A 72,089-nucleotide genomic window follows, 5' to 3' on the forward strand; every position below is an offset into this window, starting at 1 on the left:
ACAGAACACATTATATACTGGGTCTCTAATGTCAGTGGTTCCAGAATCCCCAACAGAACCCATTATATACTGGGTCTCTAATGCCAGTGGTTCCAGTCCTCCAGAACCCATTATATACTGGGTCTCTAATGTCAGTGGTTCCAGAATCCCCAACAGAACACATTATATACTGGGTCTCTAATGCCAGTGGTTGCAGTCCTCCAGAACCCATTATATACTGGGTCTCTAATGTCAGTGGTTCCCTACTCAGATACCCCTAACAGAACACATTATATACTGGGTCTCTAATGTCAGTGGTTCCAGAATCCCCAACAGAACACATTATATACTGGGTCTCTAATGTCAGTGGTTCCAGAACCCCCAACAGAACACATTATATACTGGGTCTCTAATGTCAGTGGTTCCAGTCCTCCAGAACCCGTTATATACTGGGTCTCTAATGTCAGTGGTTCCCTACTCGGATACCCCTAACAGAACACATTATATACTGGGTCTCTAATGTCAGTGGTTCCAGAATCCCCAACAGAACACATTATATACTGGGTCTCTAATGCCAGTGGTTCCAGTCCTCCAGAGCCTCTAACAGAACACATTATATACTGGGTCTCTAATGTCAGTGGTTCCCTACTCTGATACCCCTAACAGAACCCATTATATACTGGGTCTCTAATGCCAGTGGTTCCAGTCCTCCAGAACCCATTATATACTGGGTCTCTAATGTCAGCAGTGGTTCCCTACACCGATACCCTAACAGAACACATAATATACTGGGTCTCTAATGTCAGCGGTTCCCTACACCGATACCCCTAACAGAACACATAATATACTAGGTCTCTAATGTCAGTGGTTCCAGTCCTCCAGAACCCCTAACAGAACACATTATATACTGGGTCTCTAATGCCAGTGGTTCCCTACTCTGATACCCCTAACAGAACACATTATATACTGGGTCTCTAATGCCAGTGGTTCCAGTCCTCCAGAACCCCCAACAGAACACATTATATACTGGGCCTCTAATGCCAGTGGTTCCAGTCCTCCAGAGCCTCTAACAGAACCCATTATATACTGGGTCTCTAATGTCAGCGGTTCCCTACACCGATACCCCTAACAGAACACATAATATACTGGGTCTCTAATGTCAGTGGTTCCCTACTCTGATACCCCTAACAGAACACATTATATACTGGGTCTCTAATGCCAGTGGTTCCAGTCCTACAGAACCCATTATATACTGGGTCTCTAATGTCAGTGGTTCCAGAATCCCCAACAGAACCCATTATATACTGGGTCTCTAATGCCAGTGGTTCCAGTCCTCCAGAACCCATTATATACTGGGTCTCTAATGTCAGTGGTTCCAGAATCCCCAACAGAACACATTATATACTGGGTCTCTAATGCCAGTGGTTCCAGTCCTCCAGAACCCATTATATACTGGGTCTCTAATGTCAGTGGTTCCCTACTCGGATACCCCTAACAGAACACATTATATACTGGGTCTCTAATGTCAGTGGTTCCAGAATCCCCAACAGAACCCATTATATACTGGGTCTCTAATGCCAGTGGTTCCAGTCCTCCAGAACCCATTATATACTGGGTCTCTAATGTCAGTGGTTCCAGAATCCCCAACAGAACACATTATATACTGGGTCTCTAATGCCAGTGGTTCCAGTCCTCCAGAACCCATTATATACTGGGTCTCTAATGTCAGTGGTTCCCTACTCTGATACCCCTAACAGAACCCATTATATACTGGGTCTCTAATGCCAGTGGTTCCAGTCCTCCAGAACCCATTATATACTGGGTCTCTAATGTCAGCGGTTCCCTACACCGATACCCCTAACAGAACACATAATATACTGGGTCTCTAATGTCAGTGGTTCCCTACTCTGATACCCCTAACAGAACACATTATATACTAGGTCTCTAATGTCAGTGGTTCCAGTCCTCCAGAACCCCTAACAGAACACATTATATACTGGGTCTCTAATGCCAGTGGTTCCCTACTCTGATACCCCTAACAGAACACATTATATACTGGGTCTCTAATGCCAGTGGTTCCAGTCCTCCAGAACCCCCAACAGAACACATTATATACTGGGTCTCTAATGCCAGTGGTTCCAGTCCTCCAGAACCCCCAACAGAACACATTATATACTGGGCCTCTAATGCCAGTGGTTCCAGTCCTCCAGAGCCTCTAACAGAACACATTATATACTGGGTCTCTAATGTCAGTGGTTCCCTACTCTGATACCCCTAACAGAACCCATTATATACTGGGTCTCTAATGCCAGTGGTTCCAGTCCTCCAGAACCCATTATATACTGGGTCTCTAATGTCAGCGGTTCCCTACTCCGATACCCCTAACAGAACACATTATATACTGGGTCTCTAATGCCAGTGGTTCCAGTCCTCCAGAACCCATTATATACTGGGTCTCTAATGTCAGTGGTTCCAGAATCCCCAACAGAACCCATTATATACTGGGTCTCTAATGCCAGTGGTTCCAGTCCTCCAGAACCCATTATATACTGGGTCTCTAATGTCAGTGGTTCCAGAATCCCCAACAGAACACATTATATACTGGGTCTCTAACGCCAGTGGTTCCAGTCCTCCAGAACCCATTATATACTGGGTCTCTAATGTCAGTGGTTCCCTACTCAGATACCCCTAACAGAACACATTATATACTGGGTCTCTAATGTCAGTGGTTCCAGAATCCCCAACAGAACACATTATATACTGGGTCTCTAATGTCAGTGGTTCCAGAACCCCCAACAGAACACATTATATACTGGGTCTCTAATGTCAGTGGTTCCAGTCCTCCAGAACCCGTTATATACTGGGTCTCTAATGTCAGTGGTTCCCTACTCGGATACCCCTAACAGAACACATTATATACTGGGTCTCTAATGTCAGTGGTTCCAGAATCCCCAACAGAACACATTATATACTGGGTCTCTAATGTCAGTGGTTCCAGAACCCCCAACAGAACACATTATATACTGGGTCTCTAATGTCAGTGGTTCCAGTCCTCCAGAACCCATTATATACTGGGTCTCTAATGTCAGCGGTTCCCTACTCCGATACCCCTAACAGAACACATTATATACTGGGTCTCTAATGCCAGTGGTTCCAGTCCTCCAGAACCCATTATATACTGGGTCTCTAATGTCAGTGGTTCCAGAATCCCCAACAGAACCCATTATATACTGGGTCTCTAATGCCAGTGGTTCCAGTCCTCCAGAACCCATTATATACTGGGTCTCTAATGTCAGTGGTTCCAGCCCAACAGAACACATTATATACTGGGTCTCTAACGCCAGTGGTTCCAGTCCTCCAGAACCCATTATATACTGGGTCTCTAATGTCAGTGGTTCCCTACTCAGATACCCCTAACAGAACACATTATATACTGGGTCTCTAATGCCAGTGGTTCCCTACTCTGATACCCCTAACAGAACACATTATATACTGGGTCTCTAATGCCAGTGGTTCCAGTCCTCCAGAACCCCCAACAGAACACATTATATACTGGGTCTCTAATGCCAGTGGTTCCAGTCCTCCAGAACCCCCAACAGAACACATTATATACTGGGCCTCTAATGCCAGTGGTTCCAGTCCTCCAGAGCCTCTAACAGAACACATTATATACTGGGTCTCTAATGTCAGTGGTTCCCTACTCTGATACCCTAACAGAACCCATTATATACTGGGTCTCTAATGCCAGTGGTTCCAGTCCTCCAGAACCCATTATATACTGGGTCTCTAATGTCAGCGGAACCCATTATATACTGGGTCTCTAATGTCAGTGGTTCCCTACTCCGATACCCCTAACAGAACACATTATATACTGGGTCTCTAATGCCAGTGGTTCCAGTCCTCCAGAACCCATTATATACTGGGTCTCTAATGTCAGTGGTTCCAGAATCCCCAACAGAACCCATTATATACTGGGTCTCTAATGACAGTGGTTCCAGTCCTCCAGAACCCATTATATACTGGGTCTCTAATGTCAGTGGTTCCAGAATCCCCAACAGAACACATTATATACTGGGTCTCTAACGCCAGTGGTTCCAGTCCTCCAGAACCCATTATATACTGGGTCTCTAATGTCAGTGGTTCCCTACTCAGATACCCCTAACAGAACACATTATATACTGGGTCTCTAATGTCAGTGGTTCCAGAATCCCCAACAGAACACATTATATACTGGGTCTCTAATGTCAGTGGTTCCAGAACCCCCAACAGAACACATTATATACTGGGTCTCTAATGTCAGTGGTTCCAGTCCTCCAGAACCCGTTATATACTGGGTCTCTAATGTCAGTGGTTCCCTACTCGGATACCCCTAACAGAACACATTATATACTGGGTCTCTAATGTCAGTGGTTCCAGAATCCCCAACAGAACACATTATATACTGGGTCTCTAATGTCAGTGGTTCCAGAACCCCCAACAGAACACATTATATACTGGGTCTCTAATGTCAGTGGTTCCAGTCCTCCAGAACCCGTTATATACTGGGTCTCTAATGTCAGTGGTTCCCTACTCTGATACCCCTAACAGAACACATTATATACTGGGTCTCTAATGCCAGTGGTTCCAGTCCTCCAGAACCCCCAACAGAACACATTATATACTGGGTCTCTAATGCCAGTGGTTCCAGTCCTCCAGAACCCCCAACAGAACACATTATATACTGGGCCTCTAATGCCAGTGGTTCCAGTCCTCCAGAGCCTCTAACAGAACACATTATATACTGGGTCTCTAATGTCAGTGGTTCCCTACTCTGATACCCCTAACAGAACCCATTATATACTGGGTCTCTAATGCCAGTGGTTCCAGTCCTCCAGAACCCATTATATACTGGGTCTCTAATGTCAGCGGTTCCCTACTCCGATACCCCTAACAGAACACATTATATACTGGGTCTCTAATGCCAGTGGTTCCAGTCCTCCAGAACCCATTATATACTGGGTCTCTAATGTCAGTGGTTCCAGAATCCCCAACAGAACCCATTATATACTGGGTCTCTAATGCCAGTGGTTCCAGTCCTCCAGAACCCATTATATACTGGGTCTCTAATGTCAGTGGTTCCAGAATCCCCAACAGAACACATTATATACTGGGTCTCTAACGCCAGTGGTTCCAGTCCTCCAGAACCCATTATATACTGGGTCTCTAATGTCAGTGGTTCCCTACTCAGATACCCCTAACAGAACACATTATATACTGGGTCTCTAATGTCAGTGGTTCCAGAATCCCCAACAGAACACATTATATACTGGGTCTCTAATGTCAGTGGTTCCAGAACCCCCAACAGAACACATTATATACTGGGTCTCTAATGCCAGTGGTTCCAGTCCTCCAGAACCCATTATATACTGGGTCTCTAATGTCAGTGGTTCCAGAATCCCCAACAGAACCCATTATATACTGGGTCTCTAATGCCAGTGGTTCCAGTCCTCCAGAACCCATTATATACTGGGTCTCTAATGTCAGTGGTTCCCTACTCAGATACCCCTAACAGAACACATTATATACTGGGTCTCTAATGTCAGTGGTTCCAGAATCCCCAACAGAACACATTATATACTGGGTCTCTAATGTCAGTGGTTCCAGAACCCCCAACAGAACACATTATATACTGGGTCTCTAATGTCAGTGGTTCCAGTCCTCCAGAACCCATTATATACTGGGTCTCTAATGTCAGTGGTTCCCTACCGGATACCCCTAACAGAACACATTATATACTGGGTCTCTAATGTCAGTGGTTCCAGAATCCCCAACAGAACACATTATATACTGGGTCTCTAATGTCAGTGGTTCCAGTCCTCCAGAACCCGTTATATACTGGGTCTCTAATGTCAGTGGTTCCCTACTCTGATACCCCTAACAGAACACATTATATACTGGGTCTCTAATGCCAGTGGTTCCAGTCCTCCAGAACCCCCAACAGAACACATTATATACTGGGTCTCTAATGCCAGTGGTTCCAGTCCTCCAGAACCCCCAACAGAACACATTATATACTGGGCCTCTAATGCCAGTGGTTCCAGTCCTCCAGAGCCTCTAACAGAACACATTATATACTGGGTCTCTAATGTCAGTGGTTCCCTACTCTGATACCCCTAACAGAACCCATTATATACTGGGTCTCTAATGCCAGTGGTTCCAGTCCTCCAGAACCCATTATATACTGGGTCTCTAATGTCAGCGGTTCTAATGCCAGTGGTTCCACTCCAGATACTGGGTCTCTAATGTCCCTAACAGAACACATTATATACTGGGTCTCTAATGCCAGTGGTTCCAGTCCTCCAGAACCCATTATATACTGGGTCTCTAATGTCAGTGGTTCCAGAATCCCCAACAGAACCCATTATATACTGGGTCTCTAATGCCAGTGGTTCCAGTCCTCCAGAACCCATTATATACTGGGTCAGTGGTTCTAATCAGTCAGAACACATTATATACTGGTTCCAGAGTGGTTCCCCAACAGAACACATTATATACTGGGTCTCTAATGTCAGTGGTTCCAGTCCTCCAGAACCCGTTATATACTGGGTCTCTAATGTCAGTGGTTCCCTACCGGATACCCCTAACAGAACACATTATATACTGGGTCTCTAATGTCAGTGGTTCCAGTCCTCCAGAACCCCCAACAGAACACATTATATACTGGGTCTCTAATGTCAGTGGTTCCAGTCCTCCAGAACCCCCAACAGAACACATTATATACTGGGTCTCTAATGTCAGAGGTGTCCAACTCCAACACTGATATGATTTGGTAATAATTCCAGTGTATTAAGCAACAGTGATGTGGTTTTCAGTGGAAGTATTCTCTTTCTCGGCAGGCCAACACCTGCGTTTTCACCTGCCTTTTCACTATGCCACAAACAGACAGACTTCTTCTATGGTAGTTCGACATTATGGCCCAGTATTGATACAGTAACACTAGAGAAAGGCTTGGCGGACAGACACAATGGTTTATTACCGTGTTACAGTAACACTAGAGAAATGCCACTGGTTCGAATCCCTGACCACATGGAACATCTGCCACTGTGCCCTTGAGCAAGGCACTTCACCTTAATAGCTCCCGTAAGTCAATGGTTTATTACCGTGTTAATGCCACTGGTTCGAATCCCTGACCACGTGGAACATCTGCCACTGTGCCCTTGAGCAAGGCACTTCACCGTAAGTCTTCTACACCTCCAGAAAGTTTTCAGACCCCTTGATTTATTTTTGCACCTTTTGTTTCCTGTTCAGTCTAATTCTAAAATTGATAAAATACATTTTTTTTTTACCTCGTCAATCTTATTTCTTTTTACCTTTATTTAATTAGGCAAGTCAGTTTAAGAACAAATTCTAATTTACAAATGACGGCCTTAGGAACTGTGGGTTAACTGCCTTGTTCAGGGGCAGAACGACAGGTCAGCTCGGGGATTCGACCTTTGCAACCTTTCGGTTACTAGTCCAACGCTCTAACCACTAGGCTACCCCGCCGCCAATCTACACACAATACCCCATATTGACGAAGTGGGAACAGGTTTTTGCAAATGTATTAAAAAGAACTAAAAACAGAAACCTTATTTACATAAGTATTCAGACCCTTTGCTATGAGACCTGACATTGAGCTCAGGTGCATCCTGTTTCCATTGATCATCCTTGAGATGTTTCTACAACTTGATTGGAGTCCACCTGTGTTAAATTCAATAAGATTGGACGTGATTTGGAAAGGCACACACCTGTCTATATAAGGTCCCACAGCTGACAGTGCATGTCAGAGCAAAAACCAAGCCATGAGGTCGAAGGAATTGTCTGTAGAGCTCCGAGACAGGATTGTGTTGAGGCACAGATCTGGGGAAGGGTAACAAAAAAGTTTGGCAGCATTAAAGGTCCCGAAGAACGCCGTGGCCTCCATTTTTAATGGAAGAAGTTTGGATCCACCAAGACTATCTCTGCAGCCCTCCACCAATCAGGCCTTTATGGTAGAGTGGCCAGACGGAAGCCACTCCTCAGTAAAAGGCACATGACAGCCCGCTTGGAGTTTGCTAAAAGGCACCTAAAGGACTCTCAGTTCATGAGAAACAAGATTCTCTGGTCTGATGAAACCAAGATTGAACTGAATGCCAAGCGTCACGCCTGGAGGAAACTTGGCACCATCCCTACGGTGAATCATGGTTGTTGAGGGGGATGTTTTTCATTGGCAGGGACCTGGAGACTAGTCAGGATCGAGGGAAAGATAAACAGAGCACAGAGAGATCCTTGATGAAAACCTTCTCCAGAGCGCTCAGGACCTCAGACTGGGGTGAAGGGTCACCTTCCAACAGGACAACGACCCTAAGCACACAGCCAAGACAACGCAGGAGTGGCTTCGGGACAAGTCTCTGAATGTGTTAAAGTGGCCCATCCAGAGCCCAGACTTGAACCTGATCAAACATCTCCGGAGAGACCTGAAAATAGCTGTGCAGCGACACTCCCCATCTAACCTGACAGAGCTTCAGAGGATCTGCAGAGAAGAATGGGAGAAACTCCCTAAATACAGGTTTACCAAGCATGTAGTGTCATTCCCAAGAAGACTCGAGGCTGTAATCACTGCCAAAGGTGCTTCAACAAAGTACTAAGTAAAGGGTCTGAATACTTATGTAAATGTGATAACATATTTTTTTTTAAAGAAAGAAATTTGCCAAAATGTCAACACATGTTCTTGCCTAATCATTACGGGGTATTATGTGTAGATTGACGTAACAAAATGTGGGAAAAGTCCAGGGGTCTGAATACTTTCCGAATGCACTGTAAATTACTCAAATGTAAAAGTCATAAATTAAAACATTAAACAACAGGATTTTTTTCTACCAGGCAATTTGCCAGCGCTAATTAGATGTGGACTAACGGAAACCCTGGAGCGTGTGGTGGTGAGCCCGTGTGAGAGGTGCCTTGTGGGCTAACGGAAACCCTGGAGCGTGTGGTGGTGAGCCCGTGTGAGAGGTGTCTTGTGGGCTAACGGAAACCCTGGAGCGTGTGGTGGTGAGCCCGTGTGAGAGGTGCTTTATGGGCTAACGGAAACCCTGGAGCGTGTGGTGGTGAGCCCGTGTGAGAGGTGCCTTATGCCCTGTCCGGACTTGTCTATGCGGTCACCAGAAACTCAGGAGTAAAACAGGAAACTGGTGACTCCCCACCACAGCTAGTCTCTCTGCGTCAGCCTCAAACAGAATACAATACGAACTGACGGTCTGATTGAGAAACAACAGTTTATACAGTTGAAGTAGGAAGTTCATACATACACCTTAGCCAAATACGTTTTAACTCAGTTTTTCCACAATTCCTGACATTTTAATCCTAGTAAAAAAAATCCCTGTTTTAGGTCAGTTAGGATCACCACTTTATTTTAAGAATGTGAAATGTCAGAATAATAGTAGAGAGAATGATTTATTTCAGCATTTATTTCTTTCATCACATTCCCAGTGGGTCAGAAGTTTACATACAGTCAATTAGTATTTGGTAGCAATTGCCTTTAAATTGTTTAACTTGGGTCAAATGGTATGGGTATCCTTCCACAAGCTTCCCACAATAGGTTGGGTGAATTTTGGCCCATTCCTCCTGACAGAGCTGGTGTAACTGAGTCAGGTTTATAGGCCTCCTTGCACGTACTTTTTCAGTTCTGCCCACACATTTTCTACAGGATTGAGGTCAGGGCTTTGTGATGGCCACTCCAATACCTTGACTTTGTTGCCATTTTGCCACAACTTTGGAAGTATGCTTGGGGTCATAACATCTAGTTACACAGCAGCGCCGACGCAGAACAGGAAGCCAGTTCATAGTAGCAGGAAGTGGCAGCAGGATGAGTGAGCAGACTCAGTCGGCTTAAATAGACCCAATCAGGTAGGTGTGATTTGTTCCTAGCCTTGCCTAATTGGTGCCATCTCAGCTGATGCGTCAGCCTGAAGCAGGGCATTTGGGTTTCCCTTCTGAACAGGCCTAGTTTCATATCTTACACCCACCAGTCAGATTGAGAAACAACAGTTTCATCGATCAACATGAGTCAAAACAATATCACGTTATTGTGTTTATTATGTTGATAAATATGTAACCATTTCCTGTCTAGTATCACTGCAGGTGGTTTGTAGTCAGTGATAAATATGTAACCATTTCCTGTCCAGTATCACTGCAGGTGGTTTGTAGTCAGTGATAAATATGTAACCATTTCCTGTCTAGTATCACTGCAGGTGGTTTTGTAGTCAGTGATAAATATGTAACCATTTCCTGTCTAGTATCACTGCAGGTGGTTTGTAGTCAGTGATAAATATGTAACCATTTCCTGTCTAGTATCACTGCAGGTGGTTTGTAGTCAGTGATAAATATGTAACCATTTCCTGTCTAGTATCACTGCAGGTGGTTTGTAGTCAGTGATAAATATGTAACCATTTCCTGTCTAGTATCACTGCAGGTGGTTTGTAGTCAGTGATAAATATGTAACCATTTCCTGCAGGTGGTTTGTAGTCAGTGATAAATATGTATCACTGCAGGTGGTTTGTAGTCAGTGATAAATATGTAACCATTTCCTGTCCAGTATCACTGCAGGTGGTTTGTAGTCAGTGATAAATATGTAACCATTTCCTGTCCAGTATCACTGCAGGTGGTTTGTAGTCAGTGATAAATATGTAACCATTTCCTGTCTAGTATCACTGCAGGTGGGTTGTAGTCAGTGATAAATATGTAACCATTTCCTGTCCAGTATCACTGCAGGTGGTTTGTAGTCAGTGATAAATATGTAACCATTTCCTGTCTAGTATCACTGCAGGTGGTTTGTAGTCAGTGATAAATATGTAACCATTTCCTGTCTAGTATCACTGCAGGTGGTTTGTAGTCAGTGATAAATATGTAACCATTTCCTGTCTAGTATCACTGCAGGTGGTTTGTAGTCAGTGATAAATATGTAACCATTTCCTGTCCAGTATCACTGCAGGTGGTTTGTAGTCAGTGATAAATATGATATGTTAAATATATATTACTGTGTGTGTGTCCCCAGGTTAAATATATATAACTGTGTGTGTGTCCCCAGGTTAAATATATATAACTGTGTGTGTGTCCCCAGGTTAAATATATATAACTGTGTGTGTGTCCCCAGGTTAAATATATATAACTGTGTGTGTGTCCCCAGGTTAAATATATATAACTGTGTGTGTGTCCCCAGGTTAAATATATATAACTGTGTGTGTCCCCAGGTTAAATATATATAACTGTGTGTGTCCCCAGGTTAAATATATATAACTGTGTGTGTGTCCCCAGGTTAAATATATAGAACTGTGTGTCCCCAGGTTCCGTGGTGTCCAGACGGGGACAGACAGCCGGGTGGCAGAACTCCTGAACCAGGTGAAGCTGAAGAGCTTTGAGACAGAGCGCTCTCAGATGGTACAGGAGGAGACCGCCAGGAACCTGGGACAGTGTCAGATGGAGACAGAGAAACACCAGAAGAAGCTAGAGGTAGAGGTCCCAAATGGTGCCCTATTCCCTATATAGTGCACTGCTTTAGACCAGGGCCCCTATAGAACCATATTCCCTATATATAGTACACTACCTTAGACCAGAACCCAGAGGAAGACCCTGTCCAGGGTGTTACATATCCCCCATTAGCCCTGGTCCAGGGTGTTACATACAGCCCCTTAGCTCCTGTCCAGGGTGTTACATACAGCCCCTTAGCTCCTGTCCAGGGTGTTACATACAGCCTTAGCACCGGTCCAGGGTGTTACATACAGCCCCTTAGCTCCTGTCCAGGGTGTTACATACCGCCCATTAGCCCTGGTCCAGGGTGTTACATACCGCCCATTAGCCCTGGTCCAGGGTGTTACATACAGCCCCTTAGCTCCTGTCCAGGGTGTTACATACAGCCCCTTAGCTCCTGTCCAGGGTGTTACATACAGCCCCTTAGCTCCTGTCCAGGGTGTTACATACCTCCCATTAGCTCCTGTCCAGGGTGTTACATACAGCCCCTTAGCTCCTGTCCAGGGTGTTACATACAGCCTTAGCTCCGGTCCAGGGTGTTACATACAGCCTTAGCTCCGGTCCAGGGTGTTACATACAGCCCCTTAGCTCCGGTCCAGGGTGTTACATACAGCCCCTTAGCTCCTGTCCAGGGTGTTACATACAGCCCCTTAGCTCCTGTCCAGGGTGTTACATACCGCCCATTAGCTCCTGTCCAGGGTGTTACATACAGCCCCTTAGCTCCTGTCCAGGGTGTTACATACAGCCTTAGCTCCTGTCCAGGGTGTTACATACACCCACCTAGCTCTGGTCCAGGGTGTTACATACAGCCTTAGCTCCTGTCCAGGGTGTTACATACAGCCCCTTAGCTCTGGTCCAGGGTGTTACATACGGTTTGCTGAGCCCTGGCCCACAGCTAACTGCCCCTGGTCTTCCATCAGGTCATGACCAAGGAGTTGTACAGGCTTCAGGCGTCCTCAGAGAAGCAGATAACGGAACTCCAGGCCCAGAATGCTGAGCAGCAGGCCAGACTACAGACCTACGAGGAACTGGAGAAGGAACTGGACGACGTCACCATGCAGGCTGCTGAAAGTAATGTTCTCACAACGTTAGGATAGTCATGTTCTCACGACGTTAGGATAGTCATGTTCTCACGACGTTAGAGTCATGTTGGCACGACGTTAGGATAGTCATGTTCTCACGACATTAGAGTCATGTTGGCACGACGTTAGGATAGTCATGTTCTCACGACGTTAGGATAGTCTTGTTGGCATGACGTTAGAGTCATGTTCTCACGACGTTAGGATACTCATGTTGGCACGACGTTAGGATAGTCATGTTCTCACGACGTTAGGATAGTCATGTTGGCACGACGTTAGGATAGTCACGTTAGGATAGTCATTTCTTCGTTAGGATAGTCATGTTGGACGTTAGGATAGTCAGGACGTTAGTCATGTTGGCATGACGTTAGATAGTCATGTTCTCACGACGTTAGGATAGTCATGTTGGCATGACGTTAGAGTCATGTTGGCACGACGTTAGGATAGTCATGTTGGTATGACGTTAGAGTCATGTTGGCACGACGTTAGAGTCATGTTGGCACGACGTTAGGATAGTCATGTTGGCACGACGTTAGGATAGTCATGTTGGCACGACGTTAGAGTCATGTTCTCACGACGTTAGAGTCATGTTGGCACGACGTTAGGATAGTCATGTTGGCACGACGTTAGGATAGTCATGTTGGCACGACGTTAGGATAGTCATGTTGGCACGACGTTAGGATAGTCATGTTGGCACGACGTTAGAGTCATGTTCTCACGACGTTAGAGTCATGTTGGCACGACGTTAGGATAGTCATGTTCTCACGACGTTAGGATAGTCATGTTGGCACGACGTTAGGATAGTCATGTTGGCACGACGTTAGAGTCATGTTGGCTCGACGTTAGAGTCATGTTGGCACGACGTTAGAGTCATGTTGGCACGACGTTAGGATAGTCATGTTGGCACGACGTTAGAGTCATGTTGGCACGACGTTAGAGTCATGTTGGCACGACGTTAGGATAGTCATGTTGGCACGACGTTAGGATAGTCATGTTGGCACGACGTTAGGATAGTCATGTTGGCACGACGTTAGAGTCATGTTGGCACGACGTTAGGATAGTCATGTTGGCACGACGTTAGGATAGTCATGTTGGCACGACGTTAGGATAGTCATGTTGGCACGACGTTAGAGTCATGTTGGCACGACGTTAGGATAGTCATGTTCTCACGACGTTAGGATAGTCATGTTCTCACGACGTTAGGATAGTCTTGTTGGCATGACGTTAGAGTCATGTTCTCACGGCGTTAGGATACTCATGTTGGCACGACGTTAGGATAGTCATGTTCTCACGACGTTAGGATAGTCATGTTGGCACGACGTTAGGATAGTCATGTTCTCACGACGTTAGGATAGTCATGTTGGCATGACGTTAGAGTCATGTTCTCACGACGTTAGGATAGTCATGTTGGCATGACGTTAGAGTCATGTTGGCACGACGTTAGGATAGTCATGTTGGTATGACGTTAGAGTCATGTTGGCACGACGTTAGAGTCATGTTGGCACGACGTTAGGATAGTCATGTTGGCACGACGTTAGGATAGTCATGTTGGCACGACGTTAGAGTCATGTTCTCACGACGTTAGAGTCATGTTGGCACGACGTTAGGATAGTCATGTTGGCACGACGTTAGGATAGTCATGTTGGCACGACGTTAGGATAGTCATGTTGGCACGGCGTTAGGATAGTCATGTTAGGATAGGCACGACGTTAGGATAGTCATGTTGGCACGACGTTAGAGTCATGTTGGCTCGACGTTAGAGTCATGTTGGCACGACGTTAGAGTCATGTTGGCACGACGTTAGGATAGTCATGTTGGCACGACGTTAGAGTCATGTTGGCACGACGTTAGAGTCATGTTGGCACGACGTTAGGATAGTCATGTTGGCACGACGTTAGGATAGTCATGTTGGCACGACGTTAGGATAGTCATGTTGGCACGACGTTAGAGTCATGTTGGCACGACGTTAGGATAGTCATGTTGGCACGGCGTTAGGATAGTCATGTTGGCACGACGTTAGGATAGTCATGTTGGCACGACGTTAGAGTCATGTTGGCACGACGTTAGGATAGTCATGTTCTCACGACGTTAGGATAGTCATGTTGGCACGACGTTAGGATAGTCATGTTGGTCACGACGTTAGGATAGTCATGTTCTCACGACGTTAGGATAGTCATGTTGGCACGACGTTAGGATAGTCATGTTGGCACAACGTTAGAGTCATGTTGGCTCGACGTTAGAGTCATGTTGGCACGACGTTAGGATAGTCATGTTGGCACGACGTTAGGATAGTCATGTTGGCACGACGTTAGTCATGTTCTCACGACGTTAGAGTCATGTTGGCACGACGTTAGGATAGTCATGTTCTCACGACGTTAGGAGTCATGTTAGTTCATGTTGGCACGACGTTCATGGACGTTAGGAGTCATGTTGGCGTTAGGATAGTCATGTTGGCACGACGTTAGAGTCGTTAGAGTCATGTTGGCTCGAGTCGTTAGAGTCATGTTGGCACGACGTTAGAGTCATGTTGGCACGACGTTAGGATAGTCATGTTGGCACGACGTTAGAGTCATGTTGGCACGACGTTAGAGTCATGTTGGCACGACGTTAGGATAGTCATGTTGGCACGACGTTATGTTGGATAGTCATGTTACGTTACGGATAGTCAGTCATGTTGGCACGACGTTAGATAGTCATGTTGGCACGACGTTAGGATAGTCATGTTGGCACGACGTTAGGAGTCATGTTGGCACACGTTAGGATAGTCATGTTGGCACGACGTTAGAGTCATGTTGGCACGACGTTAGGATAGTCATGTTCTCACGACGTTAGGATAGTCTTGTTGGCATGACGTTAGAGTCATGTTCTCACGACGTTAGGATACTCATGTTGGCACGACGTTAGGATAGTCATGTTCTCACGACGTTAGGATAGTCATGTTGGCACGACGTTAGGATAGTCATGTTCTCACGACGTTAGGATAGTCATGTTGGCATGACGTTAGAGTCATGTTCTCACGACGTTAGGATAGTCATGTTGGTATGACGTTAGAGTCATGTTGGCACGACGTTAGGATAGTCATGTTGGTATGACGTTAGAGTCATGTTGGCACGACGTTAGGATAGTCATGTTGGCACGACGTTAGGATAGTCATGTTGGCACGGCGTTAGGATAGTCATGTTGGCACGACGTTAGGATAGTCATGTTGGTCACGACGTTAGGATAGTCATGTTGGCACGACGTTAGGATAGTCATGTTGGCACGACGTTAGGATAGTCATGTTGGCACGGCGTTAGTCATGTTGTCATGTTCGACGTTAGAGTCATGTTGGCACGACGTTAGAGTCATGTTGGCACCGTTAGGATAGTCATGTTGGCACGACGTTAGAGTCATGTTGGCACGACGTTAGGATAGTCATGTTGGCACGACGTTAGAGTCATGTTGGCACGACGTTAGGATAGTCATGTTGGCACGACGTTAGGATAGTCATGTTGGCACGACGTTAGGATAGTCATGTTGGCACGACGTTAGAGTCATGTTGGCACGACGTTAGGATAGTCATGTTCTCACGACGTTAGGATAGTCATGTTGGCACGACGTTAGGATAGTCATGTTGGCACGACGTTAGGATAGTCATGTTCTCACGACGTTAGGATAGTCATGTTGGCACGACGTTAGGATAGACATGTTGGCACAACGTTAGAGTCATGTTGGCTCGACGTTAGAGTCATGTTGGCACGACGTTAGGATAGTCATGTTGGCACGACGTTAGAGTCATGTTGGCACGACGTTAGGATAGTCATGTTGGCACGACGTTAGGATAGTCATGTTGGCACGACATTAGGATAGTCATGTTGGCACGACGTTAGGATAGTCATGTTGGCACGACGTTAGGATAGTCATGTTGGCACGACGTTAGAGTCATGTTGGCACGACGTTAGGATAGTCATGTTCTCACGACGTTAGGATAGTCATGTTCTCACGACGTTAGGATAGTCATTTTGGCATGACGTTAGGATAGTCATGTTGGCACGACGTTAGAGTCATGTTGGCACGACGTTAGGATAGTCATGTTCTCACGACGTTAGGATAGTCATGTTCTCATGACGTTAGGATAGTCATGTTGGCACGACGTTAGGATAGTCATGTTGGCACGACGTTAGAGTCATGTTGGCTCGACGTTAGAGTCATGTTGGCACGACGTTAGAGTCATGTTGGCACGACGTTAGGATAGTCATGTTGGCACAACGTTAGAGTCATGTTGGCACGACGTTAGGATAGTCATGTTGGCACGACGTTAGAGTCATGTTGGCACGACGTTAGGATAGTCATGTTCTCACGACGTTAGGATAGTCATGTTCTCATGACGTTAGGATAGTCATGTTGGCACGACGTTAGGATAGTCATGTTGGCACGGCGTTAGTCATGTTGGCTCGACGTTAGAGTCATGTTGGCACGACGTTAGAGTCATGTTGGCACGACGTTAGGATAGTCATGTTGGCACAACGTTAGAGTCATGTTGGCACGACGTTAGGATAGTCATGTTGGCACGACGTTAAAGTAATGTTCTCACGACGTTAGGATAGTCATGTTGGCACGACGTTAGGATAGTCATGTTCTCACGACGTTAGGATAGTCATGTTGGCACGACGTTAGGATAGTCATGTTGGCACGACGTTAGGATAGTCATGTTGGCACGACGTTAGAGTCATGTTGGCACGACGTTAGAGTCATGTTGGCACGACGTTAGGATAGTCATGTTGGCACGTCACGTTAGGATAGTCATGTTGGCACGACGTTAGGATAGTCATGTTGGCACGACGTTAGAGTCATGTTCTCACGACGTTAGGATAGTCTGTTGGCACGACGTTAGGATAGTCATGTTCTCACGACGTTAGGATAGTCATGTTGGCACGACGTTAGAGTCATGTTGGCTCGACGTTAGAGTCATGTTGGCACGACGTTCATGTTGGACGTTAGGATAGTCATGTTGGCACGACGTTAGGATAGTCATGTTGGCACGACGTTAGGATAGTCATGTTGGCACGACGTTAGGATAGTCATGTTGGCACGACGTTAGGATAGTCATGTTGGCACGACGTTAGGATAGTCATGTTGGCACGACGTTAGATAGTCATGTTGGCACGACGTTAGAGTCATGTTCATGTTGGCACGACGTTAGGATAGTCATGTTCTCACGACGTTAGGATAGTCATAGGATAGTCATGTTGGCACGACGTTAGGATAGTCATGTTGGCACGACGTTAGGATAGTCATGTTGGCACGACGTTAGGATAGTCATGTTCTCACGACGTTAGGATAGTCATGTTGGCACGACGTTAGGATAGACATGTTGGCACGACGTTAGAGTCATGTTGGCTCGACGTTAGAGTCATGTTGGCACGGCGTTAGAGTCATGTTGGCACGACGTTAGAGTCATGTTGGCACGACGTTAGGATAGTCATGTTGGCACGACGTTAGGATAGTCATGTTGGCACGACGTTAGGATAGTCATGTTGGCACGACGTTAGGATAGTCATGTTGGCACAACATTAGGATAGTCATGTTGGCACGACGTTAGGATAGTCATGTTGGCACGACGTTAGGATAGTCATGTTGCACACGTTAGAGTCATGTTGGCACGACGTTAGGATAGTCATGTTCTCACGACGTTAGGATAGTCATGTTCTCACGACGTTAGGATAGTCATGTTGGCACGATGTTAGGATAGTCATGTTGGCTCGACGTTAGAGTCATGTTGGCACGACGTTAGGATAGTCATGTTGGCACAACGTTAGAGTCATGTTGGCACAACGTTAGAGTCATGTTGGCACGACGTTAGGATAGTCATGTTGGCACGACGTTAGGATAGTCATGTTGGCACGACGTTAGGATAGTCATGTTCTCACGACGTTAGGATAGTCATGTTCTCATGACGTTAGGATAGTCATGTTGGCACGACGTTAGGATAGTCATGTTGGCACGACGTTAGAGTCATGTTGGCTCGACGTTAGAGTCATGTTGGCACGACGTTAGAGTCATGTTGGCACGACGTTAGGATAGTCATATTGGCACAACGTTAGAGTCATGTTGGCACGACGTTAGGATAGTCATGTTGGCACGACGTTAAAGTAATGTTCTCACGACGTTAGGATAGTACTAGTAGCAGTGATTGACACTACTAGTTATCTGACTATAAAATATGCTGCACAACCAGCAGAGTGATACACACACACTGCTCTGATGCAATATGTTCCGTTATGAAATGTAACCATTCAGTCTTTCCGTTGGTTGTTGTCTCTCTGGTCAGTTGATAATGAGGAGGAAGCAGAGAGAGTTCTGTTCTCCTACGGTTACGGTGCCAACGTTCCCACAACCGCCAAGAGACGACTCAGGCAGAGGTGAGATCTGATCTGACGGGGTCCCTAACGGCCTCTTATTCACTATGGGCCCTGGTCTAAAGTAGTGCACTATATAGGGAACAGGGTTCTATAGGGTCCTGGTCTAAAGTAGTGTACTATATAAAGGGAATAGGCTTCTATAGGGTCCTGGTCTAAAGTAGTGCACTATATAGGGTTCTATAGGGCCCTGGTCTAAAGTAGTGCACTATATAGGGTTCTATAGGGTCCTGGTCTAAAATAGTGCACTATATAGGGTTCTATAGGGTCCTGGTCTAAAGTAGTGTACTATATATAGGGAATAGGGTTCTATTGGGTCCTGGTCTAAAGTAGTGCACTATATAGGGTTCTATAGGGTCCTGGTCTAAAGTAGTGTACTATATAGGGAATAGGGTTCTATAGGGTCCTGGTCTAAAGTAGTGCACTATATAGGAACCCGGGAACAGGGTTCTATAGGGTCCTGGTCTAAAGTAGTGCACTATATAGGGAACAGGGTTCTATAGGGTCCTGGTCTAAAATAGTGCACTATATAGGGTTCTATAGGGTCCTGGTCTAAAGTAGTGCACTATATAGGGTTCTATAGGGTCCTGGTCTAAAGTAGTGCACTATATAGGGAACAGGGTTCTATAGGGTCCTGGTCTAAAGTAGTGCACTATATATAGGGAATAGGGTTCCATAGGGCCCTGGTCTAAAGTAGTGCACTATATATAGGGAATATGGTTCTGGTCTAAAATAGTGCACCATATAGGGATTAGGGTTCTATAGGGTTCTGGTCTAAAGTAGTGCACTATATAGGGAATAGGGTGCAATTTGTGATACATGATTATTGTTTGGTTTTATGTTTGAGAGTTTATTTAATGTGTGTTGCAGTGTCCATCTGGCCCGTAGACTGTTGCAGCTGGAGAAACAGAACACACTGCTGAGGAGAGATCTGGAGAGGCGCAACGCACACACAGGACAGATCTCTGAGGAGGTAACACACAGGACAGATCTCTGAGGAGGTAACACACAGGACAGATCTCTGAGGAGGTAACACACAGGACAGATCTCTGAGGAGGTATCACACAGGACAGATCTCTGAGGAGGTAACACACAGGACAGATCTCTGAGGAGGTATCACACAGGACAGATCTCTGAGGAGGTAACACACAGGACAGATCTCTGAGGAGGTATCACACAGGACAGATATCTGAGGATAGATCTCTGAGGAGGTATCACACAGGACAGATCTCTGAGGAGGTAACACACAGGACAGATCTCTGAGGAGGTAACACACAGGACAGATCTCTGAGGAGGTATCACACAGGACAGATCTCTGAGGAGGTAACACACAGGACAGATCTCTGAGGAGGTATCACACAGGACAGATCTCTGAGGAGGTAACACACAGGACAGATCTCTGAGGAGGTATCACACAGGACAGATCTCTGAGGACAGATATCTGAGGAGGTATCACACAGGACAGATCTCTGAGGAGGTATCACACAGGACAGATCTCTGAGGAGGTAACACACAGGACAGATCTCTGAGGATAGATCTCTGAGGAGGTATCACACAGGACAGATCTCTGAGGAGGTATCACACAGGACAGATATCTGAGGATAGATCTCTGAGGAGGTATCACACAGGACAGATCTCTGAGGAGGTATCACACAGGACAGATATCTGAGGATAGATCTCTGAGGAGGTATCACACAGGACAGATCTCTGAGGAGGTATCACACAGGACAGATATCTGAGGATAGATCTCTGAGGAGGTAACACACAGGACAGATCTCTGAGGAGGTATCACACAGGACAGATATCTGAGGATAGATCTCTGAGGAGGTACACAGGACAGATATCTGAGGACAGATCTCTGAGGAGGTAACACACAGGACAGATCTCTGAGGAGGTAACACACAGGACAGATCTCTGAGGAGGTAACACACAGGACAGATCTCTGAGGACAGATCTCTGAGGAGGTATCACACAGGACAGATCTCTGAGGAGGTAACACACAGGACAGATCTCTGAGGACAGATCTCTGAGGAGGTATCACACAGGACAGATCTCTGAGGAGGTAACACACAGGACAGATCTCTGAGGAGGTAACACACAGGACAGATCTCTGAGGAGGTAACACACAGGACAGATCTCTGAGGAGGTAACACACAGGACAGATCTCTGAGGAGGTATCACACAGGACAGATCTCTGAGATAGATCTCTGAGGAGGTAACACACAGGACAGATCTCTGAGGAGGTATCACACAGGACAGATCTCTGAGGAGGTATCACACAGGACAGATCTCTGAGGAGGTATCACACAGGACAGATCTCTGAGGAGGTAACACACAGGACAGATCTCTGAGGAGGTATCACACAGGACAGATCTCTGAGGAGGTAACACACAGGACAGATCTCTGAGGAGGTAACACACAGGACAGATTTCTGAGGAGGTATCACACAGGACAGATCTCTGAGGAGGTAACACACAGGACAGATCTCTGAGGAGGTAACACACAGGACAGATCTCTGAGGAGGTAACACACAGGACAGATCTCTGAGGAGGTAACACACAGGACAGATCTCTGAGGATAGATCTCAGATCTCTGAGGAGGTATCACACAGGACAGATCTCTGAGGATAGATCTCTGAGGACAGATCTCTGAGGAGGTATCACACAGGACAGATCTCTGAGGAGGTAACACACAGGACAGATCTCTGAGGAGGTATCACACAGGACAGATCTCAGATCTCTGAGGAGGTATCACACAGGACAGATCTCTGAGGAGGTAACACACAGGACAGATCTCTGAGGAGGTAACACACAGGACAGATCTCTGAGGAGGTATCACACAGGACAGATCTCTGAGGAGGTATCACACAGGACAGATCTCTGAGGAGGTAACACACAGGACAGATCTCTGAGGAGGTATCACACAGGACAGATATCTGAGGATAGATCTCTGAGGAGGTATCACACAGGACAGATCTCTGAGGAGGTATCACACAGGACAGATCTCTGAGGAGGTATCACACAGGACAGATCTCTGAGGAGGTATCACACAGGACAGATATCTGAGGAGGTATCACACAGGACAGATCTGAGGATAGATCTCTGAGGAGGTATCACACAGGACAGATCTCTGAGGAGGTACACACAGGACAGATATCTGAGGACAGATCTCTGAGGAGGTATCACACAGGACAGATATCAGGACAGATCTCTGAGGAGGTAACACACAGGACAGATCTCTGAGGAGGTAACACACAGGACAGATCTCTGAGGAGGTAACACACAGGACAGATCTCTGAGGAGGTAACACACAGGACAGATCTCTGAGGAGGTATCACACAGGACAGATCTCTGAGGAGGTATCACACAGGACAGATCTCTGAGGAGGTATCACACAGGACAGATCTCTGAGGATAGATCTCTGAGGGTATCACACAGGACAGATCTCTGAGGAGGTAACACACAGGACAGATCTCTGAGGAGGTAACACACAGGATAGATATCTGAGGATAGATCTCTGAGGAGGACAGGACAGATCTCTGAGGAGGTAACACACAGGACAGATCTCTGAGGAGGTAACACACACAGGACAGATCTCTGAGGAGGTATCACACAGGACAGGACAGATCTCTGAGGAGGTACACACAGGATAGATATCTGAGGACAGATCTCTGAGGAGGTATCACACAGGACAGATCTCTGAGGAGGTAACACACAGGACAGATCTCTGAGGAGGTAACACACAGGACAGATCTCTGAGGAGGTAACACACAGGACAGATCTCTGAGGAGGTATCACACAGGACAGATCTCTGAGGAGGTAACACACAGGACAGATCTCTGAGGAGGTAACACACAGGACAGATCTCTGAGGAGGTAACACACAGGACAGATCTCTGAGGAGGTAACACACAGGACAGATCTCTGAGGAGGTAACACACACAGGACAGATCTCTGAGGAGGTATCACACAGGACAGATATCTGAGGATAGATCTCTGAGGAGGTATCAGGATAGATATCTGAGGACAGATCTCTGAGGAGGTATCACACAGGACAGATCTCTGAGGAGGTATCACACAGGACAGATATCTGAGGATAGATCTCTGAGGAGGTATCACACAGGACAGATCTCTGAGGAGGTATCACACAGGACAGATCTCTGAGGAGGTATCACACAGGACAGATCTCTGAGGAGGTATCACACAGGACAGATCTCTGAGGAGGTAACACACAGGACAGATCTCTGAGGAGGTATCACACAGGACAGATCTCTGAGGAGGTAACACACAGGACAGATCTCTGAGGAGGTAACACACAGGACAGATCTCTGAGGAGGTATCACACAGGACAGATATCTGAGGATAGATCTCTGAGGAGGTATCACACAGGATAGATATCTGAGGACAGATCTCTGAGGAGGTAACACACAGGACAGATCTCTGAGGAGGTATCACACAGGACAGATCTCTGAGGAGGTAACACACAGGACAGATCTCTGAGGAGGTAACACACACAGGACAGATCTCTGAGGAGGTAACACACAGGACAGATCTCTGAGGAGGTAACACACACAGGACAGATCTCTGAGGAGGTAACACACAGGACAGATCTCTGAGGAGGTAACACACAGGACAGATCTCTGAGGAGGTAACACACACAGGACAGATCTCTGAGGAGGTAACACACAGGACAGATCTCTGAGGAGGTAACACACAGGACAGATCTCTGAGGAGGTATCACACAGGACAGATCTCTGAGGAGGTAACACACAGGACAGATCTCTGAGGAGGTAACACACACAGGACAGATCTCTGAGGAGGTATCACACAGGACAGATATCTGAGGATAGATCTCTGAGGAGGTAACACACAGGACAGATCTCTGAGGAGGTAACACACAGGACAGATATCTGAGGATAGATCTCTGAGGAGGTATCACACAGGACAGATCTCTGAGGATAGATCTCTGAGGAGGTATCACACAGGACAGATATCTGAGGATAGATCTCTGAGGAGGTACACACACAGGACAGATCTCTGAGGAGGTATCACACAGGACAGATATCTGAGGATAGATCTCTGAGGAGGTATCACACAGGACAGATCTCTGAGGAGGTATCACACAGGACAGATCTCTGAGGATAGATCTCTGAGGAGGTAACACACAGGACAGATCTCTGAGGAGGTATCACACAGGACAGATAGGACAGATCTCTGAGGAGGTATCACACAGGACAGATCTCTGAGGAGGTATCACACAGGACAGATATCTGAGGATAGATCTCTGAGGAGGTATCACACAGGACAGATCTCTGAGGAGGTATCACACAGGACAGATCTCTGAGGATAGATCTCTGAGGAGGTAACACACAGGACAGATCTCTGAGGAGGTATCACACAGGACAGATCTCTGAGGAGGTATCACACAGGACAGATCTCTGAGGAGGTAACACACAGGACAGATCTCTGAGGAGGTATCACACAGGACAGATCTCTGAGGAGGTAACACACAGGACAGATCTCTGAGGAGGTATCACACAGGACAGATCTCTGAGGAGGTAACACACAGGACAGATCTCTGAGGAGGTAACACACAGGACAGATCTCTGAGGAGGTAACACACAGGACAGATCTCTGAGGAGGTAACACACAGGACAGATCTCTGAGGACAGATCTCTGAGGAGGTATCACACAGGACAGATCTCTGAGGAGGTAACACACAGGACAGATCTCTGAGGAGGTAACACACAGGACAGATCTCTGAGGAGGTATCACACAGGACAGATCTCTGAGGATAGATCTCTGAGGAGGTAACACACAGGACAGATCTCTGAGGAGGTAAACACACAGGACAGATCTCTGAGGAGGTATCACACAGGACAGATATCTGAGGATAGATCTCTGAGGAGGTATCACACAGGACAGATCTCTGAGGAGGTAACACACAGGACAGATATCTGAGGATAGATCTCTGAGGAGGTAACACACAGGACAGATATCTGAGGACAGATCTCTGAGGAGGTATCACACAGGACAGATCTCTGAGGAGGTAACACACAGGACAGATCTCTGAGGAGGTATCACACAGGACAGATCTCTCAGGAGGTAACACACAGGACAGATCTCTGAGGACAGATCTCTGAGGAGGTATCACACAGGACAGATCTCTGAGGAGGTAACACACAGGACAGATCTCTGAGGACAGATCTCTGAGGAGGTATCACACAGGACAGATTTCTGAGGAGGTAACACACAGGACAGATCTCTGAGGAGGTAACACACAGGACAGACCCACAGTGTAATAGACTCCTAAGTAACTCGTGAGGTCTCACCCACACTGTCCTTACCACATCTTCCTTCCTGTCTCAGTGTTTGACATCATGGTGGAAGGGTTGCCAACATGAAATATATTCCAGCTGAACGGTGTGTTTTTAGAGGCCCTCCCAATCAAAGGCCAAGTCAGTGACTGTAGCGTGAATCAACAAGCCTGGTTCAACAAGTGTGTGTGTGTGTGTGTGTGTCCTAGCTGGAAGCAGCTAACCATCTCCTACAGCAGGCCCAGCAGCCCTACAGTTACCTGATCGACACGGTGAGACAGAGAGACACACAGATACTGTCCCTCAGAGAACGCATCACACAGCTGGAGGAGGACACCAGGTACACACACCACTGTCTCCTCCTTTCAGTCTCCCCTTCCAGTCTCCCCTTCCAGTCTCCCCTTCCAGTCTCCCCTTCCAGTCTCCCCTTCCAGTCTCCTCCTTTCAGTCTCCCCTTCCAGTCTCCTCCTTCCAGTCTCCCCTTCCAGTCTCCCCTTCCAGTCTCCTCCTTCCAGTCTCCCCTTCCAGTCTCCTCCTTTCAGTCTCCTCCTTTCAGTCTCCCTCCTCCAGTCTCCCCCTCCAGTCTCCTCCTTTCAGTCTCCCCTTCCAGTCTCCTCCTTTCAGTCTCCCCTTCCAGTCTCCTCCTTTCAGTCTCTCCTTCCAGTCTCCTCCTTTCAGTCTCCTCCTTCCAGTCTCCCCTTCAGTCTCCTTCCAGTCTTCCAGTCTCCCCTTCCAGTCTCTCCTTTCAGTCTCCCTTCCAGTCTCCCCTTTCAGTCTCCTCCTTTCAGTCTCCCTTCCAGTCTCCCCTTCCAGTCTCCTCCCTTTCAGTCTCCACTTCCAGTCTCCTCCTTCCAGTCTCCCCTTCCAGTCTCCTCCTTTGAGTCTCCCCTTCCAGTCTCCCCTTCCAGTCTCCCTTCCAGTCTCCCCTTTCAGTCTCCCTTTCAGTCTCCCCTTCCAGTCTCCTCCTTTCAGTCTCCCCCAGTCTCCTCCTTTCAGTCTCCCCCTTTCAGTCTCCCCTTCCAGTCTCCCCTTCCAGTCTCCCCTTCCAGTCTCCCCTTCCAGTCTCCTCCTTTCAGTCTCCCCTTCCAGTCTCCCCTTTCAATCTCCCCTTCCAGTCTCCCCTTCCAGTCTCCCCTTCCAGTCTCCCCTTCCAGTCTCCCCTTCCAGTCTCCTCCTTTCAGTCTCCCCTTTCAGTCTCCCCTTCCAGTCTCCTCCTTTCAGTCTCCCCTTCCAGTCTCCTCCTTTCAGTCTCCCCTTCCAGTCTCCTCTTCCAGTCTCCTCCTTTCAGTCTCCCCCCAGTCTCCTCTTCCAGTCTCCTCCTTTCAGTCTCCCCCAGTCTCCTCCTTTGAGTCTCCCCTTCCAGTCTCCCCTTCCAGTCTCCCCTTCCAGTCTCCCCTTCCAGTCTCCCCTTCCAGTCTCCCCTTCCAGTCTCCTCCTTTCAGTCTCCTCCTTCCAGTCTCCTTCCAGTCTCCTCCTTTCAGTCTCCTCCTTCCAGTCTCCCCCTTCCAGTCTCCCCTTTCAGTCTCCCCCTTCCAGTCTCCCTTTCCAGTCTCCCCTTTCAGTCTCCTCCTTCCAGTCTCCCCCTTCCAGTCTCCCCTTCCAGTCTCCCCTTCCAGTCTCCCCTTTCAGTCTCCTCCTTCCAGTCTCCCCTTCCAGTCTCCTCCTTTCAGTCTCCTCCTTTCAGTCTCCTCCTTTCAGTCTCCTCCTTTCAGTCTCCCCTTCCAGTCTCCTCCTTTGAGTCTCCCCTTCCAGTCTCCCCTTCCAGTCTCCTCCTTTCAGTCTCCTCCTTTCAGTCTCCCCTTCCAGTCTCCCCTTCCAGTCTCCTCCTTTCAGTCTCCCCTTCCAGTCTCCCCTTCCAGTCTCCCCCTTCCAGTCTCCCCTTCCAGTCTCCCCTTCCAGTCTCCCTTCCAGTCTGCTCCTTTCAGTCTCCCCCCTTCCAGTCTCCTCCTTTCAGTCTCCCCTTCCAGTCTCCTCCTTTCAGTCTCCCCTTCCAGTCTCCCCTTCCAGTCTCCCCTTCCAGTCTCCTCCTTTCAGTCTCCTTTCAGTCTCCCCTTTCAGTCTCCCTTCCAGTCTCCCCTTCCAGTCTCCTCCTTTCAGTCTCCCCTTTCAGTCCCTTCCAGTCTCCCCTTTCAGTCTCCCCTTCCAGTCTCCTCCTTTCAGTCTCCCTTCCAGTCTCCTCCTTTCAGTCCCCTTCCAGTCTCCTCCTTTCAGTCTCCCCCAGTCTCCTCCTTTCAGTCTCCCCTTCCAGTCTCCTCCTTTGAGTCTCCCCTTCCAGTCTCCCCCTTCCAGTCTCCCCTTCCAGTCTCCCCTTCCAGTCTCCTCCTTTCAGTCTCCTCCTTCCAGTCTCCTTCCAGTCTCCTCCTTTCAGTCTCCTCCTTTCAGTCTCCTCCTTCCAGTCTCCCCCTTCCAGTCTCCCCTTCCAGTCTCCCCTTCCAGTCTCCCTTCCAGTCTCCTCCTTTCAGTCTCCCCTTTCAGTCTCCCCTTCCAGTCTCCCCTTTCAGTCTCCCCTTCCAGTCTCCTCCTTTCAGTCTCCCCTTCCAGTCTCTCCTTTCAGTCTCCCTTCCAGTCTCCTCCTTTCAGTCTCCCCAGTCTCCTCCTTTCAGTCTCCCTTCCAGTCTCCTCCTTTGAGTCTCCCTTCCAGTCTCCCCTTCCAGTCTCCCCTTCCAGTCTCCCCTTCCAGTCTCCTCCTTTCAGTCTCCTCCTTCCAGTCTCCCCTTCCAGTCTCCTCCTTTCAGTCTCCTCCTTTCAGTCTCCTCCTTCCAGTCTCCCCTTCCAGTCTCCCCTTCCAGTCTCCCCTTCCAGTCTCCTCCTTTCAGTCTCCTCCTTTCAGTCTCCCCTTCCAGTCTCCTCCTTTGAGTCTCCCCTTTCAGTCTCCTCCTTTCAGTCTCCTCCTTTCAGTCTCCCCTTCCAGTCTCCTCCTTTGAGTCTCCCTTCCAGTCTCCCCTTCCAGTCTCCTCCTTTCAGTCTCCCCTTCCAGTCTCCTCCTTTGAGTCTCCCCTTCCAGTCTCCTCCTTTCAGTCTCCCCTTTCAGTCTCCCCTTCCAGTCTCCCTTCCAGTCTCCTCCTTTCAGTCTCCCCTTTCAGTCTCCCCTTCCAGTCTCCTCCTTTCAGTCTCCCCTTCCAGTCTCCTCCTTCCAGTCTCCCCTTCCAGTCTCCCCTTTCAGTCTCCCTTCCAGTCTCCTCCTTCCAGTCTCCTCCTTCCAGTCTCCCCTTCCAGTCTCCTCCTTTCAGTCTCCCCTTCCAGTCTCCTCCTTTCAGTCTCCTCCTTTCAGTCTCCCCTTCCAGTCTCCTCCTTTGAGTCTCCCTTCCAGTCTCCCCTTCCAGTCTCCCCTTCCAGTCTCCCCTTTCAGTCTCCTCCTTCCAGTCTCTCCTTCCAGTCTCCCCTTCCAGTCTCCTTTCCAGTCTCCCCTTTCAGTCTCCTCCAGTCTCCAGTCTCCCCTTCCAGTCTCCTCCTTTCAGTCTCCTCCTTTCAGTCTCCTCCTTCCAGTCTCCTTCCAGTCTCCTCCTTCCAGTCTCCCTTCCAGTCTCCCCTTCCAGTCTCCCCTTCCAGTCTCCTCCTTCAGTCTCCTCCTTTCAGTCTCTCCTTCCAGTCTCCCTTCCAGTCTCCTCCTTTCAGTCTCCCCTTCCAGTCTCCTTCCAGTCCCCCTTCCAGTCTCCCCTTCCAGTCTCCTCCTTTCAGTCTCCCCTTCCAGTCTCCTCCTTTCAGTCTCCCCTTCCAGTCTCCTCCTTTCAGTCTCCCCTTCCAGTCTCCTCCTTCCAGTCTCCCCTTCCAGTCTCCCCCTTTCAGTCTCCCCTTCCAGTCTCCTCCTTTCAGTCTCCCCTTCCAGTCTCCTCCTTTCAGTCTCCTCCTTCCAGTCTCCTCCTTCCAGTCTCCTTCCAGTCTCCTCCTTTCAGTCCCTTCCAGTCTCCTCCTTTCAGTCTCCCCTTCCAGTCTCCTCCTTTCAGTCTCCCCTTTCAGTCTCCCCTTCCAGTCTCCTCCTTTCAGTCTCCCCCAGTCTCCTCCCCTTCCAGTCTCCCCTTCCAGTCTCCTTCCAGTCTCCCCTTCCAGTCTCCCCCAGTCTCCTCCTTTCAGTCTCCAGTCTCCTTCCAGTCTCCCTTTCCAGTCTCCTCCTTTCAGTCTCCCCTTTCAGTCTCCTCCTTTGAGTCTCCTCCTTTCCAGTCTCCCCCTCCAGTCTCCTCCTTTGAGTCTCCTTCCAGTCTCCTCCTTTCAGTCTCCCTTCCAGTCTCCCCTTCCAGTCTCCTTCCAGTCTCCTCCTTTCAGTCTCCCCTTCCAGTCTCCTTTCAGGGTCTCCCCTTTGGTCTCCCCTTCCGGTCTCCCTTCCAGTCTCCCCTTCCAGTCTCCCCTTCCAGTCTCCTCCTTTCAGTCTCCCTTTCAGTCTCCCCTTCCAGTCTCCCCTTTCAGTCTCCCTTCCAGTCTCCTCCTTTCAGTCTCCCTTCCAGTCTCCTCCTTTCAGTCTCCCCTTCCAGTCTCCTCCTTTCAGTCTCCCCCAGTCTCCTCCTTTCAGTCTCCCCTTCCAGTCTCCTCCTTTGAGTCTCCCCTTCCAGTCTCCCCTTCCAGTCTCCCCTTCCAGTCTCCCTTCCAGTCTCCTCCTTTCAGTCTCCTCCTTTCAGTCTCCTCCTTCCAGTCTCCCCTTCCAGTCTCCCCTTCCAGTCTCCCCTTCCAGTCTCCCCTTCCAGTCTCCTCCTTTCAGTCTCCCTTTCAGTCTCCTTCCAGTCTCCCCTTTCAGTCTCCCCTTCCAGTCTCCTCCTTTCAGTCTCCCCTTCCAGTCTCCTCCTTTCAGTCTCCCTTCCAGTCTCCTCCTTTCAGTCTCCCCCAGTCTCCTCCTTTCAGTCTCCTTCCAGTCTCCTCCTTTGAGTCTCCCCTTCCAGTCTCCCCTTCCAGTCTCCTTCCAGTCTCCCCTTCCAGTCTCCTCCTTCCAGTCTCCTCCTTTCAGTCTCCTCCTTCCAGTCTCCCCTTCCAGTCTCCTCCTTTCAGTCTCCTCCTTCCAGTCTCCTCCTTCCAGTCTCCCCTTCCAGTCTCCTTCCAGTCTCCCCTTCCAGTCTCCTCCTTTCAGTCTCCTCCTTTCAGTCTCCCCTTCCAGTCTCCTCCTTTGAGTCTCCCCTTTCAGTCTCCTCCTTTCAGTCTCCTCCTTTCAGTCTCCCCTTCCAGTCTCCTCCTTTGAGTCTCCCCTTCCAGTCTCCCCCTTCCAGTCTCCTCCTTTCAGTCTCCCCTTCCAGTCTCCTCCTTTGAGTCTCCCCTTCCAGTCTCCTCCTTTCAGTCTCCCTTTCAGTCTCCCCTTCCAGTCTCCCCTTCCAGTCTCCTCCTTTCAGTCTCCCCTTTCAGTCTCCCCTTCCAGTCTCCTCCTTTCAGTCTCCCTTCCAGTCTCCTCCTTCCAGTCTCCCCTTCCAGTCTCCCCTTCCAGTCTCCTCCTTCCAGTCTCCTCCTTCCAGTCTCCTTCCTTCCAGTCTCCTCCTTTCAGTCTCCCCTTCCAGTCTCCTCCTTTCAGTCTCCTCCTTTCAGTCTCCCCTTCCAGTCTCCTCCTTTGAGTCTCCTTCCAGTCTCCCCTTCCAGTCTCCCCCTTCCAGTCTCCCCTTCCAGTCTCCCCTTTCAGTCTCCTCCTTCCAGTCTCCCCCTTCCAGTCTCCCCTTCCAGTCTCCTTTCCAGTCTCCCCTTTCAGTCTCCTCCTTCCAGTCTCCCCTTCCAGTCTCCTCCTTTCAGTCTCCTCCTTTCAGTCTCCTCCTTTCAGTCTCCCCTTCCAGTCTCCTCCTTTGAGTCTCCCTTCCAGTCTCCTTCCAGTCTCCCCTTCCAGTCTCCTCCTTTCAGCCTCCTCCTTTCAGTCTCCCCTTCCAGTCTCCCCTTCCAGTCTCCCCTTCAGTCTCCCCTTCCAGTCTCCTCCTTCCAGTCTCCTCCTTCCAGTCTCCCCTTCCAGTCTCTCCTCCTTCCAGTCTCCCCTTCCAGTCTCCCCCTTTCCAGTCTCCTCCTTTCAGTCTCCTTCCAGTCTCCTCCCAGTCTCCCCTTCCAGTCTCCCCTTCCAGTCTCCCCTTCAGTCTCTTCCAGTCTCCTTTCCAGTCTCCTTCCAGTCTCCCCTTTCAGTCTCCTCCTTCCAGTCTCCCCTTCCAGTCTCCCCTTCCAGTCTCTCCTTTCCAGTCTCCTCCTTTCAGTCTCCTCCTTCCAGTCTCCCCTTCCAGTCTCCTCCTTTCCAGTCTCCTCCTTTCAGTCTCCTCCAGTCAGTCCCCTTCCAGTCTCCTCCTTTCCAGTCTCCCCTTCCAGTCTCCCTTCCAGTCTCCCCTTCCAGTCTCCTCCTTTCAGTCTCCTCCTTCAGTCTCCCCTTCCAGTCTCCCTTCCAGTCTCCTCCTTTCAGTCTCCCCTTCCAGTCTCCCCTTCCTTCCAGTCTCCCCTTCCAGTCTCCTCCTTCCAGTCTCCCCTTCCAGTCTCTCCTTTCAGTCCCCCTTCAGTCAGTCCCCTTCCAGTCTCCTCCTTTCAGTCTCCTTCAGTCTCCTCCTTCCAGTCTCCTTCCAGTCTCCTCCTTTCAGTCTCCCCTTCCAGTCTCCTCCTTTCAGTCTCCCCTTCCAGTCTCCTCCTTTCAGTCTCCCCTTCCAGTCTCCTCCTTTCAGTCTCCCCTTCCAGTCTCCTCCTTTCAGTCTCCCCTTCCAGTCTCCTCCTTTCAGTCTCCTTCCAGTCTCCTCCTTTCAGTCTCCTTCAGTCTCCCCTTCCAGTCTCCCCTTCCAGTCTCCCTTCCAGTCTCCCCTTTCAGTCTCCTCCTTTCCTTCCAGTCTCCCCCAGTCTCCTCCTTTCAGTCTCCTCCAGTCTCCCCTTCCAGTCTCCCCTTTCAGTCTCCTCCTTTCAGTCTCTCCTTTCAGTCTCCTCCTTTGAGTCTCCCCTTCCAGTCTCCCCTTCCAGTCTCCTCCTTTCAGTCTCCCCTTCCAGTCTCCTCCTTTCAGTCTCCCCCTTCCAGTCTCCCTCCTCCAGTCTCCCCCTTTCAGTCTCCCCCTGTCTTTCGCTCGTCCCAGGTCCTGTCCTTCTCAGCCCTAGGGGCCCTGGCCAGCCTAAAGTAGTGTACTATATAGGGCTCTGGTCAGAAGTAGTGCCCTATATAGGGCTCTGGTCAGAAGTAGTGCCCTATATAGGGCTCTGGTCTAAAGTAGTGCACTATATAGGCCTCTGGTCTAAAGTAGTACACTATATAGGCCTCTGGTCTAAAGTAGTACACTATATAGGGCTCTGGTCTAAAGTAGTGCACTATATAGGGCTCTGGTCTAAAGTAGTGCACTATATAGGCCTCTGGTCTAAAGTAGTACACTATATAGGCCTCTGGTCTAAAGTAGTACACTATATAGGGCTCTGGTCTAAAGTAGTGCACTATATAGGGCTCTGGTCTAAAGTAGTGCACTATATAGGGCTCTGGTCTAAAGTAGTCACTATATAGGGCTCTCTAGTGCACTATATAGGGCTCTGGTCTAAAGTAGTGCCCTACTGTATAGGGCTCTAAAAGTAATGCACTATATAGGGCTCTGGATGAAAGTAGTGCCCTATATAGGGTAACATTTCTCTTACAAGCTCCTGGTTGTTAATGTATTGAGTCATTGTTTTGAGAGAGATGGATTTACTACACACTTCTATTGTCCAGTTTCCGGAGGGTCACGCCACTCGGTGCAGGTTTGGATGGGATTTGTGTTCTGTGTTGTAACAGTGCCGTTCCAGCAGCACCTGATCTCTGAGGAAATGGAGGGAGTCGTTATTCTGTCCCATTTAGTCAGCACTAAAGAAAGTCTCTGTTTTGGGTTTGTCCGTCCAGATCTCTGAGGAAATGGAGGGAGTCGTTAATCTGTCCCATTTAGTCAGCACTAAAGAAAGTCTCTGTTTTGGGTTTGTCTGTCCAGATCTCTGATGAAATGGAGGGAGTCGTTAATCTGTCCCATTTAGTCAGCACTAAAGAAAGTCTCTGTTTTGGGTTTGTCTGTCCAGATCTCTGATGAAATGGAGGGAGTCGTTAATCTGTCCCATTTAGTCAGCACTAAAGAAAGTCTCTGTTTTGGGTTTGTCCGTCCAGATCTCTGAGGAAAGAGAAGACGTCTCTCCAACAGGTGAAGAACAATATGGCCTCTGACCTGGAGCGACTGCTCAACCACCGAGAGGTACGCACGCACCCGCACACACACACACACACATACACACACACACACACACACACACACACTCTCCTCACACACACACACACACTGCCCCACTCTCCTCAGCCACAGTACACTCTCCTCAGCCATGGAGAGATATGCCCAGAGTCCACTCTCTCCTCAACCATGGAGAAGATATGCCCAGAGTCCACTCTCTCCTCAGCCATGGAGAGAGATATGCCCAGAGTCCACTCTCTCCTCAACCATGGAGAGAGATACCCAGAGTCCACACACACCACACATACACTCCTCAGCCATGGAGAGAGATATGCCCAGAGTCCACTCTCTCCTCAGCCACGGACTCAGCCACAGATATGCCCAGTCCACTCTCTCCTCAGCCATGGGAGAGATATGCCCAGAGTCCATGCCCAGAGATATGCCACACACTCTCTCCTCAGCCATGGAGAGAGATATGCCCAGAGTCCACACTCTCCTCAGCCATGGGAGAGATATGCCCAGATCCACTCTCCTCAGCCCGGAGAGATTTCCACACTCTCCTCAGCCATGAGAGAGATATGCCCAGAGTCCACTCTCTCCTCAGCCACGGAGAGAGATATGCCCAGAGTCCAGAGTCCACTCTCTCCTCAGCCATGGAGAGAGATATGCCCAGAGTCCACTCTCTCCTCAGCCATGGAGAGATATGCCCAGAGTCCACTCTCTCCTCAGCCCAGAGATATGCCCAGAGTCTCTCCTCATATAGAGAGAGATATGCCCAGAGTCCACTCTCTCCTCAGCCATAGAGAGAGATATGCCCAGAGTCCACTCTCTCATTGAATAAAGCCACAGGATGTGTGATATTGCATCATATATTTCCTAATGAAAGTAGATGTCAGGTAGGTGTGAGTATTTTATGACAGGTGTGTTTTTATATGGCTGAGGCCAGACTGCATGTCTGCAGGAGGGAGGGAGGGAGGGGAGGGACTGAGGGGGAGAGACTGAGGGAGGGAGAGACTGAGGGAGGGAGAGACTGAGGGAGGGAGAGACTGAGGGAGGGAGAGACTGAGGGGGGAGGGAGAGACTGAGGGAGAGACTGAGGGAGGGAGAGACTGAGGGAGGGAGAGACTGAGGGAGGGAGAGACTGAGGGAGGGAGGGACTGAGGGAGGGAGAGACTGAGGGAGAGACTGAGGGAGAGACAGACTGAGGGAGAGACAGACTGAGGGAGGGAGGGGGAGGGACAGAGAGGGAGAGAGAGACTGAGGGAGGGAGAGACAGAGAGGGAGAGACAGAGGGAGGGAGGGAGAGACTGAGAGAGGGAGAGACTGAGAGAGGGAGAGACTGAGAGAGGGAGAGACTGAGGGAGAGAGAGGCGGAGGGAGGGAGGGAGAGCGAGAAAGAGGCGGAAGGAGGGAGGGAGAGGCAGAGTGAGAGAGGGAGGGAGAGAGAGTGGTTTTGCCGGTCTCTAGGTGTGCCTCCCTCTCTCTGTCTCTTCTTTCACTGTCACCCTTTTCACCTTTCGTGTCTTGGTCACTTCCTGTCTGCACTGATCCCTGTTTCAACAAGCCTCTACACTGTAGTGGTGTAGTACAGTCGAAACCCCACAGCCCAACAAGCCTCTACACTGTAGTGGTGTAGTGTTCAGTCTGTTGGCCAGAGGCCTGTTCAGTCGGTTCAGTCTGTTGGCCTGAGGCCTGTTCAGGGGGTTCAGTCTGTTGGCCTGAGGCCTGTTCAGGGGGTTCAGTTTGTTGGCCTGAGGCCTGTTCAGTCGGTTCAGTCTGTTGGCCTGTTCAGTCGGTTCAGTCAGTTGGCCTGTTCAGTCGGTTCAGTCAGTTGGCCTGAGGCCGTTTCAGTCGGGTAGCCTAGTGGTTAGAGCGTTGGACTAGTAACCTGTTCTTTATATCTGCCAACCGAGGTTATCAGTAATGTATTGAGAGGTCCGGCCAACCCCCTCAGTGTAAACGTCCCCTTCCATCTTTTACACTCAGTAAATCAGGACCATTGTCTTGTCATTGTGACCACATCAATGGCGTGACATCACAGCAGCCTGGTCCAAATAGTAATATTACCTACTCTATTTTTTCTTCCACACACACACAAAAAAAAAAAACTCATCCGTTTAAAAATGTATTTAGGATATTTTAATCTAACAAGCAAGGAAACTTAAAGCAACTTTCTCATCAATGTTTTGGTTCGTTGCTAGCTTGTTAGCTAGATAACCAGCTGGCTATCCAGCCATTTGGTTCGTTGCTAGCTTGTTAGCTAGATAACCAGCTGGCTATCCAGCCATTTGGTTCGTTGCTAGCTTGTTAGCTAGATAACCAGCTGGCTATCCAGCCATTTGGTTCGTTGCTAGCTTGTTAGCTAGATAACCAGCTGGCTATCCAGCCATTTGGTTCGTTGCTAGCTTGTTAGCTAGATAACCAGCTGGCTATCCAGCCATTTGGTTTGTTGCTAGCTTGTTAGCTAGATAACCAGCTGGCTATCCAGCCATTTGGTTTGTTGCTAGCTTGTTAGCTAGATAACCAGCTGGCTATCCAGCCATTTGGTTCGTTGCTAGCTTGTTAGCTAGATAACCAGCTGGCTATCCAGCCATTTGGTTCATTGCTAGCTTGTTAGCTAGATAACCAGCTGGCTATCCAGCCATTTGGTTCGTTGCTAGCTTGTTAGCTAGATAACCAGCTGGCTATCCAGCCATTTGGTTTGTTGCTAGCTTGTTAGCTAGATAACCAGCTGGCTATCCAGCCATTTGGTTCGTTGCTAGCTTGTTAGCTAGATAACCAGCTGGCTATCCAGCCATTTGGTTCGTTGCTAGCTTGTTAGCTAGATAACCAGCTGGCTATCCAGCCATTTGGTTCGTTGCTAGCTTGTTAGCTAGATAACCAGCTGGCTATCCAGCCATTTGGTTCGTTGCTAGCTTGTTAGCTAGATAACCAGCTGGCTATCCAGCCATTTGGTTCGTTGCTAGCTTGTTAGCTAGATAACCAGCTGGCTATCCAGCCATTTGGTTTAGCTTGTTAGCTAGATTGGCTCCAGCCATTTGTTAGCTAGATAACCAGCTGGCTATCCAGCCATTTGGTTCGTTGCTAGCTTGTTAGCTAGATAACCAGCTGGCTATCCAGCCATTTGGTTCGTTGCTAGCTTGTTAGCTAGATAACCAGCTGGCTATCCAGCCATTTGGTTCGTTGCTAGCTTGTTAGCTAGATAACCAGCTGGCTATCCAGCCATTTGGTTCGTTGCTAGCTTGTTAGCTAGATAACCAGCTGGCTATCCAGCCATTTGGTTCGTTGCTAGCTTGTTAGCTAGATAACCAGCTGGCTATCCAGCCATTTGGTTCGTTGCTAGCTTGTTAGCTAGATAACCAGCTGGCTATCCAGCCATTTGGCTTCAGCCATTTGCTAGCTTGTTAGCTAGATAACCAGCTGGCTATCCAGCCATTTGGTTCGTTGCTAGCTTGTTAGCTAGATAACCAGCTGGCTATCCAGCCATTTGGTTCGTTGCTAGCTTGTTAGCTAGATAACCAGCTGGCTATCCAGCCATTTGGTTCGTTGCTAGCTTGTTAGCTAGATAACCAGCTGGCTATCCAGCCATTTGGTTCGTTGCTAGCTTGTTAGCTAGATAACCAGCTGGCTATCCAGCCATTTGGTTCGTTGCTAGCTTGTTAGCTAGATAACCAGCTGGCTATCCAGCCATTTGGTTCGTTGCTAGCTTGTTAGCTAGATAACCAGCTGGCTATCCAGCCATTTGGTTCGTTGCTAGCTTGTTAGCTAGATAACCAGCTGGCTATCCAGCCATTTGGTTCGTTGCTAGCTTGTTAGCTAGATAACCAGCTGGCTATCCAGCCATTTGGTTCGTTGCTAGCTTGTTAGCTAGATAACCAGCTGGCTATCCAGCCATTTGGTTCGTTGCTAGCTTGTTAGCTGCTAGCTTGATAACCAGCTGGCTATCCAGCCATTTGGTTCGTTGCTAGCTTGTTAGCTAGATAACCAGCTGGCTATCCAGCCATTTGGTTTCTAGTTGCTAGCTTGTTAGCTAGATAACCAGCTGGCTATCCAGCCATTTGGTTCGTTGCTAGCTTGTTAGCTAGATAACCAGCTGGCTATCCAGCCATTTGGTTCGTTGCTAGCTTGTTAGCTAGATAACCAGCTGGCTATCCAGCCATTTGGTTCGTTGCTAGCTTGTTAGCTAGATAACCAGCTGGCTATCCAGCCATTTGGTTCGTTGCTAGCTTGTTAGCTAGATAACCAGCTGGCTATCCAGCCATTTGGTTCGTTGCTAGCTTGTTAGCTAGATAACCAGCTGGCTATCCAGCCATTTGGTTCGTTGCTAGCTTGTTAGCTAGATAACCAGCTGGCTATCCAGCCATTTGGTTCGTTGCTAGCTTGTTAGCTAGATAACCAGCTGGCTATCCAGCCATTTGGGTTGCTAGCTTGTTAGCTAGATAACCAGCTGGCTATCCAGCCATTTGGTTCGTTGCTAGCTTGTTAGCTAGATAACCAGCTGGCTATCCAGCCATTTGGTTCGTTGCTAGCTTGTTAGCTAGATAACCAGCTGGCTATCCAGCCATTTGGTTCGTTGCTAGCTTGTTAGCTAGATAACCAGCTGGCTATCCAGCCATTTGGTTCCAGCTTGTTAGCTAGATAACCAGCTGGCTATCCAGCCATTTGCTAGCTTGTTAGCTAGATAACCAGCTGGCTATCCAGCCATTTGGTTCGTTGCTAGCTTGTTAGCTAGATAACCAGCTGGCTATCCAGCCATTTGGTTCGTTGCTAGCTTGTTAGCTAGATAACCAGCTGGCTATCCAGCCATTTGGTTCGTTGCTAGCTTGTTAGCTAGATAACCAGCTGGCTATCCAGCCATTTGGTTCGTTGCTAGCTTGTTAGCTAGATAACCAGCTGGCTATCCAGCCATTTGGTTCGTTGCTAGCTTGTTAGCTAGATAACCAGCTGGCTTCCAGCTAGCTTGTTAGCTAGATAACCAGCTGGCTATCCAGCCATTTTTGTTGCTAGCTTGTTAGCTAGATAACCAGCTGGCTATCCAGCCTTGTTAGCTGATAACCAGCTGGCTAGCTTGTTAGCTAGATAACCAGCTGGCTATCCAGCCATTTGGTTCGTTGCTAGCTTGTTAGCTAGATAACCAGCTGGCTATCCAGCCATTTGGTTCGTTGCTAGCTTGTTAGCTAGATAACCAGCTGGCTATCCAGCCATTTGGTTCGTTGCTAGCTTGTTAGCTAGATAACCAGCTGGCTATCCAGCCATTTGGTTTGTTGCTAGCTTGTTAGCTAGATAACCAGCTGGCTATGTTAGCTAGATAACCAGCCATTTGGTTCGTTGCTAGCTTGTTAGCTAGATAACCAGCTGGCTATCCAGCCATTTGGTTCGTTGCTAGCTTGTTAGCTAGATAACCAGCTGGCTATCCAGCCATTTAGCTAGATAACCAGCTGGCTATCCAGCCATTTGGTTCGTTGCTTGTTAGCTAGATAACCAGCTGGCTATCCAGCCATTTGGTTCGTTGCTAGCTTGTTAGCTAGATAACCAGCTGGCTATCCAGCCATTTGGTTTGTTGCTAGCTTGTTAGCTAGATAACCAGCTGGCTATCCAGCCATTTGGTTCGTTGCTAGCTTGTTAGCTAGATAACCAGCTGGCTATCCAGCCATTTGGTTCGTTGCTAGCTTGTTAGCTAGATAACCAGCTGGCTATCCAGCCATTTGGTTCGTTGCTAGCTTGTTAGCTAGATAACCAGCTGGCTATCCAGCCATTTGGTTCGTTGCTAGCTTGTTAGCTAGATAACCAGCTGGCTATCCAGCCATTTGGTTCGTTGCTAGCTTGTTAGCTAGATAACCAGCTGGCTATCCAGCCATTTGGTTCGTTGCTAGCTTGTTAGCTAGATAACCAGCTGGCTATCCAGCCATTTGGTTCGTTGCTAGCTTGTTAGCTAGATAACCAGCTGGCTATCCAGCCATTTGGTTCGTTGCTAGCTTGTTAGCTAGATAACCAGCTGGCTATCCAGCCATTTGGTTCGTTGCTAGCTTGTTAGCTAGATAACCAGCTGGCTATCCAGCCATTTGGTTCGTTGCTAGCTTGTTAGCTAGATAACCAGCTGGCTATCCAGCCATTTGGTTCGTTGCTAGCTTGTTAGCTAGATAACCAGCTGGCTATCCAGCCATTTGGTTCGTTGCTAGCTTGTTAGCTAGATAACCAGCTGGCTATCCAGCCATTTGGTTTGTTGCTAGCTTGTTAGCTAGATAACCAGCTGGCTATCCAGCCATTTGGTTCGTTGCTAGCTTGTTAGCTAGATAACCAGCTGGCTATCCAGCCATTTGGTTCGTTGCTAGCTTGTTAGCTAGATAACCAGCTGGCTATCCAGCCATTTGGTTCGTTGCTAGCTTGTTAGCTAGATAACCAGCTGGCTATCCAGCCATTTGGTTCGTTGCTAGCTTGTTAGCTAGATAACCAGCTGGCTATCCAGCCATTTGGTTCGTTGCTAGCTTGTTAGCTAGATAACCAGCTGGCTATCCAGCCATTTGGTTCGTTGCTAGCTTGTTAGCTAGATAACCAGCTGGCTATCCAGCCAGTTAGCTTGTTAGCTAGATAACCAGCTGGCTATCCAGCCATTTGGTTAGTTGCTAGCTTGTTAGATAACCAGCTGGCTATCCAGCCATTTGGTTCGTTGCTAGCTTGTTAGCTAGATAACCAGCTGGCTATCCAGCCATTTGGTTTGTTGCTAGCTTGTTAGCTAGATAACCAGCTGGCTATCCAGCCATTTGGTTCGTTGCTAGCTTGTTAGCTAGATAACCAGCTGGCTATCCAGCCATTTGGTTCGTTGCTAGCTTGTTAGCTAGATAACCAGCTGGCTATCCAGCCATTTGGTTCGTTGCTAGCTTGTTAGCTAGATAACCAGCTGGCTATCCAGCCATTTGGTTCGTTGCTAGCTTGTTAGCTAGATAACCAGCTGGCTATCCAGCCATTTGGTTCGTTGCTAGCTTGTTAGCTAGATAACCAGCTGGCTATCCAGCCATTTGGTTCGTTGCTAGCTTGTTAGCTAGATAACCAGCTGGCTATCCAGCCATTTGGTTCGTTGCTAGCTTGTTAGCTAGATAACCAGCTGGCTATCCAGCCATTTGGTTCGTTGCTAGCTTGTTAGCTAGATAACCAGCTGGCTATCCAGCCATTTGGTTCGTTGCTAGCTTGTTAGCTAGATAACCAGCTGGCTATCCAGCCATTTGGTTCGTTGCTAGCTTGTTAGCTAGATAACCAGCTGGCTATCCAGCCATTTGGTTCGTTGCTAGCTTGTTAGCTAGATAACCAGCTGGCTATCCAGCCATTTGGTTCGTTGCTAGCTTGTTAGCTAGATAACCAGCTGGCTATCCAGCCATTTGGTTCGTTGCTAGCTTGTTAGCTAGATTTGGTTCGTTAGCTAGGTAACCAGCTGGCTATCCAGCCATTTGGTTCGTTGCTAGCTTGTTAGCTAGATAACCAGCTGGCTATCCAGCCATTTGGTTCGTTGCTAGCTTGTTAGCTAGATAACCAGCTGGCTATCCAGCCATTTGGTTCGTTGCTAGCTTGTTAGCTAGATAACCAGCTGGCTATCCAGCCATTTGGTTCGTTGCTAGCTTGTTAGCTAGATAACCAGCTGGCTATCCAGCCATTTGGTTCGTTGCTAGCTTGTTAGCTAGATAACCAGCTGGCTATCCAGCCATTTGGTTCGTTGCTAGCTTGTTAGCTAGATAACCAGCTGGCTATCCAGCCATTTGGTTCGTTGCTAGCTTGTTAGCTAGATAACCAGCTGGCTATCCAGCCATTTGGTTCGTTGCTAGCTTGTTAGCTAGATAACCAGCTGGCTATCCAGCCATTTGGTTCGTTGCTAGCTTGTTAGCTAGATAACCAGCTGGCTATCCAGCCATTTGGTTCGTTGCTAGCTTGTTAGCTAGATAACCAGCTGGCTATCCAGCCATTTGGTTCGTTGCTAGCTTGTTAGCTAGATAACCAGCTGGCTATCCAGCCATTTGGTTCGTTGCTAGCTTGTTAGCTAGATAACCAGCTGGCTATCCAGCCATTTGGTTCGTTGCTAGCTTGTTAGCTAGATAACCAGCTGGCTATCCAGCCATTTGGTTCGTTGCTAGCTTGTTAGCTAGATAACCAGCTGGCTATCCAGCCATTTGGTTGCTAGCTTGTTAGTTAACCAGCTGGCTATCCAGCCATTTGGCGTTGCTAGCTTGTTAGCTAGATAACCAGCTGGCTATCCAGCCATTTGGTTCGTTGCTAGCTTGTTAGCTAGATAACCAGCTGGCTATCCAGCCATTTGGTTCGTTGCTAGCTTGTTAGCTAGATAACCAGCTGGCTATCCAGCCATTTGGTTCGTTGCTAGCTTGTTAGCTAGATAACCAGCTGGCTATCCAGCCATTTGGTTCGTTGCTAGCTTGTTAGCTAGATAACCAGCTGGCTATCCAGCCATTTGGTTCGTTGCTAGCTTGTTAGCTAGATAACCAGCTGGCTATCCAGCCATTTGGTTCGTTGCTAGCTTGTTAGCTAGATAACCAGCTGGCTATCCAGCCATTTGGTTCGTTGCTAGCTTGTTAGCTAGATAACCAGCTGGCTATCCAGCCATTTGGTTCGTTGCTAGCTTGTTAGCTAGATAACCAGCTGGCTATCCAGCCATTTGGTTCGTTGCTAGCTTGTTAGCTAGATAACCAGCTGGCTATCCAGCCATTTGGTTCGTTGCTAGCTTGTTAGCTAGATAACCAGCTGGCTATCCAGCCATTTGGTTCGTTGCTAGCTTGTTAGCTAGATAACCAGCTGGCTATCCAGCCATTTGGTTCGTTGCTAGCTTGTTAGCTAGATAACCAGCTGGCTATCCAGCCATTTGGTTCGTTGCTAGCTTGTTAGCTAGATAACCAGCTGGCTATCCAGCCATTTGGTTCGTTGCTAGCTTGTTAGCTAGATAACCAGCTGGCTATCCAGCCATTTGGTTCGTTGCTAGCTTGTTAGCTAGATAACCAGCTGGCTATCCAGCCATTTGGTTCGTTGCTAGCTTGTTAGCTAGATAACCAGCTGGCTATCCAGCCATTTGGTTCGTTGCTAGCTTGTTAGCTAGATAACCAGCTGGCTATCCAGCCATTTGGTTCGTTGCTAGCTTGTTAGCTAGATAACCAGCTGGCTATCCAGCCATTTGGTTCGTTGCTAGCTTGTTAGCTAGATAACCAGCTGGCTATCCAGCCATTTGGTTCGTTGCATTTGGCTTGTTAGCTAGATAACCAGCTGGCTATCCAGCCATTTGGTTCGTTGCTAGCTTGTTAGCTAGATAACCAGCTGGCTATCCAGCCATTTGGTTCGTTGCTAGCTTGTTAGCTAGATAACCAGCTGGCTATCCAGCCATTTGATAACCAGCTGGCTATCCAGCCATTTGGTTTTGCTAGCTTGTTAGCTAGATAACCAGCTGGCTATCCAGCCATTTGGTTCGTTGCTAGCTTGTTAGCTAGATAACCAGCTGGCTATCCAGCCATTTGGTTCGTTGCTAGCTTGTTAGCTAGATAACCAGCTGGCTATCCAGCCATTTGGTTTGTTGCTAGCTTGTTAGCTAGATAACCAGCTGGCTATCCAGCCATTTGGTTCGTTGCTAGCTTGTTAGCTAGATAACCAGCTGGCTATCCAGCCATTTGGTTCGTTGCTAGCTTGTTAGCTAGATAACCAGCTGGCTATCCAGCCATTTGGTTCGTTGCTAGCTTGTTAGCTAGATAACCAGCTGGCTATCCAGCCATTTGGTTCGTTGCTAGCTTGTTAGCTAGATAACCAGCTGGCTATCCAGCCATTTGGTTCGTTGCTAGCTTGTTAGCTAGATAACCAGCTGGCTATCCAGCCATTTGGTTCGTTGCTAGCTTGTTAGCTAGATAACCAGCTGGCTATCCAGCCATTTGGTTCGTTGCTAGCTTGTTAGCTAGATAACCAGCTGGCTATCCAGCCATTTGGTTCGTTGCTAGCTTGTTAGCTAGATAACCAGCTGGCTATCCAGCCATTTGGTTCGTTGCTAGCTTGTTAGCTAGATAACCAGCTGGCTATCCAGCCATTTGGTTCGTTGCTAGCTTGTTAGCTAGATAACCAGCTGGCTATCCAGCCATTTGGTTCGTTGCTAGCTTGTTAGCTAGATAACCAGCTGGCTATCCAGCCATTTGGTTCGTTGCTAGCTTGTTAGCTAGATAACCAGCTGGCTATCCAGCCATTTGGTTCGTTGCTAGCTTGTTAGCTAGATAACCAGCTGGCTATCCAGCCATTTGGTTCGTTGCTAGCTTGTTAGCTAGATAACCAGCTGGCTATCCAGCCATTTGGTTCGTTGCTAGCTTGTTAGCTAGATAACCAGCTGGCTATCCAGCCATTTGGTTCGTTGCTAGCTTGTTAGCTAGATAACCAGCTGGCTATCCAGCCATTTGGTTCGTTGCTAGCTTGTTAGCTAGATAACCAGCTGGCTATCCAGCCATTTGGTTCGTTGCTAGCTTGTTAGCTAGATAACCAGCTGGCTATCCAGCCATTTGGTTCGTTGCTAGCTGTTAGCTAGATAACCAGCTGGCTATCCAGCCATTTGGTTCGTTGCTAGCTTGTTAGCTAGATAACCAGCTGGCTATCCAGCCATTTGGTTCGTTGCTAGCTTGTTAGCTAGATAACCAGCTGGCTATCCAGCCATTTGGTTCGTTGCTAGCTTGTTAGCTAGATAACCAGCTGGCTATCCAGCCATTTGGTTCGTTGCTAGCTTGTTAGCTAGATAACCAGCTGGCTATCCAGCCATTTGGTTCGTTGCTAGCTTGTTAGCTAGATAACCAGCTGGCTATCCAGCCATTTGGTTCGTTGCTAGCTTGTTAGCTAGATAACCAGCTGGCTATCCAGCCATTTGGTTCGTTGCTAGCTTGTTAGCTAGATAACCAGCTGGCTATCCAGCCATTTGGTTCGTTGCTAGCTTGTTAGCTAGATAACCAGCTGGCTATCCAGCCATTTGGTTCGTTGCTAGCTTGTTAGCTAGATAACCAGCTGGCTATCCAGCCATTTGGTTCGCTTGTTGCTAGCTTGTTAGCTAGATAACCAGCTGGCTATCCAGCCATTTGGTTCGTTGCTAGCTTGTTAGCTAGATAACCAGCTGGCTATCCAGCCATTTGGTTCGTTGCTAGCTTGTTAGCTAGATAACCAGCTGGCTATCCAGCCATTTGGTTGGCTATCCAGTTGCTAGCTTGTTAGCTAGATAACCAGCTGGCTATCCAGCCATTTGGTTGGTTGCTAGCTTGTTAGCTAGATAACCAGCTGGCTATCCAGCCACTAGCTTGGCTAGATAACCAGCTGGCTATCCAGCCATTTGGTTAGCGATAACCAGCTGGCTCCAGCCATTTTGTTAGCTAGATAACCAGCTGGCTATCCAGCCATTTGGTTCGTTGCTAGCTTGTTAGCTAGATAACCAGCTGGCTATCCAGCCATTTGGTTCGTTGCTAGCTTGTTAGCTAGATAACCAGCTGGCTATCCAGCCATTTGGTTCGTTGCTAGCTTGTTAGCTAGATAACCAGCTGGCTATCCAGCCATTTGGTTCGTTGCTAGCTAATGCACTAGACTACACAGTGCCTGGCGTCTACTGTTATACTACACTCTAATGCACTAGACTACACAGTGCCTGGCGTCTACTGTTATACTACACTCTAATGCACTAGACTACACAGTGCCTGGCTCTACTGCACTAGACTACACAGTGCCTGGTGTCTACTGTTACTAGACTCTACACTTAATCTGCAAAATTGTAATTATTCGCCTACCTCCTCATGCCTTTTGCACACATTGTATATAGACTCCCCCCTTTGTTTTCTACTGTGTTATTGACTTGTTAATTGTTTATTCCATGTGTAACTCTGTGTTGTCTGCTCACACTGCTATGCTTTATCTTGGCCAGGTCGCAGTTGCAAATGAGAACTTGTTCTCAACTGGCCTACCTGGTTAAATAAAGGTGAAATAAAAAATAATAATAAAAAAAATAAAATACAGTGCCTGGCGTCTACTGCACTAGACTACACAGTGCCTGGCGTCTACTGTTATACTACACTCTAATGCACTAGACTACACAGTGCCTGGCGTCTACTGCACTAGACTACACAGTGCCTGGCGTCTACTGTTATACTACACTCTAATGCACTAGACTACACAGTGCCTGGCGTCTACTGTTATACTACACTCTAATGCACTAGACTACACAGTGCCTGGCGTCTACTGTTATACTACACTCTAATGCACTAGACTACACAGTGCCTGGCGTCTACTGCACTAGACTACACAGTGCCTGGCGTCTACTGTTATACTACACTCTACTGCACTAGACTACACAGTGCCTGGCGTCTACTGCACTAGACTACACAGTGCCTGGCGTCTACTGTTATACTACACTCTAATGCACTAGACTACACAGTGCCTGGCGTCTACTGCACTAGACTACACAGTGCCTGGCGTCTACTGTTATACTACACTCTAATGCACTAGACTACACAGTGCCTGGCGTCTACTGTTATACTACACTCTAATGCACTAGACTACACAGTGCCTGGCGTCTACTGTTATACTACACTCTAATGCACTAGACTACACAGTGCCTGGCGTCTACTGCACTAGACTACACAGTGCCTGGCGTCTACTGTTATACTACACTCTACTGCACTAGACTACACAGTGCCTGGCGTCTACTGTTATACTACACTCTAATGCACTAGACTACACAGTGCCTGGTGTCTACTGCACTAGACTACACAGTGCCTGGCGTCTACTGTTATACTACACTCTAATGCACTAGACTACACAGTGCCTGGCGTCTACTGTTATACTACACTCTAATGCACTAGACTACACAGTGCCTGGCGTCTACTGTTATACTACACTCTAATGCACTAGACTACACAGTGCCTGGCGTCTACTGTTATACTACACTCTACTGCATTAGACTACACAGTGCCTGGCGTCTACTGCACTAGACTACACAGTGCCTGGCGTCTACTGTTATACTACACTCTAATGCACTAGACTACACAGTGCCTGGCGTCTACTGTTATACTACACTCTAATGCACTAGACTACACAGTGCCTGGCGTCTACTGTTATACTACACTCTACTGCACTAGACTACACAGTGCCTGGCGTCTACTGTTATACTACACTCTAATGCACTAGACTACACAGTGCCTGGCGTCTACTGCACTAGACTACACAGTGCCTGGCGTCTACTGTTATACTACACTCTACTGCACTAGACTACACAGTGCCTGGCGTCTACTGTTATACTACACTCTAATGCACTAGACTACACAGTGCCTGGCGTCTACTGTTATACTACACTCTAATGCACTAGACTACACAGTGCCTGGTGTCTACTGTTATACTACACTCTAATGCACTAGACTACACAGTGCCTGGCGTCTACTGCGCTAGACTACACAGTTCCTGGCGTCTACTGTTATACTACACTCTCCTGCACTAGACTACACAGTGCCTGGCGTCTACTGCACTAGACTACACAGTGCCTGGCGTCTACTGCACTAGACTACACAGTGCCTGGCGTCTACTGTTATACTACACTCTAATGCACTAGACTACACACGTCTACTGCACTAGACTACACAGTGCCTGGCGTCTACTGTTATACTACACTCTAATGCACTAGACTACACAGTGCCTGGCGTCTACTGTTATACTACACTCTAATGCACTAGACTACACAGTGCCTGGCGTCTACTGTTATACTACACTCTAATGCACTAGACTACACAGTGCCTGGCGTCTACTGCACTAGACTACACAGTGCCTGGCGTCTACTGTTATACTACACTCTACTGCACTAGACTACACAGTGCCTGGCGTCTACTGCACTAGACTACACAGTGCCTGGCGTCTACTGTTATACTACACTCTAATGCACTAGACTACACAGTGCCTGGCGTCTACTGCACTAGACTACACAGTGCCTGGCGTCTACTGTTATACTACACTCTAATGCACTAGACTACACAGTGCCTGGCGTCTACTGTTATACTACACTCTAATGCACTAGACTACACAGTGCCTGGCGTCTACTGTTATACTACACTCTACTGCACTAGACTACACAGTGCCTGGCGTCTACTGTTATACTACACTCTAATGCACTAGACTACACAGTGCCTGGCGTCTACTGCACTAGACTACACAGTTTCTGGCGTCTACTGTTATACTACACTCTACTGCACTAGACTACACAGTGCCTGGCGTCTACTGTTATACTACACTCTAATGCACTAGACTACACAGTGCCTGGTGTCTACTGCACTAGACTACACAGTGCCTGGCATCTACTGTTATACTACACTCTAATGCACTAGACTACACAGTGCCTGGCGTCTACTGTTATACTACACTCTAATGCACTAGACTACACAGTGCCTGGCGTCTACTGTTATACTACACTCTAATGCACTAGACTACACAGTGCCTGGCGTCTACTGTTATACTACACTCTACTGCACTAGACTACACAGTGCCTGGCGTCTACTGCACTAGACTACACAGTGCCTGGCGTCTACTGTTATACTACACTCTAATGCACTAGACTACACAGTGCCTGGCGTCTACTGTTATACTACACTCTACTGCACTAGACTACACAGTGCCTGGCGTCTACTGTTATACTACACTCTACTGCACTAGACTACACAGTTCCTGGCGTCTACTGTTATACTACACTCTAATGCACTAGACTACACAGTGCCTGGCGTCTACTGCACTAGACTACACAGTGCCTGGCGTCTACTGTTATACTACACTCTACTGCACTAGACTACACAGTGCCTGGCGTCTACTGTTATACTACACTCTAATGCACTAGACTACACAGTGCCTGGCGTCTACTGTTATACTACACTCTAATGCACTAGACTACACAGTGCCTGGTGTCTACTGTTATACTACACTCTAATGCACTAGACTACACAGTGCCTGGCGTCTACTGCGCTAGACTACACAGTTCCTGGCGTCTACTGTTATACTACACTCTCCTGCACTAGACTACACAGTGCCTGGCGTCTACTGCACTAGACTACACAGTGCCTGGCGTCTACTGCACTAGACTACACAGTGCCTGGCGTCTACTGTTATACTACACTCTAATGCACTAGACTACACAGTGCCTGGCGTCTACTATTATACTACACTCTAATGCACTAGACTACACAGTGCCTGGCGTCTACTGTTATACTACACTCTACTGCACTAGACTACACAGTGCCTGGCGTCTACTGTTATACTACACTCTAATGCACTAGACTACACAGTGCCTGGCGTCTACTGCACTAGACTACACAGTGCCTGGCGTCTACTGTTATACTACACTCTACTGCACTAGACTACACAGTGCCTGGCGTCTACTGTTATACTACACTCTAATGCACTAGACTACACAGTGCCTGGCGTCTACTGTTATACTACACTCTAATGCACTAGACTACACAGTGCCTGGCGTCTACTGTTATACTACACTCTACTGCACTAGACTACACAGTGCCTGGCGTCTACTGTTATACTACACTCTAATGCACTAGACTACACAGTGCCTGGTGTCTACTGCACTAGACTACACAGTGCCTGGCGTCTACTGTTATACTACACTCTACTGCACTAGACTACACAGTGCCTGGCATCTACTATTATACTACACTCTAATGCACTAGACTACACAGTGCCTGGCGTCTACTGTTATACTACACTCTAATGCACTAGACTACACAGTGCCTGGCGTCTACTGTTATACTACACTCTACTGCACTAGACTACACAGTGCCTGGCGTCTACTGCACTAGACTACACAGTGCCTGGCGTCTACTGCACTAGACTACACAGTGCCTGGCGTCTACTGTTATACTACACTCTAATGCACTAGACTACACAGTGCCTGGCATCTACTGTTATACTACACTCTAATGCACTAGACTACACAGTGCCTGGCGTCTACTGTTATACTACACTCTACTGCACTAGACTACACAGTGCCTGGCGTCTACTGTTATACTACACTCTAATGCACTAGACTACACAGTGCCTGGCGTCTACTGCACTAGACTACACAGTGCCTGGCGTCTACTGTTATACTACACTCTACTGCACTAGACTACACAGTGCCTGGCGTCTACTGTTATACTACACTCTAATGCACTAGACTACACAGTGCCTGGCGTCTACTGTTATACTACACTCTAATGCACTAGACTACACAGTGCCTGGCGTCTACTGTTATACTACACTCTAATGCACTAGACTACACAGTGCCTGGCGTCTACTGTTATACTACACTCTAATGCACTAGACTACACAGTGCCTGGCGTCTACTGCACTAGACTACACAGTTCCTGGCGTCTACTGTTATACTACACTCTCCTGCACTAGACTACACAGTGCCTGGCGTCTACTGCACTAGACTACACAGTGCCTGGCGTCTACTGCACTAGACTACACAGTGCCTGGCGTCTACTGTTATACTACACTCTACTGCACTAGACTACACAGTGCCTGGCATCTACTATTATACTACACTCTAATGCACTAGACTACACAGTGCCTGGCGTCTACTGTTATACTACACTCTAATGCACTAGACTACACAGTGCCTGGCGTCTACTGTTATACTACACTCTACTGCACTAGACTACACAGTGCCTGGCGTCTACTGCACTAGACTACACAGTGCCTGGCGTCTACTGCACTAGACTACACAGTGCCTGGCGTCTACTGTTATACTACACTCTAATGCACTAGACTACACAGTGCCTGGCGTCTACTGTTATACTACACTCTAATGCACTAGACTACACAGTGCCTGGCGTCTACTGTTATACTACACTCTACTGCACTAGACTACACAGTGCCTGGCGTCTACTGTTATACTACACTCTAATGCACTAGACTACACAGTGCCTGGCGTCTACTGCACTAGACTACACAGTGCCTGGCGTCTACTGTTATACTACACTCTACTGCACTAGACTACACAGTGCCTGGCGTCTACTGTTATACTACACTCTAATGCACTAGACTACACAGTGCCTGGCGTCTACTGTTATACTACACTCTAATGCACTAGACTACACAGTGCCTGGCGTCTACTGTTATACTACACTCTAATGCACTAGACTACACAGTGCCTGGCGTCTACTGCACTAGACTACACAGTTCCTGGCGTCTACTGTTATACTACACTCTCCTGCACTAGACTACACAGTGCCTGGCGTCTACTGCACTAGACTACACAGTGCCTGGCGTCTACTGCACTAGACTACACAGTGCCTGGCGTCTACTGTTATACTACACTCTAATGCACTAGACTACACAGTGCCTGGCGTCTACTGTTATACTACACTCTAATGCACTAGACTACACAGTGCCTGGCGTCTACTGTTATACTACACTCTAATGCACTAGACTACACAGTGCCTGGCGTCTACTGCACTAGACTACACAGTTCCTGGCGTCTACTGTTATACTACACTCTACTGCACTAGACTGCACTAGACTACACAGTTCCTGGCGTCTACTGTTATACTACACTCTACTGCACTAGACTGCACTAGACTACACAGTGCCTGGCGTCTACTGTTATACTACACTCTACTGCACTAGACTGCACTAGACTACACAGTGCCTGGCGTCTACTGTTATACTACACTCTAATGCACTAGACTACACAGTGCCTGGCGTCTACTGCACTAGACTACACAGTTCCTGGCGTCTACTGTTATACTACACTCTAATGCACTAGACTACACAGTGCCTGGCGTCTACTGTTATACTACACTCTACTGCACTAGACTACACAGTGCCTGGCATCTACTGGTATACTACACTCTAATGCACTAGACTACACAGTGCCTGGCGTCTACTGTTATACTACACTCTACTGCACTAGACTACACAGTGCCTGGCGTCTACTGTTATACTACACTCTAATGCACTAGACTACACAGTGCCTGGCGTCTACTGCACTAGACTACACAGTGCCTGGCGTCTACTGTTATACTACACTCTACTGCACTAGACTACACAGTGCCTGGTGTCTACTGTTATACTACACTCTAATGCACTAGACTACACAGTGCCTGGCGTCTACTGTTATACTACACTCTAATGCACTAGACTACACAGTGCCTGGTGTCTACTGCACTAGACTACACAGTGCCTGGCGTCTACTGTTATACTACACTCTAATGCACTAGACTACACAGTGCCTGGCGTCTACTGTTATACTACACTCTAATGCACTAGACTACACAGTGCCTGGCGTCTACTGTTATACTACACTCTACTGCACTAGACTACACAGTGCCTGGCGTCTACTGCACTAGACTACACAGTGCCTGGCGTCTACTGCACTAGACTACACAGTGCCTGGCGTCTACTGTTATACTACACTCTAATGCACTAGACTACACAGTGCCTGGCGTCTACTGTTATACTACACTCTAATGCACTAGACTACACAGTGCCTGGCGTCTACTGCACTAGACTACACAGTGCCTGGCGTCTACTGTTATACTACACTCTACTGCACTAGACTACACAGTGCCTGGCGTCTACTGTTATACTACACTCTAATGCACTAGACTACACAGTGCCTGGCGTCTACTGTTATACTACACTCTAATGCACTAGACTACACAGTGCCTGGCGTCTACTGTTATACTACACTCTAATGCACTAGACTACACAGTGCCTGGCGTCTACTGTTATACTACACTCTAATGCACTAGACTACACAGTGCCTGGCGTCTACTGCGCTAGACTACACAGTTCCTGGCGTCTACTGTTATACTACACTCTCCTGCACTAGACTACACAGTGCCTGGCGTCTACTGCACTAGACTACACAGTGCCTGGCGTCTACTGCACTAAACTACACAGTGCCTGGCGTCTACTGTTATACTACACTCTAATGCACTAGACTACACAGTGCCTGGCGTCTACTGTTATACTACACTCTAATGCACTAGACTACACAGTGCCTGGCGTCTACTGTTATACTACACTCTAATGCACTAGACTACACAGTGCCTGGCGTCTACTGCACTAGACTACACAGTTCCTGGCGTCTACTGTTATACTACACTCTACTGCACTAGACTGCACTAGACTACACAGTTCCTGGCGTCTACTGTTATACTACACTCTACTGCACTAGACTGCACTAGACTACACAGTTCCTGGCGTCTACTGTTATACTACACTCTACTGCACTAGACTGCACTAGACTACACAGTGCCTGGCGTCTACTGTTATACTACACTCTAATGCACTAGACTACACAGTGCCTGGCGTCTACTGCACTAGACTACACAGTTCCTGGCGTCTACTGTTATACTACACTCTAATGCACTAGACTACACAGTGCCTGGCGTCTACTGTTATACTACACTCTACTGCACTAGACTACACAGTGCCTGGCGTCTACTGTTATACTACACTCTACTGCACTAGACTACACAGTTCCTGGCGTCTACTGTTATACTACACTCTACTGCACTAGACTACACAGTGCCTGGCGTCTACTGTTATACTACACTCTAATGCACTAGACTACACAGTGCCTGGCGTCTACTGCACTAGACTACACAGTGCCTGGCGTCTACTGTTATACTACACTCTACTGCACTAGACTACACAGTGCCTGGCGTCTACTGTTATACTACACTCTACTGCACTAGACTACACAGTGCCTGGCGTCTACTGTTATACTACACTCTAATGCACTAGACTACACAGTGCCTGGTGTCTACTGCACTAGACTACACAGTGCCTGGCATCTACTATTATACTACACTCTAATGCACTAGACTACACAGTGCCTGGCGTCTACTGTTATACTACACTCTAATGCACTAGACTACACAGTGCCTGGCGTCTACTGTTATACTACACTCTACTGCACTAGACTACACAGTGCCTGGCGTCTACTGCACTAGACTACACAGTGCCTGGCGTCTACTGCACTAGACTACACAGTGCCTGGCGTCTACTGTTATACTACACTCTAATGCACTAGACTACACAGTGCCTGGCGTCTACTGTTATACTACACTCTAATGCACTAGACTACACAGTGCCTGGCGTCTACTGCACTAGACTACACAGTGCCTGGCGTCTACTGTTATACTACACTCTACTGCACTAGACTACACAGTGCCTGGCGTCTACTGTTATACTACACTCTAATGCACTAGACTACACAGTGCCTGGCGTCTACTGTTATACTACACTCTAATGCACTAGACTACACAGTGCCTGGCGTCTACTGTTATACTACACTCTAATGCACTAGACTACACAGTGCCTGGCGTCTACTGCACTAGACTACACAGTTCCTGGCGTCTACTGTTATACTACACTCTCCTGCACTAGACTACACAGTGCCTGGCGTCTACTGCACTAGACTACACAGTGCCTGGCGTCTACTGTTATACTACACTCTAATGCACTAGACTACACAGTGCCTGGCGTCTACTGTTATACTACACTCTAATGCACTAGACTACACAGTGCCTGGCGTCTACTGTTATACTACACTCTAATGCACTAGACTACACAGTGCCTGGCGTCTACTGCACTAGACTACACAGTGTCTGGCGTCTACTGTTATACTACACTCTACTGCACTAGACTACACAGTGCCTGGCGTCTACTGTTATACTACACTCTAATGCACTAGACTACACAGTGCCTGGCGTCTACTGTTATACTACACTCTAATGCACTAGACTACACAGTGCCTGGCGTCTACTGTTATACTACACTCTAATGCACTAGACTACACAGTGCCTGGCGTCTACTGCACTAGACTACACAGGTCCTGGCGTCTACTGTTATACTACACTCTCCTGCACTAGACTACACAGTGCCTGGCGTCTACTGCACTAGACTACACAGTGCCTGGCGTCTACTGCACTAGACTACACAGTGCCTGGCGTCTACTGTTATACTACACTCTAATGCACTAGACTACACAGTGCCTGGCGTCTACTGTTATACTACACTCTAATGCACTAGACTACACAGTGCCTGGCGTCTACTGTTATACTACACTCTAATGCACTAGACTACACAGTGCCTGGCGTCTACTGTTATACTACACTCTACTGCACTGGACTACACAGTGCCTGGCGTCTACTGCACTAGACTACACAGTGCCTGGCGTCTACTGTTATACTACACACTAATGCACTAGACTACACAGTGCCTGGCGTCTACTGTTATACTACACTCTAATGCACTAGACTACACAGTGCCTGGCATCTACTGTTATACTACACTCTAATGCACTAGACTACACAGTGCCTGGCGTCTACTGCACTAGACTACACAGTGCCTGGCGTCTACTGCACTAGACTACACAGTGCCTGGCGTCTACTGTTATACTACACTCTACTGCACTGGACTACACAGTGCCTGGCGTGTACTGCACTAGACTACACAGTGCCTGGCGTCTACTGTTATACTACACTCTAATGCACTAGACTACACAGTGCCTGGCGTCTACTGCTACACTAACTACCTACCTAACTACCTAACTAAATGCACTAGACTACACAGTGCCGGGCGTCTACTGCTACACTAACTACCTACCTAACTACCTAACTAAATGCACTAGACTACACAGTGCCTGGTGTCTACTGCTACACTAACTACCTACCTAACTACACACAAATGCACTAGACTACACAGTGCCTGGCGTCTACTGCTACACTAACTACCTACCTAACTAAATGCACTAGACTACACAGTGCCGGGCGTCTACTGCTATACTAACTACCTACCTAACTACACACAAATGCACTAGACTACACAGTGGCGTCTACTGCCGAACCCTGTTCAACGGCACTTCAGTCCTTCGTCTTTCCCTCTGAACGGCAGACACACACAGTCCTTACTACTTCAGTCCTTCGCCTTTCCCTCTGAACGGCAGACACACACAGTCCTTACTACTTCAGTCCTTCGTCTTTCCCTCTGAACGGCAGACACACACAGTCCTTACTACTTCAGTCCTTCGTCTTTCCCTCTGAACGGCAGACACACACAGTCCTTACTACTTCAGTCCTTCGTCTTTCCCTCTGAACGGCAGACACACACAGTCCTTACTACTTCAGTCCTTCGTCTTTCCCTCTGAACGGCAGACACACACAGTCCTTACTACTTCAGTCCTTCGTCTTTCCCTCTGAACGGCAGACACACACAGTCCTTACTACTTCAGTCCTTCGTCTTTCCCTCTGAACGGCAGACACACACAGTCCTTACTACTTCAGTCCTTCGTCTTTCCCTCTGAACGGCAGACACACACAGTCCTTACTACTTCAGTCCTTCGTCTTTCCCTCTGAACGGCAGACACACACTGTCCTTACTACTTCAGTCCTTCGTCTTTCCCTCTGAACGGCAGACACACACAGTCCTTACTACTTCAGTCCTTCGTCTTTCCCTCTGAACACAGTCCATGTTCCACGTGTCTGAAGGATTAAACATCCTTCGTGGAAGTGGGTTTAACAAGTGGCATCAGTAAGGGATCATAGCTGTCACCTGGTATGTCACGGAAAGGTCAGGTGTTCTTAATGTTTAGTCCTCTCAGTGTACAGCCTACTGCCTAATGATGTACAGTAACTAAAGGATCACATTATGTTGATATCTCTTTTTGCTCTCACTTGGATTGAATAAATAAAAAACATCCCCAGTTCATCAGAACGACACAGATTGTTTTCGGCCTCCATCGAGTTTCCCCCCATAGGACCTGCTGACAAGACGCCTCTCGTATCATATCCTTCCATTTCAGCGCAGACGCAGAGCTGATAACGGAACTTGATTCAAGAAATGTTCTGCTTCGCTATTCACAACCGCAGCATTCTACCACTGGCCCACTGGCATCAAGTATGTACCCCTCAGGCCTGGCAGACAGCTGCTCCTCATATTAGGCCTGGCGTATTAGAGAGGGCCTGGCTGTTTGAAATGCCAGAGGGACAGCCAGGGCATGTGTCCACATGGCGAGAAATAGAAGGCTGATACCGACCCGGAGCCACAACGTTCCTGACGGCTCTGTAGCCAACCGACCCAGAGCCACAACGTTCCTGACGGCTCTGTAGCCAACCGACCCAGAGCCACAACGTTCCTGACGGCTCTGTAGCCAACTGACCCGGAGCCACAACGTTCCTGACGGTTCTGTAGCCAACTAGCTACAACACTGCTCTGTAGCCAACTAGCTACAACACTGCTCTGGCCAAGCCAGACAACGTTCCTGACTGCTCTGTAGCCAACCGACCCAGAGCCACAACGTTCCTGACTGCTCTGTAGCCAACCGACCCAGAGCCACAACGTTGACGGCTCTGAAACACTGCTCTGTAACCAACTAGCTACTAGCTACAACACTGCTCTGTAACCAACTAGCTACTAGCTACAACACTGCTCTGTAAAAAACAGCTCTGTAACCTATATAGCTACTAGCTAAAACACTGCTCTGTAACCAACTAGCTAAAACACTGCTCTGTAACCAACTAGCTACTAGCCAACTAGCTAAAACATGACTCTATAACCAACTAGCTACTAGCTAAAACACTGCTCTGTAACCAACTAGTCACTAAAACACTGCTCTGTAACTAACTAGTTACTAGTCAAAACACTGCTCTGTAACCAACTAGCTACTAGTCACCTAAAACACTGCTCTGTAACTAACTAGCTACTAGCTCACTAACACTGCTCTGTAACCAACTAGCTACTAGTCACCACACTGCTCTGTAACCAACTAGCTCACTAAAACACTGCTCTGTAACTAACTAGTTACTAGCTCAAAACACTGCTCTGTAACCAACTAGTCACTAGTCACCACACTGCTCTGTAACCAACTAGTTACTAGTCAAAACACTGCTCTGTAACCAACTAGTCACCACACTGCTCTGTAACCAACTAGCTACTAGTCAACACTGCTCTGTAACCAACTAGCTACTAGTCACCTAAAACACTGCTCTGTAACCAACTAGCTACTAGTCACCACACTGCTCTGTAACCAACTAGTCACCTGTAACACTGCTCTGTAACTAACTAGTTACTAGTCAAAACACTGCTCTGTAACCAACTAGTCACCACACTGCTCTGTAACAACTAGTTACTAGTCACCACACTGCTCTGTAACCAACTAGTTACTAGTCACCACACTGCTCTGTAACCAACTAGTTACTAGTCACCACACTGCTCTGTAACCAACTAGTTACTAGTCACCACACTGCTCTGTAACCAACTAGCTACTAGTCACCACACTGCTCTGTAACCAACTAGTTACTAGTCACCACACTGCTCTGTAACCAACTAGCTACTAGTCACCACACTGCTCTGTAACCAACTAGCTACTAGTCACCACACTGCTCTGTAACCAACTAGTCACCACACTGCTCTGTAACTAACTAGTTACTAGTCACCACACTGCTCTGTAACCAACTAGTTACTAGTCACCACACTGCTCTGTAACCAACTAGCTACTAGTCACCACACTGCTCTGTAACTAACTAGTTACTAGTCACTACACTGCTCTGTAACTAACTAGTTACTAGTCACTACACTGTAGACACTCTATTGTCTATTGTAATCTAGTCTCCTATTGTCTATTGTGATCTGGTTTCCTATTATGTAGACTCTCCTATTGTCTATTATAATCTGGTCTCCTATTGTCTATTGTAATCTGGTCTCCTATTGTCTATTGTAATCTAGTCTGCTGTCATGTAGACTCTCTACAATCCTATTGTAATCTCTATTGTAATCGGCACTGTATTGTCTATTGTAATCTGGTCTCCTATTGTGATCTGGTCTCCTATTGTCTATTGTAATCTGGTCTGCTGTCATGTAGACTCTCCTATTGTCTATTGTAATCTGGTCTCCTATTGTCTATTGTAATCTGGTCTCCTATTGTCTATTGTAATCTGGTCTCCTATTGTCTATTGTAATCTGGTCTCCTGTCCTGTAGACTCTCCTATTGTCTATTGTAATCCCTTCCCCCTCTGTCCTCTCTAGGAGTTATCTGTGATGAAGCAGGTTCTGCTCAGTATGAGGTCCAGAAAGACTGACCCCTCCCTCCTCTGTCCTCTCTAGGAGTTATCTGTGATGAAGCAGGTTCTGCTCAGTATGAGGTCCAGAAGGACTGACCCCTCCCCCCTCTGTCCTCTCTAGGAGTTATCTGTGATGAAGCAGGTTCTGCTCAGTATGAGGTCCAGAAAGACTGACCCCTCCCTCCTCTGTCCTCTCTAGGAGTTATCTGTGATGAAGCAGGTTCTGCTCAGTATGAGGTCCAGAAAGACTGAGCCCTTCCTGGATCCTGACGGGGCTGGGGCGGAGCTGGCCTTCAGCAGACCCAAAAACCTCAGCAGAACCACAGAGGAGGATGAGCAGAACCCTCACAGACACAGACCCAAACCCACCGTGTTCGTGAGTGATAACCCTTCACACGCACACCCACACAGATTAACACTGCAGAGCCCTATAGAACCCTATTCCCTATATAGTACACTACTTTAGACCAGGACCCTATAGAACGCAACATTTTGGGTGCTATTTGTGATTGTTAACATCCATATCCTCACCAACACCTCCAGTAGACCAGTCCTCCAGTAGACCAGTCCTCCAGTAGACCAGTCCTCCAGTAGACCAGTCCTCCTCCTGTAGACCAAACCAGTCCTCCTAGACCAATCCTCCGGTAGACCAACCCTCCAGTAGACCAGTCCTCCAGTAGACCAGTCCTCCAGTAGACCAGTAGACCAGTCTCCAGTAGACCAGTCCTCCAGTAGACCAACCCTCCAGTAGACCAGTCCTCCAGTAGACCAACCCTCCAGTAGACCAACCCCCAGTAGACCAGTCCTCCAGTAGACCAGTCCTCCAGTAGACCACCCTCCAGTAGACCAGTCCTCCAGTAGACCAGTCCTCCAGTAGACCAACCCTCCAGTAGACCAGTCCTCCAGTAGACCAGTCCTCCAGTAGACCAGTCCTCCAGTAGACCAGTCCTCCAGTAGACCAGTCCTCCAGTAGACCAGTCCTCCAGTAGACCAACCCTCCAGTAGACCAGTCCTCCAGTAGACCAGTCCTCCAGTAGACCAGTCCTCCAGTAGACCAGTCCTCCAGTAGACCAGTCCTCCAGTAGACCAGTCCTCCAGTAGACCAACCCTCCAGTAGACCAGTCCTCCAGTAGACCAACCCTCCAGTAGACCAGTCCTCCAGTAGACCAACCCTCCAGTAGACCAGTCCTCCAGTAGACCAACCCTCCAGTAGACCAACCCTCCAGTAGACCAACCCTCCAGTAGACCAACCCTCCAGTAGACCAGTCCTCCAGTAGACCAGTCCTCCAGTAGACCCATTTCTCCCCAACCTCTCTGTCAGCTTCCTGGTGCTCGGCATCCAGTTACTGCTGATACTGTTGTTCTCAGCTCCGCCGTGACAATGACGTGGAGAATTCGTCTCCGAGGACCAATATGGTAGAAACTAGTGACTTCCGTATCCGATTTGTTATTGTTGAGTAATACAAAGCTCAATGCATCACCAGCCGTATTACAAATAAGGTGACATTTCCCCTGGACTGACTCATGTTCTCTCTCTCTCTTCCAGACCAATAAGGAAGCTCCTGAATGGTACAGGAAAGTCAAGTTCCCACCTGAATGACCAATGGCCTTACAGGTGGTGCAGATGGGATGTGTGTGGACACTCCATACTGGTTTTATTTACACTACTGTATTGGTAATAGTTTATATGTGTATGTTGTGCTGTGCTGTTGTAATCGGTTGACTTGCTAAAAATGTTTTATATTAAAAATCTGTCAAAACTACACTCTACTCGTCTTCACATTTCTGTTTTGCTTGGCATTGACCTTAGCCCTGACCCTAGCCCTCCTCCTGAATCAACCCTGACCCTAGAGGTGACCCTAGCCCTGACCCTAGCCCTCCTCCTGAATCAAGCCTGACCATAGAGGTGACCTTAGCCCTGACCCTAGCGGTCCTCCTGAATCAACCCTGACCATAGAGGTGACCTTAGCCCTGACCCTAGCGGTGACCCTAGCCCTGACCCTAGAGGTGACCTTAGCCCTGACCCTAGCCCTGACCCGAACGGTGACCCTAGCCCTGACCCTAGCCCTGACCCTAGCGGTGACCCTAGCCCTGACCTTAGCCCTGACCCTAGCCCTGACCCTAGCCGAGACCCTAACCTTGAGGATCACAGCATATACTGTACATGGAATGTAGCCCAGTTGTTGAATGGACTACGAACTGATTATTCGGAAAACAACAGCAACCTGTATCCTTCTAAGTGGTTGGAAAACAACAGTAACCTGTATCCTTTAACTGGTTGGAAAACAACAGCAACCTGTATCCTTCTACGTGGTTGGAAAACAACAGCAACCTGTATCCTTCTAAGTGGTTGGAAAACAACAGCAACCTGTATCCTTCTAAGTGATTGGAAAACAACAGCAACCTGTATCCTTCTAAGTGGTTGGAAAAAAACAACAGCAACCTGTATCCTTCTAAGTGGTTGGAAAACAACAGCAACCTGTATCCTTCTAAGTGGTTGGAAAACAACAGCAACCTGTATCCTTCTAAGTGGTTGGAAAACAACAGCAACCTGTATCCTTCTAAGTGGTTGGAAAACAACAGCAACCTGTATCCTTCTAAGTGGTTGGAAAACAACAGCAACCTGTATCCTTCTAAGTGGTTGGAAAACAACAGCAACCTGTATCCTTCTAAGTGGTTGGAAAACAACAGCAACCTGTATCCTTCTAAGTGGTTGTGAAACAACAGCAACCTGTATCCTTCTAAGTGGTTGGAAAACAATAGCAACCTGTATCCTTCTAAGTGGTTGGAAAACAATAGCAACCTGTATCCTTCTAAGTGGTTGGAAAACAACAGCAACCTGTATCCTTCTAAGTGGTTGGAAAACAACAGCAACCTGTATCCTTCTAAGTGGTTGGAAAACAACAGCAACCTGTATCCTTCTAAGTGGTTGTGAAACAACAGCAACCTGTATCCTTCTAAGTGGTTGGAAAACAACAGCAACCTCAAATCAAATCAAATCAAATTTTATTTGTCACATACACATGGTTAGCAGATGTGGTGTAGCGAAATGCTTGTGCTTCTAGTTCCGACAATGCAGTAACCTGTGCAGTAATCTAACTAACAATTCAAAAAAAAACTACTGTCTTATACACAGTGTAAGGGGATAAAGAATATGTACATAAGGATATATGAATGAGTGATGGTCAGCATAGGCAAGATACAGTAGATGATATCGAGTACAGTATATACATATGAGATAAGTCAAGTGGCATAGTTAAAGTGGCTAGTGATACATGTATTACATAAGGATGCAGTCGATGATATAGAGTACAGTATCAACGTATGCATATGAGATGAACAATGTAGGGTAAGTAACATTATATAAGGTAGCATTGTTTAAAGTGGCTAGTGATATATTTACATAATTTCCCATCAATTCCCATGATTAAAGTGGCTGGAGTAGAGTCAGTGTCATTGACAGTGTGTTGGCAGTAGCAACAGCAACCTGTATCCTTCTAAGTGGTTGGAAAACAACAGCAACCTGTATCCTTCTAAGTGGTTGTGAAACAACAGCAACCTGTATCCTTCTAAGTGGTTGTGAAACAACAGCAACCTGTATCCTTCTAAGTGGTTGGAAAACAACAGCAACCTGTATCCTTCTAAGTGGTTGGAAAACAACAGCAACCTGTATCCTTCTAAGTGGTTGTGAAACAACAGCAACCTGTATCCTTCTAAGTGGTTGGAAAACAACAGCAACCTGTATCCTTCTAAGTGATTGGAAAACAACAGCAACCTGTATCCTTCTAAGTGGTTGTGAAACAACAGCAACCTGTATCCTTCTAAGTGGTTGGAAAACAACAGCAACCTGTATCCTTCTAAGTGGTTGTGAAACAACAGCAACCTGTATCCTTCTAAGTGGTTGGAAAACAACAGCAACCTGTATCCTTCTAAGTGGTTGTGAAACAACAGCAACCTGTATCCTTCTAAGTGGTTGGAAAACAACAGCAACCTGTATCCTTCTAAGTGGTTGGAAAACAACAGCAACCTGTATCCTTCTAAGTGGTTGGAAAACAACAGTAACCTGTATCCTTTAACTGGTTGGAAAACAACAGCAACCTGTATCCTTCTACGTGGTTGGAAAACAACAGCAACCTGTATCCTTCTAAGTGGTTGGAAAACAACAGCAACCTGTATCCTTCTAAGTGATTGGAAAACAACAGCAACCTGTATCCTTCTAAGTGGTTGTGAAACAACAGCAACCTGTATCCTTCTAAGTGGTTGGAAAACAACAGCAACCTGTATCCTTCTAAGTGGTTGTGAAACTACAGCAACCTGTATCCTTCTAAGTGGTTGTGAAACAACAGCAACCTGTATCCTTCTAAGTGGTTGGAAAACAACAGCAACCTGTATCCTTCTAAGTGGTTGGAAAACAACAGCAACCTGTATCCTTCTAAGTGGTTGTGAAACAACAGCAACCTGTATCCTTCTAAGTGGTTGGAAAACAACAGCAACCTGTATCCTTCTAAGTGATTGGAAAACAACAGCAACCTGTATCCTTCTAAGTGGTTGTGAAACAACAGCAACCTGTATCCTTCTAAGTGGTTGGAAAACAACAGCAACCTGTATCCTTCTAAGTGGTTGTGAAACAACAGCAACCTGTATCCTTCTAAGTGGTTGGAAAACAACAGCAACCTGTATCCTTCTAAGTGGTTGTGAAACAACAGCAACCTGTATCCTTCTAAGTGGTTGGAAAACAACAGCAACCTGTATCCTTCTAAGTGGTTGGAAAACAACAGCAACCTGTATCCTTCTAAGTGGTTGGAAAACAACAGCAACCTGTATCCTTCTAAGTGGTTGGAAAACAACAGCAACCTGTATCCTTCTAAGTGGTTGGAAAACAACAGCAACCTGTATCCTTCTAAGTGGTTGGAAAACAACAGCAACCTGTATCCTTCTAAGTGATTGGAAAACAACAGCAACCTGTATCCTTCTAAGTGGTTGTGAAACAACAGCAACCTGTATCCTTCTAAGTGGTTGGAAAACAACCGCAACCTGTATCCTTCTAAGTGATTGGAAAACAACAGCAACCTGTATCCTTCTAAGTGGTTGGAAAACAACAGCAACCTGTATCCTTCTAAGTGGTTGTGAAACAACAGCAACCTGTATCCTTCTAAGTGGTTGGAAAACAACAGCAACCTGTATCCTTCTAAGTGGTTGGAAAACAACAGCAACCTGTATCCTTCTAAGTGATTGGAAAACAACAGCAACCTGTATCCTTCTAAGTGGTTGTGAAACAACAGCAACCTGTATCCTTCTAAGTGGTTGGAAAACAACAGCAACCTGTATCCTTCTAAGTGGTTGGAAAACAACAGCAACCTGTATCCTTCTAAGTGGTTGGAAAACAACAGCAACCTGTATCCTTCTAAGTGGTTGGAAAACAACAGCAACCTGTATTCTAAGTGGTTGGAAAACAACAGCAACCTGTATCCTTCTAAGTGGTTGTGAAACAACAGCAACCTGTATCCTTCTAAGTGGTTGGAAAACAACAGCAACCTCAAATCAAATTTTATTTGTCACATACACATGGTTAGCAGATGTTAAGGATCAGCGAAATGCTTGTGCTTCTAGTTCCGACAATGCAGTAATGCAAGTAATCTAACTAACAATTCAAAAAAAAACTACTGTCTTATACAAGTGTAAGGGGATAAAGAATATGTACATAAGGATATATGAATGAGTGATGGTACAGAGCAGCATAGGCAAGATACAGTAGATGATATCTACAGTATATACATATGAGATAAGTATGTAAACCAAGTGGCATAGTTAAAGTGGCTAGTGATACATGTATTACATAAGGATGCAGTGATGATATAGAGTACAGTATCAACGTATGCATATGAGATGAACAATGTAGGGTAAGTAACATTATATAAGGTAGCATTGTTTAAAGTGGCTAGTGATATATTTCATAATTTCCCATCAATTCCCATGATTAAAGTGGCTGGAGTAGAGTCAGTGTCATTGACAGTGTGTTGGCAGTAGCAACAGCAACCTGTATCCTTCTAAGTGGTTGGAAAACAACAGCAACCTGTATCCTTCTAAGTGGTTGTGAAACAACAGCAACCTGTATCCTTCTAAGTGGTTGTGAAACAACAGCAACCTGTATCCTTCTAAGTGGTTGGAAAACAACAGCAACCTGTATCCTTCTAAGTGGTTGGAAAACAACAGCAACCTGTATCCTTCTAAGTGGTTGTGAAACAACAGCAACCTGTATCCTTCTAAGTGGTTGGAAAACAACAGCAACCTGTATCCTTCTAAGTGATTGGAAAACAACAGCAACCTGTATCCTTCTAAGTGGTTGTGAAACAACAGCAACCTGTATCCTTCTAAGTGGTTGGAAAACAACAGCAACCTGTATCCTTCTAAGTGGTTGTGAAACAACAGCAACCTGTATCCTTCTAAGTGGTTGGAAAACAACAGCAACCTGTATCCTTCTAAGTGGTTGTGAAACAACAGCAACCTGTATCCTTCTAAGTGGTTGGAAAACAACAGCAACCTGTATCCTTCTAAGTGGTTGGAAAACAACAGCAACCTGTATCCTTCTAAGTGGTTGGAAAACAACAGCAACCTGTATCCTTCTAAGTGGTTGGAAAACAACAGCAACCTGTATCCTTCTAAGTGGTTGGAAAACAACAGCAACCTGTATCCTTCTAAGTGGTTGGAAAACAACAGCAACCTGTATCCTTCTAAGTGATTGGAAAACAACAGCAACCTGTATCCTTCTAAGTGGTTGTGAAACAACAGCAACCTGTATCAGTGGTTGGAAAACAACCGCAACCTGTATCCTTCTAAGTGGTTGTGAAACTACAGCAACCTGTATCCTTCTAAGTGGTTGGAAAACAACAGCAACCTGTATCCTTCTAAGTGGTTGGAAAACAACAGCAACCTGTATCCTTCTAAGTGGTTGGAAAACAACAGCAACCTGTATCCTTCTAAGTGGTTGTGAAACAACAGCAACCTGTATCCTTCTAAGTGGTTGGAAAACAACAGCAACCTGTATCCTTCTAAGTGGTTGGAAAACAACAGCAACCTGTATCCTTCTAAGTGGTTGGAAAACAACAGCAACCTGTATCCTTCTAAGTGGTTGGAAAACAACAGCAACCTGTATCCTTCTAAGTGGTTGGAAAACAACAGCAACCTGTATCCTTCTAAGTGGTTGGAAAACAACAGCAACCTGTATCCTTCTAAGTGGTTGTGAAACAACAGCAACCTGTATCCTTCTAAGTGGTTGGAAAACAACAGCAACCTGTATCCTTCTAAGTGGTTGGAAAACAACAGCAACCTGTATCCTTCTAAGTGGTTGTGAAACAACAGCAACCTGTATCCTTCTAAGTGGTTGGAAAACAACAGCAACCTGTATCCTTCTAAGTGGTTGTGAAACAACAGCAACCTGTATCCTTCTAAGTGGTTGGAAAACAACAGCAACCTGTATCCTTCTAAGTGGTTGGAAAACAACAGCAACCTGTATCCTTCTAAGTGGTTGTGAAACAACAGCAACCTGTATCCTTCTAAGTGGTTGGAAAACAACAGAAAACAACAGCAACCTGTATCCTTCTAAGTGGTTGGAAAACAACAGCAACCTGTATCCTTCTAAGTGGTTGGAAAACAACAGCAACCTGTATCCTTCTAAGTGGTTGGAAAACAACAGCAACCTGTATCCTTCTAAGTGGTTGGAAAACAACAGCAACCTGTATCCTTCTAAGTGGTTGGAAAACAACAGCAACCTGTATCCTTCTAAGTGGTTGGAAAACAACAGCAACCTGTATCCTTCTAAGTGGTTGGAAAACAACAGCAACCTGTATCCTTCTAAGTGGTTGGAAAACAACAGCAACCTGTATCCTTCTAAGTGGTTGGAAAACAACAGCAACCTGTATCCTTCTAAGTGGTTGGAAAACAACAGCAACCTGTGCAGCAGAAACTTCAAATTACTTCTAAATCAACGCTGTAGTCTGACTGTTAGTCATCTAGTAGAGGGGACAGCAGTCATCTAGTAGAGGAGACAGCAGCTCAGACAGTAGTTTGACTGTTAGTCATCTAGTAGAGGGGACAGCAGTCATCTAGTAGAGGGGACAGTAGTCTGACTGTTAGTCATCTAGTAGAGGGGACAGCAGTCATCTAGTAGAGGGGACAGCAGCTCAGACAGTAGTTTGACTGTTAGTCATCTAGTAGAGGGGACAGCAGTCATCTAGTAGAGGAGACAGCAGCTCAGGCAGTAGTTTGACTGTTAGTCATCTAGTAGAGGGGACAGCAGCTCAGACAGTAGTTTGACTGTTAGTCATCTAGTAGAGGGGACAGCAGTCATCTAGTAGAGAGGACAGCAGCTCAGACAGTAGTTTGACTGTTAGTCATCTTGTAGAGGGGACAGCAGCTCAGGCTGTAGCTCCTCCTCCTCTCCGCTATTTGATTTGTTAGACGAAAGGCAAGAAGGCATTGGCTTTAAAAATAGAAATGGTAGGCATACCTTGATGTTTTCAGACTCATGACTCTTATCGGTGTCATATTATTGAGCCCGTCTGTCCGCCTGAATTGCTTAAATTACTCCGTCCCTCCGTCCCTCCCTCCCTCCTCTCAATGTTCCTTTCTTTCTATGTTTCTGAGCTTAGCATCCATTCCAGAACATTCTGTGTATTGGAGGTGAAGGATCATTAACTTATTCTGTGTATTGGTGGTGAAGGATCGTTAACTTATTCTGTGTATTGGTGGTGAAGGATCATTAACTTATTCTGTGTATTGGTGGTGAAGGATCATTAACTTATTCTGTGTATTGGTGGTGAAGGATCATTAACTTATTCTGTGTATTGGTGGTGAAGGATCATTAACTTATTCTGTGTATTGGTGGTGAAGGATCATTAACTTATTCTGTGTATTGGTGGTGAAGGATCATTAACTTATTCTGTGTATTGGTGGTGAAGGATCATTAACTTATTCTGTGTATTGGTGGTGAAGGATCATTAACTTATTCTGTGTATTGGTGGTGAAGGATCATTAACTTATTCTGTGTATTGGTGGTGAAGGATCATTAACTTATTCTGTGTATTGGTGGTGAAGGATCATTAACTTATTCTGTGTATTGAAGGTGAAGGATCGTTTTGAAATGAATATGGTCTGTGCCAGTCGGTTAGTAACTTTGGGTTTATGGCGACCTCCCTGGTCCACTCCCCTCCTAGACTTCTGCGGTCCCTGGTCAGCGGTTCCATCACCCTGGTCCACTCCCCTCCTAGACTTCTGCAGACCCTGGTCAGCCGTTCCATCACCCTGGTCCACTCCCCTCCTAGACTTCTGCGGTCCCTGGCCAGCGGTTCCATCACCCTGGTCCACTCCCCTCCTAGACTTCTGCAGACCCTGGTCAGCCGTTCCATCACCCTGGTCCACTCCCCTCCTAGACTTCTGCAGTCCCTGGTCAGCGGTTCCATCACCCTGGGCAGCGGGTGTATCACCCTGGTCAGTGGGTTCCATCACCCTGGTCAGCGGGTTTATCACCCTGGTCAGCGGTTCCATCACCCTGGTCAGCGGGTTTATCACCCTGGTCAGCGGTTCCATCACCCTGGTCAGCGGTTCCATCACCCTGGTCAGCGGGTGTATCACCCTGGTCAGCGGGTGTATCACCCTGGTCAGCGGGTGTATCACCCTGGTCAGCGGGTGTATCACCCTGGTCACCCTGGTCAGCGGGTTTATCACCCTGGTCAGCGGGTTTATCACCCTGGTCAGTGGGTTTATCACCCTGGTCAGCGGTTCCATCACTGGTCCTGGTCAGTGGGTTTATCACCCTGGTCAGCGGTTCCATCACCCTGGTCAGCGGGTGTATCACCCTGGTCAGCGGGTGTATCACCCTGGTCAGTGGGTGTATCACCCTGGTCAGTGGGGTCAGTGGGTGTATCACCCTGGTCAGTGGGTTATCACCCTGGTCAGCGGGTGTATCACCCTGGTCAGCGGGTTTATCACCCTGGTCAGTGGGTTTATCACCCTGGTCAGCGGTTCCATCACCCTGGTCAGTGGGTTTATCACCCTGGTCAGCGGGGTATCACCCTGGTCAGCGGGTGTATCACCCTGGTCAGCGGGTGTATCACCCTGGTCAGTGGGTTTATCACCCTGGTCAGCGGTTCCATCACCCTGGTCAGTGGGTTTATCACCCTGGTCAGCGGGTTATCACCCTGGTCAGCGGGTGGTCATCACCCTGGTCAGTGGGTTTATCACCCTGGTCAGCGGTTCCATCACCCTGGTCACCCTGGTCAGCGGGTGTATCACCCTGGTCAGCGGGTGTATCACCCTGGTCAGTGGGTTTATCACCCTGGTCAGCGGTTCCATCACCCTGGTCAGTGGGTTTATCACCCTGGTCAGCGGGTTTATCACCCTGGTCAGTGGGTTTATCACCCTGGTCAGCGGGTTTATCACCCTGGTCAGCGGGTTATCACCCTGGTCAGTGGGTTATCATCACATCACCCTGGTCAGTGGGTTTATCACCCTGGTCAGGGGTTCCATCACCCTGGTCAGTGGGTTTATCACCCTGGTCAGTGGGTTTATCACCCTGGTCAGCGGGTTTATCACCCTGGTCAGTGGGTTTATCACCCTGGTCAGTGGGTTTATCACCCTGGTCAGCGGTTCCATCACCCTGGTCAGTGGGTTTATCACCCTGGTCAGCGGTTCCATCACCCTGGTCAGCGGGTGTATCACCTTGGTCAGCGGGTGTATCACCCTGGTCAGTGGGTGTATCACCCTGGTCAGCGGTCCATCACCTTGGTCAGCGGTTCCATCACCCTGGTCAGTGGTTTTATCATCCTGGTCAGCGGGTTTATCACCCTGGTCAGCGGGTTTATCACCCTGGTCAGTGGGTTTATCACCCTGGTCAGTGGTTCCATCACCCTGGTCAGTGGGTTTATCACCCTGGTCAGCGGGTTCCATCACCCTGGTCAGCGGGTGTATCACCCTGGTCAGCGGGTGTATCACCCTGGTCAGTGGGTGTATCACCCTGGTCAGCGGTCCATCACCTGGTCAGCGGGTTTATCACCCTGGTCGGGTTTATCACCCTGGTCAGTGGGTTTATCACCCTGGTCAGCGGTTCCATCACCCTGGTCAGTGGGTTTATCACCCTGGTCAGTGGGTTCCATCACCCTGGTCAGTGGGTTTATCACCCTGGTCAGCGGGTGTATCACCCTGGTCAGTGGGTTTATCACCCTGGTGGTTCCATCACCCTGGTCAGTGGGTTTATCACCCTGGTCAGGGTTCCATCACCCTGGTCCATCACCCTGGTCAGCGGGTGTATCACCCTGGTCAGCGGGTTTATCACCCTGGTCAGCGGGTTTATCACCCTGGGTTCCATCACCCTGGTCAGCGGGTGTATCACCCTGGTCAGCGGGTGTCATCATCCCTGGTCACCCTGGCGGGTGTATCACCCTGGTCAGTGGGTGTATCACCCTGGTCAGTGGGTTTATCACCCTGGTCAGCGGGTTTATCACCCTGGTCAGTGGGTTTATCACCCTGGGGTTTATCACCCTGGTCAGCGGGTGTATCACCCTGGTCAGCGGGTTTATCACCCTGGTCAGTGGGTCACCCTGGTCAGCGGTTCCATCACCCTGGTCAGTGGGTTTATCACCCTGGTCAGTGGGTGTATCACCCTGGTCAGTGGGTTTATCACCCTGGTCAGTGGGTTTATCACCCTGGTCAGCGGGTTTATCACCCTGGTCAGCGGGTTTATCACCCTGGTCAGTGGGTTTATCACCCTGGTCAGTGGGTTATCACCCTGGTCAGTGGGTTTATCACCCTTCCATCACCCTGGTCAGTGGGTTTATCACCCTGGTCAGCGGTTCCATCACCCTGGTCAGCGGGGTATCACCCTGGTCAGCGGGTGTATCACCCTGGTCAGTGGGTGTATCACCCTGGTCAGCGGGTTTATCACCCTGGTCAGCGGGTTTATCACCCTGGTCAGCGGGTTCCATCACCCTGGTCAGTGGGTGTATCACCCTGGTGGTTCCATCACCCTGGTCAGTGGGTTTATCACCCTGGTCAGCGGGTTTATCACCCTGGTCAGCGGGTGTATCACCCTGGTCAGCGGGTGTATCACCCTGGTCAGTGGGTGTATCACCCTGGTCAGCGGGTTCCATCACCCTGGTCAGTGGGTTTATCACCCTGGTCAGCGGGTTTATCACCCTGGTCAGCAGGTTTATCACCCTGGTCAGCGGGTTTATCACCCTGGTCAGTGGGTTTATCACCCTGGTCAGTGGGTGTATCACCCTGGTCAGTGGGTTCCATCACCCTGGTCAGTGGGTTTATCACCCTGGTCAGCGGTTTATCACCCTGGTCAGCGGGTTTATCACCCTGGTCAGCGGGTTCCATCACCCTGGTCATCATCCCTGGTCAGCGGGTGTATCACCCTGGTCAGCGGGTGGTTTATCACCCTGGTCAGGGTTGTATCACCCTGGTATCACCCTGGTCAGTGGGTTTATCACCCTGGTCAGCTGGTTTATCACCCTGGTCAGCGGGTGTATCACCCTGGTCAGCGGGTGTATCACCCTGGTCAGCGGGTGTATCACCCTGGTCAGCGGGTGTATCACCCTGGTCAGCGGGTGTATCACCCTGGTCAGCGGGTGTATCACCCTGGTCAGCGGGTGTATCACCCTGGTCAGCGGGTGTATCACCCTGGTCAGTGGGTGTATCACCCTGGTCAGTGGGTGTATCACCCTGGTCAGTGGGTGTATCACCCTGGTCAGTGGGTGTATCACCCTGGTCAGTGGGTGTATCACCCTGGTCAGTGGGTGTATCACCCTGGTCAGCGGGTGTATCACCCTGGTCAGTGGGTGTATCACCCTGGTCAGCCACTCACTTTCTGAACTAGTTCGTTTTAACAATGAACCTTGAAAATACCTTCAATATAAAAACACGTATGACGTCTGAGAAGAATCATTCAGAATATGAATAAATTAAGGGAGGAAAATAAACGTGTCGACTATAGTTTAATATTCCCAGTAGAGGCACATTCCACAGAATGTACATACATGTATGCTTCTCCACCTGCATTGCTTGCTGTTTTGGGGTTTTAGGCTGGGTTTCTGTTACAGCACTTTGAGATATCAGCTGATGTAAGAAGGGCTATATAAATACATTTGATTTGATGTGATAAATAAAACATGATTTTATTTGGTGTTGATAGAAAATGTTCTTGAAGCACAGGGGGGGAACCCTGTGAAATGATGCAGGTCAAAGCTTGAGAACAGGAAACATGGTGAGCATAAGGATAATAATGAGCGTTCCTTGGTATGTGTGTAACCTAGCTACATATTTAGTAAACGGGGCTTTAGGGAGAGAGAAGCCCTCTGTGAAGGGGTCTCGGTGCCGGGGAGCTGTTTACTGTTGTTGTACAAAAGGCGTTTTGACGGTGTGTGAGAGGCGTTCTGTTCTGTCTTATTTGTTGGCCACGCCCTGAAACACTAAACCGACTGAACCTGCCCCACGCCCGCCTCGCTTCCTCTCATCGCATGAGTTGACATGGATAGAAAAGAGCAGGCTTTGAACTATTCCAACAGACTCCAGTTCTACCGAAGGGAGACAAGTGGAGTGGATTACCCAGTCAGACGAGAT

General features: G+C 47.8%; 2 protein-coding genes across 2 annotated transcripts in view; both read left to right on the forward strand.

Moving 5' to 3' along the window:
- Positions 1–11,289: 11,289 nt before the first annotated feature.
- On the forward strand, positions 11,290–60,237 carry LOC112240020 (progesterone-induced-blocking factor 1; the record flags this gene model as incomplete). The annotated part of the gene is made up of 8 exons (XM_042315481.1): positions 11,290–11,484; positions 12,423–12,573; positions 18,892–18,982; positions 19,850–19,952; positions 25,504–25,634; positions 33,324–33,408; positions 58,672–58,848; positions 60,019–60,237. Coding segments are annotated over 8 exons (987 nt in total), but the record flags the coding sequence as incomplete, so codon positions are not given.
- An 11,727-nt stretch (positions 60,238–71,964) lies between these two features.
- klf5a (Kruppel-like factor 5a) overlaps positions 71,965–72,089 on the forward strand; it is a 26,805-nt gene continuing 26,680 nt past the window's right edge. The window contains exon 1 of the mRNA XM_042315477.1: positions 71,965–72,089. This exon is cut by the window's right edge and continues 319 nt beyond it. The gene's annotated coding sequence lies outside the window, so the exon portion shown is untranslated.

This window comes from Oncorhynchus tshawytscha, unplaced genomic scaffold (genome assembly GCF_018296145.1).
Source record: "Oncorhynchus tshawytscha isolate Ot180627B unplaced genomic scaffold, Otsh_v2.0 Un_contig_5051_pilon_pilon, whole genome shotgun sequence".
Lineage (NCBI taxonomy): Eukaryota > Metazoa > Chordata > Actinopteri > Salmoniformes > Salmonidae > Oncorhynchus > Oncorhynchus tshawytscha.